Source organism: Carcharodon carcharias, chromosome 9 (genome assembly GCF_017639515.1).
Source record: "Carcharodon carcharias isolate sCarCar2 chromosome 9, sCarCar2.pri, whole genome shotgun sequence".
In the NCBI taxonomy this organism is placed as follows: domain Eukaryota; kingdom Metazoa; phylum Chordata; class Chondrichthyes; order Lamniformes; family Lamnidae; genus Carcharodon; species Carcharodon carcharias.
The window spans coordinates 165029632-165101720 of NC_054475.1; positions in this window are offsets into that span (position 1 = coordinate 165029632).

Sequence of the window (72089 nt, forward strand, 5' to 3'; positions counted from 1 at the left end):
CTCGGAAGGAGTGTGGGGGCCAAGTGAAAATATTAGAGGTCCTGCAGGGTGCACAAAATACTGGGAGGGACAGATAGCACTAGTATGGATAATAGTAAGTTAATAGGTAAAGTCGGGGTAAGGGAGAAAGTAACAAAATCTAAATCAGAATTACTATGCATGTATGTGAATGCATGGTGTTTAGTAAATAAGATTGGGGAGTTACTGGCACAGATTACCAAGTGGAAATATGATGTTGTGGTGATAACAGACCTGGCTCAAGGGAGGGTAGAACTGGGTGTTAAATATTCTCAGGTACGAGGTGTTCAGAAGAGATAGAAAAGAAGGAGGGGCAGTGGTATTGGTTAAGGAGAGCATTGCAGTGCTGGAGAAAGAGGATGTCAGAGTTCAAGGACAGAATCAAATTGGCTAGAACAAAGGAACAAAAAGTGTGCATTTTCATTGCCCGGTGTAGTCTATAGACCACTGTTGTTACGGTTACTGGCTTAGCACAAAGAGTCAATTCTTTCTTAACTCTAAATTCCTTTATTCACGTCATTAGATCATATACATATAGCTTATAAGTCTGGTTAGATATAGACATGCAGTTTGCACCAGGTTACAGAGTTTTATACCCAAGCTAGGATCTAAACGCACACCCACTAGGTTTCTCTGACACTCCCTGAGTGGTCACAGAATATAAGGGCTAATACCCAAAAAGGAGAGCTGACGCTAGCCAGGGGTTCCATTCTCTCTCTCTCTTTCAACATTGTCTCTACGTTGTTGATGTAGGTTCTTCCACTTCCACAATGGTTGGTTTCTGGAGTCTTCACTGGCTCCACACCCGAGATTATCCATTCTTATTCCAAATCTTATCTCTCCAAGCTGTGCTGTCTCTCTCCTGTTGGTTTAGGCTTGCTCGCCTAGTCCGTGTCTTCTCCTTATTGGTTCTATCCCAAGGACATAGGTAGCATTACCTCATTACTCCTTTTCTAAATAAGGACTTGTGTCTTATCAAATTTCCCTTGTTTTTTTCATGAAACTCAGCTAATTCAAATTGGTTCCAGCCAGCTCAGGCCAGCGACTGAACGCCGGTTACTTCAGTTCAAAAGGCTTTTGCTTATGTGTCAGCAGTTCGGCTACAGCCCCTGGCCAACACCACCAAATAGTGAGAAGGATGTAGAAGAACAAATCTGCAGGGACATTACAGAGAGATGCAAGCATTATAGAGTAGTTGTAATGGGGGACATTAATTACCCAAATGTAGACTGGGACAGTCGAAGTATAAAGGGTGGAGAGGGGCAATAGTCCCTAGATTGGGTTCAGGAGAATTTTCTACAGCAGTATGTATCCAAACCAACAAGAAAAGGTATACTGTTGGACCTGGCTCTTGGAAATGAGGTGGGTCAAGTCGATCAAGTGTCATTGGGGGAACATTTAGGAGACTGTGGTCATTGTATTGTATGGTTTAGGATGATAGAAAAGGATGATAGTCAACCCAAGGTAAGAATAATTAACTGAACAAGAGCCGACTTTGATGGGGCAAGAAAGGAGCTGGGCTAGATAGACTCGAACGAAAGATTGGCAGGAAAAACTGTAGCTGAACAATGGGCTACCTTCAAAAAAGAATTGGTTCAGGCACAGTCAAGATATATTCCATCGAAAGGGAAAAGTAGGACAAACAAATCCAAAGCTGCCTGGATGAAAAAGGAGATTCAAATTAAGATAAAGGAGAAAATGTGCACTTATGACTGGTATCAGCCAGAAAATACAATTGAGAACCAAGAGGAATACAGAAGGCTCAGAGGGGAGGTGAAAAAGCAGATTAGAGAAGCAAAGAGGGATTATGAGAAAAGACTGGTAGCCAACATAAAGGGGATTCTCAGTCTTCTGTAGGCATATAAATAGTAAAAGGGTGGTAAAAGGAGGAGTAGGGTTGATTAGGGACCTAAAAGGGAATTTACACATGGACGAAGGGGCTATGGTTCAGGTATTAAATGAATACTTTGCATCTGTCTTTACCAAGGAGGTAGATACTAGCCAGGCCATGGTGACAGATGAGGAAACTCTGTCACTAGAAGGGCTCAACATTGATAAGGAATGATTGTTGAATAGGCTGTTGGTACTTAAAGTTGACAAGTACCAGGACTGGATAAGGTGCATCCAATGATATTAGAAGGGAGTGAGAGTAGAAATTGCAGAGGCACTGGCCATAATCTTTCAGTCTTCCCTAGACTCAGGGGAGGTGCCAGAGGACTGGAGAATTGCAAACAATACGCCTTTGTTCAAAAAAGGTTGTAAGGATAAACCCAGCAATTACAGACCAGTCAGTTTAACTTCAGTGTTGGGCAAGATTCTAGAAACAATTATTCAGGATAGAATTAGTAATCACATGGAAACAAAAGGGTTGATAAAGAAGAGCCAGCATGAATTTCTAAAGAGGAAATCATGTTTAACTAACTTGCTGGAGTTTTTTGAAGAGGTAAGAGAAAAGGACTATGAGGGTAGTGCTGTTGATGTGGTGTACATTGACTTTGAAAAGGCATTTGACAGAGTGCCACGTGACTGACTTGTGAGAAAAGTTATTGCTCTTGGAATAAAAGGGACAGTAGAAACCTGGATATGAAATTAGCTGAAAAATAGGAAGCAGAGTAATGGTCAATGGATATTTTTCGGGCTGGAGGTAGGAATGGTTGGTATTGGGGCCCTTACTTTTCCTGATATATTTTAATGATCTAGATCTTGGTGTGCAGGGGATAATTTCAATGTTTGCAGATGATACAGAGCTTGGGAGTGTTGTAAACTGAGGAGGATGGTGTGGAACTTCAAGAAGACATAGACAAGTTCGTGAAGTGGGCAGATAGGTGGCAGATGAAGTTCAATGTGGAGAAGTGTGAAGTGATGTATTTTGGTAGGAAGAACATGGACAGACAATATAAAATAAGCAGTAAAATTTTGAAGGGGGTGCAGCAGCAGAAAGACTTGGGTGTATATGTGCATAGATCATTGAAGGTGGCAGGACAAGTGGGGAGAACAGTTAATAAAGCATGTAGTACCCTAGGCTTTATTATTAGGGGCATAGAGTGCATGAGCAGGGAGGTTATGCTGAATTTATATAAGACACTCATTAGACCTCAGCTGGAATAGTGTACAGTTCTGGGCACCACTTAAAGGAAGGATGTGAACACATTGGAGGGAGTACAGAAGAGGTTTACAAGAATGGTTCCAGGGATGAGCAACTTCAGCTATGAGGGTAGATTGGAAAGTTTGGGCCTGTTCTCCTTAGAGAAGGCAGCTGAGAAGAGATATGATAGAGATGTTCAAAATCTAGATGGGGCTAGACAGAGTAGATAAGGAAAAGCTGTTTCCACTTGTAAAGGATCAAGAACGAGATAGCATGGATTTAAATTGATTTGTAAAAGAAGAAAATACGACGTGAGAAAAAAAGTTTTCACACAAGTGGTTTGGGCCTGGAATGTACTGCCTGGAAGTGTAGTGGAGGCAGTTTCAATCGAGAAACTCAAGAGGACATTAGATGGTTCTTTGAATAGAAGCAATGTGCAAGGTTATGTTGAAAAGGCAAGGCAGTGGCACTAGGTCATCATGCTCATTTAGAGAGCCAGTGCACATGATGGGCCAAATGGCCTCCTTCTATGCTGTTAAGATTCTGCGATTCTGTAAATCTGATGAGGTAATAAACCTGGTTTTCAAAACACTCAGGAGTTTGTAAACTTACCTGATCTTAACTTGAATGGCCGGAGGGTGGAATTTAAACTTCCAACTTTTGGGATTATTTTGAGGTATCCTGAACTATTCAAAAATCTCTCCTGAACAGATCAATGTTCCAGTCCAGAAAAGTGAACACAGTTCTGTATGTAGCTGGGACTGGAGCAATTAGTGCCAGCCTGGTGACAGGGAGCTGCATCGCACTTTAAAAACAATTCTTTCATGGGACATGAGTGTCACTGGCTAGGCCAGCATTTATTGCCCATCCCTAATTGTCCCTGAGAAAGTAGTGGTGAGCTGCCTTTTTGCATCTGAAAGTGCAACTTGCTTTTGAGGGTTTCAAATGAAGGGTCACTAGATTGATGCCTGGGATGAGAAAGTTGTCCTATGTGGGCAGGTGGTTGCATAGTGGCATTGTCATTGAACTAGTATTTTAAGGGACCCAGGGTAATGCTCTGGGAGCCTGGGTTTGAGTCCCACCATGGCAGATGGTCAAATTTGAATTCAATTTTAAATCTGGATTTAAAAGTTTGATGAAGACCATGAAACCATTGTCAAGCATTGTAAAAACCCATCTGGTTCACTAATTCCCTTTAGGGAAGGAAATCTGCCATCCTTACCTGGTCTGGCCTACATGTGACTCCAGACTCACAGCAATGTGACTGAATCATAAATGGACCAGCAACCCAGTCAGTTCTCAAGGGCAATTAGAGATGGGCAACTTTTGCTCTCTTCTCTTTTGGGCACCCATGTCCCATAAGACCATAAGACAGAGCAGCAGAAAATAGGCCATTCGGCCCATCGAGTCTGCTCGGCCATTCAATCATGGCTGATAAGTTTCTCAACCCCATTCTCCCGCTTTCTTCCCGTAACCTTTGATCCCCTTACCAATCAAGAACCCATCTATCTCGGTCTTAAATACATTCAATGACCTGGCCTCCACAGCCTTCTGTGGCTATGAATTCCATAGATTCACAACTCTCTGGCTAAAGAAGTTTCTCCTCATCTCTGTTCTAAAAGGTCTTCCCTTTACTCTGAGGCTGTGCCCTCGGGTCCTAGTCTCTCCTACTAATGGAAACATCTTCCCCACGTCCACTCTATCCAGGCCTTTCAGTATTCTGTAAGTTTCAATCAGATCCCCCCCTCATCCTTCTAAACTCCATCGAGTATAGACCCAGAGTCCTCAAATGTTCCTCATATGTTAAGCCTTTCATTCCTGGGATCATTCTCATGAACCTCCTGGGACCCTCTCCAGGGCCAGCACATCCTTCCTAAGACACGAGGCCCAAAATTGCTCACAATATTCTAAATGTGGTCTGACCAGAGCCTTATAAAGCCTCAGCAGCACATCCCTGCTTTCATATTCTAGTCCTCTCGAAATAAATGCCAACATTGTATTTGCCTTCCTAACTACTGACTCAACCTGCAAGTTAACTTTAAGAGAATCCTGGACAAGGACTCCCAAGTCCCTTTGCACTCCAGATTTCTAATTCTCTCCCCATTTAGAAAATAGTCTATTCCTCTATTCTTCCTACCAAAGTGCATGACCTCACACTTACCCACATCCATGAACGAATACAAAAGAGGGATTAACACAAGAACACAAGGAATAGAAGCAGCAGCAGACCATACATCCAATCGTACCAGCTCAACACTCAACATGATTATGGCTTACCTTGGACTTCAACTCTGCTCCACATATCCCTTGATCCTGAGAGACCAAAAATTTGGCGATCTCAATCTTAAACATATTCAACAATGGAGCATCAATGTTAAGCATCTGGAGTAAAGAATTCCAAAGATTCATGACCCTTTGAGTGAAGTGATTTCTCCTCAAATTCCAAAATGATCACAAAAACAGAAATACTTGGAAAAACTCAGCAGGTCTGGCAGCATCGGCGGAGAAGAACAAAGTTGATGTTTCGAGTCCTCATGACTGTTGAAGGGTCACGGAGACTTGAAACATCAACTTTGTACTTCTCCTCCGCCGATGCTGCCAGACCTGAGTTTTTCCAGCGTTTTATGTTTTAATTTCAGGTTTGCAGCATCCACAGCATTTTGCTTTTATGATAAATTTGTGTTCCCTGGGCAGAAAGACTGAATAGAATGGGAATATTTTGTCTGGAGTTTCAAAGGGTGAGAGGTGATTTCAATGAAACGCATATGATTCTTAGAAGGCTTGACAGGGAAGATGCTGAAGGGCTGTTTATCCTGGTTGGAGAGTTTAGATCGAACCAGGGAACCGAAACAAGAAGAAATGACATCACTCAAGAGATTTTATCTGTTTGAAATTCTCTACCCCAGGGATTTGTGGACACTCAGCCATTTATTGTATTTAACAGTGAGTTATGATGATATAACTAAGCTTGACCAGCAATGCAGATTAACTACAAATGTCTATTTATACCTGCACTTATATCCTTTTTTATTAAATTAATTCTGTATTTTTTTAAATTTAGCAACAGCCATAATAAGTAACTGTACAAAAGAAAAGCTACACTGTCCTTTGCTTTCTACCATAAAAACTCTTTGGGAGCAAGATTCTGACTCACTTACCAGAAGTCTATTCTCTCTCGAGTACATTCCTCATCTGTATCTGCAAGAAATGGGTTGCTACAATTTAAAATCTTACATCGTATTAATCTACCCAAGGTGAAATTATCTAAGATTCATCCAAATTTTGATCCAGCCTGTGATAAATGTCATACTGCCTCATCCCCTCTAATTTATATATACTAGTCATCTCCTAAATTTGCTTTGATCTGGACAAAAAAATTTTTAGTTCACTCTCTCATATTTTTAGTAGCAATATTGAACCTTCTATTACAGCACTCTTTAGAGTGGAACCAAATTACATCCCTTTTACAAAAATTCAGAATGATTCACTCGTCTTTTCAACATTATTGGCTAGACATATTATTCTATTAAATTGGAAACAGTCTGCCCCGCCTTCTTTTACTAATTGAATATGTGATCTTAAACTTGAGAAAATAAAGTACGCTATAAGAGACTCCACTGATTTTATATCGCTTAGCAACCTTTCATAGGGAAGAATTTTCCCACTATTGGGGGGAGGTTCAGGAGCAGGCGCATGCGGGTGCGCCTCCAATTGATTACCCCTAAGTGTTGCCTCAGGGAGATCGGCACCAAATTTAAAAACTGGTACATGCAGACAAATGAAAACTTCCCTGACATGTCCCCTCATGTGACACTGTCACATGACTTGGGGCATGTCCATCACTTCTAAGTAAACTTTTTTAAAAATTTTTAAAAACCTACATGAAACCTCATCCCCACCCTTGGATGAGTTTTTGTGCTTTTTCTGAAGCCCGCCAGCTCTCCTGTCCTGCCCTTCAGTTTGGACGGGCTGGTCCATTAACTGGTCTACTTCTTAAATGGCCCCAATAGGCCATTGACAGGTCGGCGGGCGCACAGCTGATTCGGCTGCACCCCCTGCCGAGCTGAAAATTGAACTGACGTGGGGTGACGTAGGGAGTTCCACCCAACGTCATCCCGCATTATTTTACACATCGGCTTAGGCCCCCACTCACCGACCTCAATATCCTGCCCATTGATAACTTTGAGGAAATACAGCTCACCAATTTCATATACCTGTCCCTAATTAGGCTGTGTGTAATATATCAGGTGAAACTATATCTCACCTATAATTGTTTTTGATTTTCTTATTAGTTATTTTTTTTGCAGGGTTAGGGAGGTTTTTTTTCTTCTTCCTCCTACTATCTTTTCCTTTCGTTCTTTCTCTTTCAAATGCAAGTGTATCATTTCTTTTCTGACAGTTTATATTTGCAAAAGCATTTTCACTCTTTCCTTGGTTTCCCTATAACACACCATGGGGTGACATTCAACGCTTGGCAGAGATGTGAAATGGGTATTGAACAGTTGTCTTCCCATTACACAAGCTGCCTTGAAGTCATTCTCGTTGAAGTCAAGAACAAAAACAAAAATACCTGGAAAAACTCAGCAGGCCTGACAGCATCTGCGGAGAGGGATACAGTTGACGTTTCGAGTCCGATTGACCCTTCATCAGAACTAAGGCATTTGAAATGAGATGAAATATATGCTGGTAAAAGGGGGTGAGACAGGACAGCTCGATAGGGGCCAGTGATAGGTGGAGGCCAAGAAGAGACTGCCAAAGATGTCATAGACAAAAGGACAAAGGGGTGTTGATGGTGGTGATATTATCAAAAGGATGTGCTAATGGGGACATTAAGGGAAGCAAGCTAGTGGCAGATAGCCCTAGTGTGGGTCGGGTGGGGGGAAGGGATATAAATGGGTTAAAAGGTGGAGATGAAACAATAGATCAAAATAAATTTAAAAATAGGAGGGAAAAGAAAGAAATAGTGTTAAAAAATAAATAAATAAAATATAAATTCAATCTGGTTTCACTAGCCTTGCCAATGAACAGGAGAATTTGCACTCCAATAGCAGCTTTCACAGCTCAAGCTGTTCCATTTCACAACCAATGAAGTACTTTTTTTAAAAATGAGTCAATCTAGCAACGTAAGAAACACAACAGGTAATGTTCATACAGCAAATGAACAGATCATCTGCTTCTTCCTCAGTCATAGTGATTGAGGGGTAAATATTGGCCCAGATCATGGTGGATGTCTCACGTACACTGCTTTACATCATGGTTATGGGATCTTTTACTTTCACCTGAGGGTAGATTGGGTCCCCTTTTAATGCCTCATTCAAAAGACAACACCGCTCACAGTGCAACAGTTACAACTGTCAGAATCACAGAATCACACAGTGCAGAAGAGGCCCTTCAGTCCATCGAGTCTGCACCAACACATGAGAAACACCTGACCTACCTACCTAATCCCATTTACCAGCATTTGGCCCACAGCCTTGATCACTGAGTGAAATATGATTCCATGGCATTTTGACACAGAGGTGAGAGGTTTTTAATTTAATTTATGGGATATGGGCATTGCTGTATTTATTGCCCATCTGTGATTGCCCTTGAGAAGGTGGTGGTGAGCTGCCTTCTTGAACCGCTGCTGCCCATTTGGTGTAAGTGCACCCACAGGGCTGTTTGGGAGCGAGTTCCAGGATTTTGCCCAAGCGACAGTTAAGGGGCGGATATATTTCCAAGTCTGGATGTTGAGTATTTGGAGGGCAATTTCCAGGTGGTGTTCCCATGTACTTGTTGCCCTTGTCCTTCTAGATGGTAGTGGTCGTGAGTTTGGAATGTGCTGCCTAAGGAGCCTTGGTGAATTGCTGCTGTGCATCTTGCAGATAGTACACACTGCTGCTACTGTGCATAGGTGGTGGAGGACATGAATGTTTGTGGGATGGGTGCCAATCAAGCGGGCTGCTTTACCCTGGATGGTGTTGAGCTTCTTGAGTGTTATTGGAGCTTCACTAATCCAGGCGAGTGGAGAGTATTCCATCACGCTCCTGGTTTGCGCTTGCAGATGGTGGACAGGCTTTGGGGAGTCAGGAGATGAGTTAGTCGTTGCAGGATTCCCGGCCTCTGGCCTGCTCTTTTAGCCACAGTATTTATATAGCTAGTCCAGTTCAGTTTCTGGTCAGTGGTAATGCCCAGGTTGTTGATAGTGGGGAATTAAGCGATGGTAATGCCATTGAACATCAAGGGCCTACCAAATAAGTGAGCCATGGCTGAAGCCACAAAACCTGCAATCTCTCTGGGCAAGGTGGTGGGGGGTTTTGTTGGGGGGGGGGGGTGGGGGGGGTGTTGGTGGCAGGTGTTGGGCAGTGGCAGTGTGTGGTGGTGGTGGTGGTGAGGGATTGGGGGAGGTTGTGCTCAGGACAGGCTCCTGATCTCAGGAGATAAGCAAAGTCTTGTCGGAATCAGGCAAGTGGCAGGCTTGGTGTGACACACGCTTGGCTTTTGTTTTAGTGCAGCATGTCCATCCATTCCATAACACACAACATCCGTGTTCCAGCGTTTATATAGACCTTTGGTGCTCTGCAAAGAAGGAAATTATTCTGCCACTTAACCTTCAATCGCACGTAGCACCCAAGCTCTCTGGGTTTTTGCAGTTTTACCTTTTAATTCTTGTTCCGCCTTTCAGTGCGTTTGTAAGGCAGCTGTCATTCTCGCCATCCTTGTTTTGGAATAACATCTGAGGATGACTTGATTCTAATCACTGTCATCTAATTCCACAACTGGTTCCGTTGACCTTGGGCTGTTTAGCAGGGTTCTGAAACAGCACAGCCAATCAACACGGAGACATTGTTCCTGAAGTTTTCTCTTCCTTTATAAACTGACGTCCATCTGTTCCAATCACTTTGGTTTAAAAAAAGGTGAACACTACCCTAATCTGGCACATTGTGTTGACATGTTTACAGTGGCTGGTTGTGGGGATTGGGGGGGTTGGGAGTGGGTGGGTGGGGCAGTCTCTGTGCCCTATGGTGGAGACCTGAAACACTTGATTAACATATTTACATACTAACTAATGTCCTTTAGGGAAGGGAATCTGCCATCCTTACCCGGACTGTCCTGACCTGTGACTCCCTGCCCACAGTAATGGGGTTGACTCTGAAATGGCCAAGCAAGCCACACAGTTCAGAGGTAAGTAGGGATGGGCAACAAATGCTGGCCTTGCCAGCAACACCCACATTCCATTAAAGAAGAAAACAATATATATATTTAAACTGGGGCCCTGCAGTGAAATTGGGAAACTGATTTCAATAGAGCAGCTGTCAGCTGTGTTTTCCGAGGCTCAAGAAACTCAGGAGTGAAAGGGAGGCATGAGATGACAGTTCAAGAAGGTAAACGCATTTTCCAGCACTCCTTGTGGCTCAGAAGCAGTAGATGTGTGACCCCTGAGCACCAAAAAGGAGCCTTTAGCCTCCTCTCTGCTGATTATGGCCTCTCTCTTCCCATTCTCTCTCTGCCGTTCTCACTCACCCCCTCCCCTAAGCCTCAATATAATCTCTTTTATGCCACCATAACTGGTTTCCCCCCTCAATGTGTCCTAATCCCCAATACTCCTCTCTATCAACATGTACAAACCCTCAATCTCCAGACTTCACAACTCCTTGCCCCCTCCCAAATGCTAGGGCCTGTCTACAAGAACACTGGCTGTGACCTCCTGTCGCTTTAACCCCTGTCAAATGGGCACAATATCAATTTGGTGGACTGTGGGGCAGGAAATGGAAGAATTTTGTTTGTTTTTTTTTTGTCCCTGAGGTATGGTCATTAAGTTGAGCTGCATCTCTGTATTGTGGCTTTGCAGGGCCTATCCTCTGTCACCACACCCGTCCATCCCCTCCCACTTCCAGAAATATTAGGGCCAAAGAAGCATTACTGCACAAAAAGAAGCCATTCAGTCCATTGCTTCTGTGTTGGCTCTTTGAAAGAGTTACTCAATTAGTCCCACTCTCCCTGTTCATATCCTGTAGCCCTGCAATTTTTTCCTTACTATTTACTTTACTCTTGAACCTGCTTCCACCGCCCTTTCAGGCAGTGAATTCCAAATTATAACAACCAGCTTCAGAAAAAGAATTCTTTTCATCTCCCCACTTTGTTGTTTTGCCAACTGCCTTATGCCTGTGTTCCCTGGCTACTGACCCTCCTACCACTTTTCTGATTTGATTTATTAAAACCCTTTATGATTTTTAATGTCTCTATCAAATTTCCCCTTAACCTCTCTGCTCTAAGGAGAACAATACCAGTTTATCTGGTGTCTGTGTAGCTGAAGTTCCTCATCCCTGGTACCATCTTTATAAAACTCATCTGAACCCTCTCCTTAGAAGTCTTCCTAAAGTTCAGTGCCCAGAATTGAATTTAATGGTCTTGCCGAGGTTCTTGCTTCTCTACTTCAACCATTAGCAGCCTCTGGCTCAAACCCATGTCAACAATGGGCCTTCACCCACCACCCCCCCCCTCCCCCAAGGCAGTTAATGCTCATGGAAGGGCCTCATCCTGCTGCCACTGCTATTATCCCAGCAACTGGCAGGGGGCAGTGGTGAGGCGGGGATTGGGCGTTGGGTAGGGGAGCACTTGCTATGCAGGGAGCATGATAAGCAAACCTGTGTGAGGTTCCTTGTGACTTCCTGTGGTCGGGGTGGGGGGGTCCCTCATTGTCAGACGCTCAGTACCTGACCAATGGACCCAGTATCAGAAAGGCAGGGAGCCACTAAGAGCTAGCCCCTGCCCTTGCTTCTGAACCCCTCCCCCATGACCCCACCTCACCCTGTGGCCACACATCCCTCCAACACTCACTTCCGGCCTGAGACCCAGCGATAATCCTAGGCCTCGGGTGGGTGTCATATATTCCCTCGTGCTGCTGCTGTTCACCTTCTGATCGGCTGGCAGCTCTTGGTGGGCGTAAGTCCCATCCTGGAGTCCTTGATCCCTGGGGAAATCCCGTTGCTGATCAGCCAAGTGCCTGATATGGCACATGATGTCACGGGGGGGGGGTTCCCAAAAAGAGGTGACATGGTTGCCTCATTGGCTCTCCAGCCAGAAGCTGAGATTCCCCAACACCTCCAGCCAATGGGTGGAATATTACAGCGCTGTCATGGTGGGACCAGGGCAGGAATATGCGGTGAGCTGTTCAAAAGTCCATTGACTTTGGCAGGACTGTAACATCCCATCCGCATACAATTCCACCCAGTGTTTCCAGGTGAAGCTGGTTTATTTTCTTTATTTATCTCAGCTTGCTGTTGAGCAGACAATAACACTGGGTTTGTGACACTGCAATTCGTTCAGTGATTTTTTTTTTTTTTGTCAACTTACTTATTTTTGGAGGCTTTGCCCCAGATTTTTTGAAGAATTTTTCCTAATTAATCATGTATAGGAGAGTCCCAATGGATGTTTTCTCTACTTTTGACACACTTGATTTATTTGAAGGAGAAGAAGAGAAGGGGCATTAACAAGTTGGATTTTACAAGAATGAAGTCTCTCACTTATCCTTATCCTCATAACTACCCAATGAGTGTGCGAGTAAAATCACACGTCCTCCATCATCCTGAAATATTGCGCCATGGGTTCCTTTGGGGGCGTGCAAAGTGAGACATTGGTCAATCATCAGTGCAAAGGTCCATCAATCAGGCCACTGATGACCTGTCCTTCAGAATATACACATTGGGCAGAATTTTGCCCTTGACGGGCAGGCTCGGTGGGCGTGGGTGGGAGCAGGGCAGTCCACGGTCGGCACTGCACCACAATTTCACGATGGTGGACCAATTAAGGCCTGTCCAGTGTGAAACGTGAGCAGCAGCGCATAGCTCTGCCAATATTGTTTGTGGGGGGGGGTGGGGTAAGGATGTTGAGTGGGCCGAGCACAAATGAGCGTTTCATAATCTCCCCGAGGTACAGAGCTGCCTCAGGGAGATGAAGAGATAGATTTTTACAAAATAAAGAAAATAAAAATATAATAAAACATGTCCCCTCATGCGACTTGGTCACATGAGCAGGGACATGTTATTATCTCAATTTTAAAGCTTCTATTTTATTTTTATTTGCTTTTGGAAACCTCATCCCGCCTGTGGAGGAGGTTTCCAAATAATGTGTAGGCTGCTTGACCCTTTCTCCTGCCCGCCAACCCTTAGGTTAGTGCAGACTCCACCGCGTGCCCACCGACCAAACTACCGCATGACTGTGCGTTGATGTCGGCGCGCTCGGCCGACGTCAACCTGCATCATTTCACGCACGAGCGGGTCGGGCGCGTGAAGCCAACTGCCGAACGAAAATTTCTGCCCCTTGTTCATTTTGCTCAGGAAAGGAAAGGGTTCCCAGTCAAAAACAGAAGGAAACCATATTACACTGGGGGAAACGCCTGGCTGAAATTTGAGATGGGAAAATAGGGGAAAACCTCATTGGGCTGGCTTTCAAATGCCTTCCCACCTCCAGGACAGTTCCCCAGGGAGGGGTTGGGTTCAAAGTTGTCAGCTCACTCCACCAAGGCAGATAGCCAATCAGTACATTTAAGGCCCCACCTGGGGGCTATTTTTCCATGATGAGTGTCCTTCCGCTGAATGCGGAGCCCACCCCCCCAGTCCCTTAGAGGTGGCCTTTAGGTGGCAGGGCAAGGCGGCCATCGAAATCAGGGGGTTCCATGCCACAATGACGGAGCTGCCAGAGTGAAAGGCTGCAAGCAGGGCCAAATCTAATCGTCCTGCACAGTGACGGCCCTACCGACTGTGGTCCTCTCCCCTCTCAAAATTCACACAAGTCACCTGAGATCACTTTCCTGTTGGTGGTGCCCTTGCACTTGCCTTTCTGCCTCAGCAGCGCTCACCTCTCCCATGAGGTTGCTGGATGTCTAACGCTGCTGGTCCTCTACTAAGGCTTCCCATCTGGGAAACATGCCAGTCGGCGAACGCAGGGGGCGGTCGTTTAGGAGGTCACATCCCAGAAAGCTGTGCCTGCGGGTAACCCTAGCTGTCAACGTACGTGGGTTCAGAACCTCCACAGCATCCCAACATCAGGGTCCCGACACCCACCAGAAAATTCAGTCCATTGCTGTTTCTCCCTGTTTCTGAGGCTGCCTGACCTGCTGAGTGTTTCCGGCATTTTCTGTTTTAGTTCCAGATTTCCAGCATCCGCAGTATTTTGTGTTTGTTTTAATTCACCTTCTACCTACTTTAAATTTGACGATATACCTTTTCTGGAATTCAGAAATTAAATGAGGAATTATTGAAATAACACTTAATAACATCACAGCTCATTATATATGACTTGCACCAATTTAATGGGTGACTGACATTCCCCTAATTCATTAATGAATGGCTTAACCAAAAAACTAAACTCTGAGTAAATAACATCATTATTTGCATGGGTGGGTATCATGATCTGAATGAATTAACCTTGAAAATTCAAAGTCCGCTGCATTAACTTAGAGATTGATGCGAAAAGACACTTGTTGTTGAAGCTTTTTGCCTTGCACTCATCAGGACAATTTGCAAGAAAAGGGTGTGCTCTTTCTCATGCAGTATAAATTGTTGTTCCCTCCATAATTTGGTACCCTTGTGAATTGTCCTGATGAGTGCAAGATGAAAAGTTTTGACAACGTGTCTTTAAGCGACAAATTATAGATTGTTGCTTCATTTTTGCAGTCAGCTGTGACAGATATATGAAAGCGATGGATGGTTCCATTCATCAAGCTCATCCCAAAATGTCATGGTGCAACTTATGCTCACTCTGAACCCCATTGCCCTTTCTCCAACATGCAGCTCCTCAATCTCCTGAGAAAATGGAGAAATAAACATGAGGTCATTTCAGGGAAATGCCTTACTGGACCCTGAAAGTCATGAAAAAAATTCCAAGAGATGCATCACACAATGCTCCACCTATTGTCCATGTGCTTATTTTCCACTGTACCCTAACCTATTGAACTCAACTAACATGTCCACACCAATCAAATCCAATTTTATTCATATTTTAAAAACCAAAACACATTTCTTCCAAATCGACACTTTACGAGGACAATCAGGGCTATTTAATTAAAGTAATTGATAGGATTAGAGAGAACTTGAGTATTTCTTTTCACCCAGAGTGGTGGGGGTCTGGAACTCACTGTGTGAAAGGGTGGCAGAGGCAGAAACCCTCTGCTTCTTGGAAGTAGACTTGAGGTGCTATAATCAACAGGGCTCCAGAGCCAGAGCTGGAAAATGGGATTTGGTTGGATAGCTCTTTTTTGGCCAGCACAAGCATGAGGCTGAATGGCCTCCTTGAGTGCTGTAAATCTCTCTCCGTTTCTATGAATTGAATTGTCTTTGCTCGAGCAGAGGAGATAGTGGTGTTTAAAATCATGAAGGACTTTATACAGAGTAAATAAAGAGGAACTGTTTCCAATGGCTAAAAGATTAATAGCCAAACGAGATAAATTTAACCAGATTAGCAAAAAAACAAGAGGCAACATGAGGAAAAGATTTTTTTATGCAATGAATGATTGGGATTTGGAATGCACTGCCTGATAGAATGGTGGCCACAGATTCAACACTCACAAGGGAATTAGGTAAAGACTTGAAGGAGAAAAACATGCAGAAACGTGGGAATAGAGGAGAGCGGGGAACTAACTTGATTGCTAGAGCATTGTTGATGACCTCTTCCTCTGCGGCACTATTCTATGATTGAATGGCTTGGATTTTAGCCCACAGATGCATTCCATTGAGGGTTGGGGTTGGGGATTGTTGGGGGTGGGGTGTCTTTGCTGAGGTGGGCAGTGGTGAGAGGCTGTTTTGAGGCCAGGAAACCTGGACAGAAGCGTTTTTGAATGTCCATAATTTGTTTCTGTTTGTATTCCAACGACAGGCAGGAGGATGTTGCTCCTGCTGTGATAGCAGGTACAACCTAGCTGACTTTGGGAAAGATTGTGGGGGGAGCTCCCACTCACTGGAGCTTCTGATTCTGGGTGGGGGGGAGGATGGGGGGGTTGGTAGTAGTGGGCATCCAATTGTTAGGGTCTTTTGATCTCAGAGGGTGGGTACATCAGCCACAAGGGTGGCTGATGCGATCAACCACCGGGATGGGATTCCCATCATGGAGAGCAGACGGCTGGAAGGGGAAGGGATTTACTGCTTAGTTTTGTTGGTCCTGGAGGGAACATCCTTTGTCCTCCAACAAACAGGGCTTGCCTCAGAAATTCAGCTCTTCTCACCTTCTTTCAGCTGTGGCAAGTTTCCTGGGGTCCAGGAAACCTGGCAGCCTGTGCTTAAAAATAGAATGACTGTTAAAAATAAATGTTCACAGCCTCATTATAATATTTAAAAGGCAACTAGCCTCCCATGAGAATGTATCTGCTTTACAGAATCACAGTGCAGAAGAGGCCCTTCAACCCATCGAGTCTGCACCGACACGTGAGAAACACCTGACCTACCTACCCTAATCCCATTTACCGGCCCTTGGCCCATAGCCCTGAATGTTATGATGTGCCAAGTGCTCATCCAGGTACTTTTTTAAAGGATGTGAGGCAACCCGCCTCCACCACCCTCCCAGGCAGCGCATTCCAGTCCGTCACCACCCTCTGGGTAAAAAAGTTTTTCCTCAAACCCCCCCTAAACCTCCTGCCCCTCACCTTAAATGTGTGTCCCCTTGTGACTGACCCTTCAACTAAGGGGAACAGCTGCTCCCTATCCACCCTGTCCATGCCTCTCATAGTCTTGTACACCTCGATCAAGTCACCCCTCAGTCTTCTCTGCTCCAACGAAAACAACCCAAGTCTATCCAACCTCTCTTCATAACTTAAATGTTTCATCCCAGGCAATATCCTGATGAATCTCCTCTGCACCCCTTCCAGTGCAATCACATCCTTCCTATAATGTTGCAACTAAAACTGCACACTGTACTCCAAGTGTGGCCTCACCAAGGTTCCATACAACTCCAACATGACCTCCCTACTTTTGTAATCTATGCCTCGATTGCTAAAGGCAGGTGTCCCATAAGCCTTTTTCATCACCCCACTAACATGCCCCTCTGCCTTCAGATCTATGGACACACACGTCAAGGTCCCTTTGTTCCTCAGAACTTCCTAGTGTCATGCCGTTCATTGAATACTACTTTGTCAAATTACTCCTTGCAAAGTGTATCACCTCACACTTTTCAGGGTTAAATTCCATCTGCCACTTATCTGCCCATTTGACCATCCCGTCTATATCTTCCTGTAGCCCAAGACACTCAACCTCACTGTTAACCACCCGGCCAATCTTTGTGTCATTCACAAACTCACTAATCCTACCCCCCACATTGTCATTTATATAAACGATATAGATGACTAATAATAGGGGACCCAGCACAGATCCCTGTGATAAACTGGCTTCCAGTCACTAAGGCACCTTTCTGTCATCACCCTCTGTCTCCTACAACTAAGCCAATTTTGAATCCACCTTATCAAACTACCCTGTATCCCATGTGCCTTTGCCTTCTTTATAAGTCTCCCATGTGGGACTTTGTCAAAGGTTTTTCTGAAATCCATATAAACTACATCAATTACATTACCCTCATCTACATACCTGGTTTCAATCAAATTTGTTAGGCATGACCTCCCTCTGACAAAGCCATGCTGACTATTCCTGATCAAACCTTGCCTCTCCAAGTGCAGGTAGATTCTCTCCTTCAGAATTTTCTCCAATAGTTTCCCTACTGCTGACATAAGACTCATTGGCCTGTAGTTCCCTGGATTATCTCTACAACCTTTCTTAAATAGCAAAACCACATTAGCTGTTCTCCAGTCCTCTGGCACCTCCCCTGTGGCCAGAGAGGAATTAAAAATTTGGGTCAGAGCCCCTGCGATCTCCTCCCTTGCCTCCCTCAGCAGTCTGGGACACAAATCATCTGAACCTGGTGATTTGTCCACTTTTAAGCCTGCCAACACCTCCAATACCTTGTCACTCCCTGTATCAATTTGCTTAAGAACCTCGCAATCTCTCTCCCACTTTAGAAAGAAGTGTATTTGTTTCACTACATATGGCTAAAGCTACTTGGGTTCACATGAATCAAGGTGTTGGCTTCTCAGAATGATCAAATGTACATTTTACAGCTCGCAGATTCAATGTGGAACATTCTTGATTCAAATGCCTTGGTAATTGGAACCAAGTAATGAGCCCTTTCTAGTGTCAGCTGTGGCTAAGTTGGTAGCAATCTCACCATTGAGTAAGAAATTTTGGGGTTCAAGTCCCACTCCAGAACCTGAGCACAATTTCAAGGTTGACATTTCTGTGCAGCACTGAGGGGGTGCAGCACGGTCTGAGGTGCTGTCATTTGGATGAGTTGTTAAACCAAGGCCAAATCTGCCCATGTCTCTTGGCACATCTCTGGTAAAGTGGAAAGGTTCAAGGGAACCTTACAGTAGGCGGACATGTGAAAAGGCCAAGCAGCCTTTGCATTTTTTTAGGAAACCTCCACCACTGGCGGTATGAGGTTTCCAACGGCAAATAAAAATAAAATAAAAGTTTTAACATTTCGTTAATCACATGTCCCTGCTGTCACATGAGGGGACATTTTTTAAAACATTTTACAATTCTTTAGTTTTAATTTTCAAAGCTCTTCATCTCCCTGCGGTAGCTCTGTGCCTCAGCGACCTTTTGTGCATATACCTGAGCGAATGTGCCAAGTTCCCCCTTCACCCTCCTTCCCCCCCCCCCCACCCCCATACATGCAGCGCTGCTGCACGCGTTTCACACTAAGCGGGCCTTACTTGGCCCACCAACATGAAATCGTGGCCGCAGCCCGATTACAGGCACCGGTAGACTTTCTGAACACTCCCACCCACCCCCACCCCCACCGAGCCCACCTGACCATGGAAAGGATATAGACGTTAAGTCCAAGGCACAAGTAAATAGGGTAGATCTAACATTTTCATTTTTAGATAAGTTGAGTTTGTTTGAATATCAAAGGGGAGTAAGAAGTAAAAAGAAACATGTTTGCACCTTGCAAGAGTTCCATAGGTAAATAATGGTGAGGTATTATGTTTCATTGACCCAAAAGCAAAGACAAGATAGAGACATAAAATATTGTATAATTGGAAGGATTTGAATTTCAAAGATGGGTGAGACCAATGGAACAGGAGATGAAATGGAAAAATAAAATTAAAGTTGCTTTGAGCTGGAGCTGTTTGAGCTGTTGAGCTGTAGATGGAAATCTAGGCTGGGAGAGGATGTAGCTTGAATCACCTATCGAGTCAAGCCAGAAAAGTGTTGGGCTGCATCAAGCAGTTTTATTCTGAAGTGGATTCCACCACAGTGGAAGAAGGTAGAGATTATATGACATGCCTTTATTGAAGCTATAGCAGTTTTCCTTGTGTAATATTACTGGGTTTCTTTTATAGTTAACATCTGTAAGGGAGCACTGCCTGGAGGTGTTTTTTTTTTTTTGGAGGAATGTTTTATAAGGCTGAATTTAACTGTGTAACTGTAATCTCATGTGCTTAAGTTTTCTTGTTAATAAAGCTTTTACTTTTAATTTTTAGTCCAAAAAGTGTAACTGGACCTCTTACTGCTGAGATCAGCACATCTTCTCTGGTTCAGAATACAAAAAAAGGCATAGTGCAAAAGCCAAGTTTCCTCCTGGGATTTGGTTTGCACAGCAGTTGACACCCCATGTGGTCATAACAAGAACTGGGAGCACAGTTTCAAAATAAGGGGTCGCCCATTTTAAGATGTATCTGATGAGGAATTTCTGCTCTGAGTCATTAACCTTTGGAATTCTTTACTTCAGAAAGCAGTGGAGGCTGAACCATTAAATATATTCAGGGCTGAATTAGACAGACTTTCGATATGCATGGGAGTCAAGGGTTCCAAGGGCAGGCAGGAAAGTGGAGTTAAGACCACAATCAGGCCAGCCATGATCTCACTGAATGGTGGAACTGGCTTGAGGGGCCAAATGGCCTACTCGGTGCTCCTATTTACTATGCTCTTTATGTTCTTATGTTTGAGCCTAATCCACCATTCAATAAAATCATGGCTGATCTCCTACCTGAGCTCCATCTTTCCTGCCCTATCCTCACGTCCTTTGACTCCCTGAAAGATCAACAAATCTGCCTATCTCAACCTTGAATATACTCAATGATGGAGCATCCACAAAACTTTGGACTAGAGAATTCCAAAGATTCACAATCCACTCTTGTGAAGAAATTTTTCCTCATCTGAGTCCTAAATGATCAACTCCAAATCTGAAGACTATGCCCTGGTGTTCTAGATTCCAGAGCCATAGAGGGAAACCTCAGTGTCTTCCCTGTCAAGCTCCTCAATCTATTTTGCCCATGACTATATCCATTTTGCATTTAGCAGTTGCAACATGAACGTCAACGATGCAATGTTTTGACAACTCCTACATCATCTTATATTGTAAAAATCGAGGCAAGGTTGCCATTTAACATTTCTACCATTTCATACAAGTCTACATCTTTAGCCCTGAGGAATCCTTTTATGGCTCTTTGAAATCTTTAATGGCTCTCTGACTCCTGGCATAGCTTTTTAAAAAATCTTGCTATTGTTACCATAACCATTCAGTGACCTTTTGGCTGCTGCGATAATAACTTCCATTTCCTTTAGTTGAGATCAATAACTATCCCCATCCTCCTGAGAGCTATTTTCTTTAAGTCTGAAAGTATTTTTGCTTGGCTTTGATTTGTACTTGCACCTGATCCATTAGACAGTTTGACTTTGTCCTTCTATCAGCTCCAGGGACGTACTAAGCTTCCTTCTGCATTAGGGTGCTTTTAAAGGTATTCCATTTTTCCACTTTATTGGTAATGTCCTCACGTAATTGGCCTCCCAAGCGACCCTCTTTAAATACAAAACTAGCATCAAATTCTCAGTGACTTTGGTTTGTTTGATCAAATTAAATCCAATGATATTATAAGTCATTATTACCCTGATGTTTCCACATAAGGAGGTGTGATATTACATCTGGATCAGTACTAAACATCAAAACTAGCCCTTAATTACCCCTATTTTTCCTCGCTAATATGTTGAAGAAATGATCATTTATTTTATCTCGACACCTTTCACCAATGTTGTGCTCAATTCAAGGTGGCTCACTATTGAACCATTGAGTGCAAAATCTGTCCACAGCAAGCTGCAACAAACAGCAAATGGGATAATGATCAGATAACCTGTTTTTATGATGTTGATTGAGGGATAATTATTGGACAAGACACTAGTGACAACCCTGCTGTCCTTCAAAGTGTTATGGAATATTTTACATCCACCTGAGAGGACAGATGTTCCCTTGGCTTAACATCCCTTCCAGATGACAACTCAGACAGTGCTGCACACCCTCAGTGCTACACAGGAAAGTCAACATTGCAATTTGTGCTCAGGTCCTGGAGTGGGACTTGAACCCAAATCTTTCTGGTTCTGCTACTAACAGTTGCAGCTGATATTAGAAATGCCCCATTACGTGACTCAAAAGAGCTTGTAATTTGTACCCAGAGTGCTTTGCCTTGAACCTGAGACCTGTCAAATGTACATTCGATCGTTTTGGGAAACCAATTACCTTGTTCCATATGAGCCCAAATGGCCCTAAGCATATAGGGTGAAACAAACACACCTCTTTCTAGAACAGTGAAATTCTCATTCATAAATGTATCCTGACGACAGGTCATTGGCTTGAAATGTTAACTCTGTTTCTCTCTCCATGGATGCTGCCAGACCTGCTGAGTATTTCCAACACTTTGGATGCTGGAAATCCAAAAAACAAAGTATTTAGCTTTCGTTTTCACAAACATATCTCCCCCATGCTTGTCCTATTCTACCCTTTCTGAACCTTTTAGTATCCTTTAACCGGATCTCCCATCTGGCATTAGTATCCAGCCACGTCCTGGAAATATCTAGAAAAGGCAATTTCATCACCGCTGCATAAAAATGTATTCCTGACATCGTCAGTAGAATTTTATGGCACCTCCCACTGGTGAGATTAACCAGTCCCACTGAAGTCGATGGGCTTTTGAATGGCTGGCTGCATTTTGTGGCCCTGCTTATGCCATGCTGGGCAATATGATCAGCACATGCTTGGAGGGCCGAAGGGCCTCTTCTTTGTTCTTTGTTCTAAAATTCTGCCCACATTTCTGATAATTTTGGTGTTTTATTGGGATACGTTTTGGAACATCTGATGTTGAAGCTATGAAGTTATCACTCCTTTGTTCTCCAGCCTAAGTGGTTATCAATACTTGCTATACTTCAGTAGAACTGCAACTGCATGAAGGGGCAAGTTCCACCTGCCGTAAGGGGGAAACAAACATATTTTTTCATTATGTTGTTGCGGTTTATTGTAAAGTAGGTTTTTTGGTGAGAGTGTGGATGGTTCTGTTTGTGTTAATTTAATTGAGCTAGAGTCAGATAGACAGCAAGCTTGAAATGATCAAAATAAGTTAGGGGTAAAAGGCATTTGAAATGCTAATGAGCAAACATGGATGTGGGCTTAGCATGTAGGGTGTGAAGGAAATTTGCATTTTTAGACTTCAAAGGGATGATAGGTTGTTTACAACTAACAAGATAGGCAAGGCCAAGCAGTGTGCTTATTTTTCACAAAGGTACTGACCATATTGGCAACATGAAAGGTTTTTATATTATGGGAAAAGTAAATTTCCAAAGACACATAAAACAAAGGAGTTTACAGATTAAAGAGAAGAAACATTTATAAAGAAAATGGAAGGCTATGTTGTGGGGTCATGTAAGATCCGAAAGGAGTGTGTAAAGCAGTCTTGGGGAAGCCTCTGGCCCCTTTAGCAGAAGTTTGCTGCTTCTAGTAACCAAGGGTGGAGGAAAGCCTTTGGAATTCTATTGTTGAGTGGGTGCTGAGGTAATTTTGCTGGCTTGCTATTTAAATTTAAAATCTATTTTGGACAGTTGCCTTAAAGGTGGTATGTAGTTGGGGGTCAGGATAATTAGGAATTCTGGGATTTGTTATAATAAGTAACTGTAATCTTATGTATGTGCTTGAAATATTTTCTTTTGTTAATAAGTGTTTTAATTTAGTTTTCAAAATCTCTAAAGGTGTTAGTGGACTCATCACTTCTGAATTCAGCTGATAAATCTCCTTGTAATAAAAATTGCAAATAAAAATTGCAAAACCGTTGTGATGGTGTGGCCAAGTTGGATTTGGTCTGCCTGGCGCACATCAGCTGCCACTTCATAACAGGCACTGTGATTAATTACATGGGTTTGCCGTCCTTCTTATTGCTAAATCATTTTTCAAACCATCTTGTGTGAATGGCTGGAGGGAGGTACACAGTGGTTGTCCCCAGGGTTCAGTAGCAAGACACTTGCTGCAAGTCCCACTCTAGGGCTTGAGCACAAAAATCAAGGTTGACACTCCCAGTGCAGTACAGAGGTAGTACTGCACTGTCGGAGAGGCTGTCTTTTCAGATGAGACATTAAGGCCCCACCTGCCTGCTCATGTGGATGTAAGTGGTCCCTTGTCACTATTTCGAAGAGGAGCAGGGGAGTCATTGTCCCCAAATGGAGTATTGTGTTCAGGTCTGAGAATGTAGGAAGATTGTGGAGGCTTTGGAGAGAAGGCTGCCGGAACAGAAGAGATTTGCTATCGTGGTTCTAGGGATAAGTGACTAGTTGCATGAATAGACTGGAGAAGCTGGGGATGTTTTCCTTAGAACAGGGAAGACTAATAGGGGACTTGATAGAGGTGTTGAAAATCATGGAGGGTTTCGAAAGGGTAAATAAGGAGCCCAAACAGTCGATAACCAGGATGCACAGATTTAAGGTGATTGACAAAAAGAATTCAGAAGCAACATGAAGAAAACCTTTCTGATTCAACAAGTAGTTAGGATTTGGAATGAACAAAAACAAAAACAGAATTACCTGGAAAAACTCAGCAGGTCTGGCAGCATCGGCGGAGAAGAAAAGAGTTGACGTTTCGAGGCCTCATGACCCTTCGACAGAACTTGCGTTCGAGTCCAAGAAAGAGTTGAAATATAAGCTGGTATGAACTGCCTGGTAAAGTGCTGGATATAGATTCATTGGTCACCTTCAAGGGCGGGGGGGATTTGGAAAATATTTTAAGGAGTAATAAATTGCTGGGATATGAGGGAAATACCTGATATTGGGACTAACTTGATTGTTCTTCGAGAGAGCGATTGGAGACATAGTGTGTTGAATGGCCTCCTTTTGTGCTATATTAATGTACGAGTTTATGATTTATCTATTGAATCGACTGGAAAATGGTGGAAGATCATTTTAAATTAACCCATCCCAATTTATTTTCCAGCGACGTTAATGCAAATTCAAATGGAACAGTATTTAAAGCTTGCAATCTGAACATGTCAGTTCTACAATCCTACCATAAGATGTAGGAGCAAAAGTAGGCCATTCGGCCCATCGCGTCTGCTTCACCATTCAGTGAGCTCATGGCTGATCTGATAATCCTCAACTCCATTTTCCTGCCTTTTTCCCATAACCCTTGATTCCCTTACTGATTAAAAATCTGTCTATCTCAGCCTTGAATATTCTTGATGACCTAGTCCCTACAGCCCTTTGTGGTAAATAATTCCAGGGATTGACTATCCTCTTTGAGAAGAAATTCCTCCTCATCTCTGTATTAAATGGGTGCCCCCTTACTCTGAGATTATGCCCTCTGGTCCTAGACTCTCCCACAAGGGGAAACAACCTCTCAGCATCTACCCAGTTAAGCCCCCCAAGAATCTTATATGTTTCAATAAGGTCCCCTCTCATTCTTCATGAGTACAGGCCCAAACAACTCAACCCCTCCTCATAAGAAAATCCTCCCATCCCGGGATCAACTTAGTGAACCTTCTCTTGACTGCCTCCAATGCCAGTAAATATTTCCTTAGATAAGGGGACCAAAATTGTTCACAGTATTCTAGGTGTGGTCCAACTATTGTCTTGTATAGTTTTACCAAGACTTCCCTTTTTTTAAATACTCCATTCCCTTTGAAATAAAGGCCAACATTCCATTTGCCTTCCTTAGTACCTGTTGAATTAGTGCATGAATCCCAAAATCAGACAAGGATTCCCAGATCCCTCTGTGCTGCAGTCCTCTGCAGTCTTTCTCCATTTAAATAATATTCAGCTCCTCGATTCTTCCTGCCAAAGTGCATAACCTCACATTTTCCCATATTATATTCCAAATGCCAAGTTTTTGCCCACTCACTTAATCTGTCTACATCCCTTTGTAGACTCTTTGTATCATCCTCACCACTTGCCTTCCACCTATTTTTGTATCATCTGCAAACTTGGCGCTAGTCCATTCACTTCACTCATCCAAGTTATTAATATATATTGTAAATAATTGAGGCCCCAGCACTGATCCCTGTGGCACTCCACTAGTTACAGGTTGCCATCCCAAAAATGCCCCACTTATCCCCAACTCATTCTTCTACTAGTTAGCCAATCCTTTATCCATGCCAATATACTACCCCTGACACCATGGGAAAAATTTTCCCCCTTTCCGGGGGGAAGTGCGGGAATAGGTGCAGGAAGGTGCATCTCTGATCGGTGCCCCCAATTGGGGGCGCATTGCCATGTTACGTGGGCAGGCCAATTAAGGACCACCCAGTCTGCCAGGAAATACTAAGTGCTGCCTCAGGGAGATCAGCTCCCCATTAAAAATTGTAATACAAATGCTAGAAAAATTTCCCTGACCTGTCCCCTCTTGTGACACTGTGACATGAGTTGGGACATGTCCACAACTTTTTGAAACCTTTACTAAAAATTTAAATGCCCTCATGAAACCTCATCCCGCCTGCGAATGAGGTTTCATGCTTTTTCTGAAGTCTGCCAAGGCTCCCAACCTGCCCACCAACCTTAGGGTTGGACAGGCCGGTCCATTAATGATTTTAATTAGTTTCTCAATGGCCTTAATGGGCCATTGACATGTCGGTTGCGCCCCTGCCGACCTGAAAATGGAAATGACGCAGGGTAACGTTGGGGGTTCCACCTGATGTCATCTCACATCATTTTATGTGTCGGCGAGTGGGTCCCACTCCCACTCACTGACGGGAAAATTCTTCCCCAAGGGATCTTATCTTATTAAACAGCCTTATGTGCGGTATCTTATTGAATGCCTTTTGGAAATCCAAATATATTACATCTACTGGTTTCCCTTTGTCTATTCTGCTTTTTACCTCCTCAAAGAATTCTAATAAATTTGTTAGGCATGATTTCCTCTTCGTGAATCCACGCTGACTCTGCTTGATTAGAATATGTATTTCTAAATGGTCTGCTATTGCATCCTTTATAATAGACTCCAACATTTTCCCAATGACAGATGTTAAGCTAACTGGCCTATTGTTAGCTGTTTTTTGTCTCCCTCTCTTTTTGAATAAGTGTGTTACATTGGCCATTCTCCACTCCTCTAGAACTTTTCCAGAATCTAAGAATTCTTGGAAGATTACTATCGGTGCATCCACTATCTCTGTAGCTACTTCCTTTAATATCGGTGACAAATTATCAGCCTTTAGCCCCATTAGTTTCCCAAGTACATTTTCTCTGGTGATAGTTATTGTATTAATTTCCTAACCCCTTTTGCCCCTTGATTATTTAGTATTTTTGGAATGCTATTAGTGTCTTCTACCATGAAGATTGATGCAAAGTATTCATTTGGCTCTTCTGCCATTTCTTGGCTCCTGATTATTATATCCCTAGCCTCATTCTCTAAGGGGCCTATGCTCACTTTGGCCTCTCTCTTCCTTTTCACCTTTTCATATATTTAAAGAAGCTCTTACTGTTGGTTTTTATATTAATTGCTAGTTTACCCTCAAAGTTTACTTTCTCCCTCTGCTTTTTTTGGTGATCTTTTGTTTGTTTTTAAAACTTTCCCAATCCTCTGACTTACCACTAATCCTTCCTGCATTGTATGTTTTATCTTTAAATTTGATGCTGCCCTTAACTTCCTTGGTTAAACATGGTTGGTTTATCCCCTTCCTTGAACCCGTACTCCTCACTGGGATATATATTTTTTTGAGAGTCATAAACAATTTTCTTAAATGTTTGCCATTGTTCATCAACCGTCTTTTCTGCTAAACTCATTTCCCAGTCTATTCCAATAAACTCAGCCCTCATTGCATTATAATTACCCTTATTTAAGTTTAGCACAGTTGTTTCCAACCCAAGTTTCTCACTCTCAAACTGAATTCTGACATATTATGGTCATTATTTCCTAGGGGATCCTTTACTCTGAGATGATTTATTAAACCTGCTTCATTACACATTACCAGATCCAAAATAGCCTGATCCCTGATCAGACTGACAAAATATTGTTCTAAGAACTGTTCCAAATAGACTCTATGAATTCTTTCTTGTGTTCTACCTCTGCCAATTTGGTTTTCCCAATCTACATGAAGATTAATGTCACCCATGATTAATGTACTGCCTTTTTTGCATGCCCTCATTATCTCTTGATTTATTCTCAGTTCTACAGTAAAGTTATTGTCAGGGGGCCTATAGACTACTCCCACCAGTGTCATCTTCTCCTTGTTATTTCTTAACTCCATCCATATGGATTCTACAATGTCCGATCCAAGATCCTTCCTTGCTATTGTACTTATTCCATCTCGTACTAACAAAGCTACCCCACCACCCTTTCCTTCCTGCCTGTCCTTTCGAAGTCACATACCCCCGAATATTTAGTTCCCAACTTTGACCTCCTTGTAACCATGGGCAGAATTTTCCCTTCGACGATTTGGGGGCAGGGCCTGCTCGCCGAAGGGAAAATGACGCGGGATGACGTTGGGAGGAACCCCCGACTTCATCCTGGTCCCTTTAAATTTTTAGGAAGCGAACTCAGCTGTCCGCCCGCCGACCTGTCAGTGGCCAATTGAGGCCATTGACAGAGTCATTAAGATAATTAAAGACCTGTCCGTCCAACCTTAAGGTTGGTGGACAGGCCAGGAGCCCCAGTGGGGCTTCTGATAAAACACTGGAGTTTGTCCTTTTTATTAACATGTGCCATCTCGTGTGACAATGTCACATGGGGGGGGGGGGGGGGTGGTGGTGGTAGACATGTTAATAATTTTTCTATTTTTAATGTCTTTGACACTATCAGTATTCTCCCTGAGACAGGACTTTGCCTCAGCGAGCGGTGCGTGCATGCACGAAACAGCCCACTTTGACAGCTGGGGATTCTCTCCCCAACACCCCGGAGCAGGAAGGGCATTGCGCTTCCTGTTGGGCAGGCCGCTGGGTGGGCCTTAATTGGCCCGCCCACTCAAAATGGCGGCAGGGCCCGTTTTGGCGGCAGGATTCGGCTGTCTGCCCGACACCGAGCCTGAAAGCCGAGGGCAAAATTCCGCCCCATGTCTGTGTAATGGCTATAAGATCATTAACCCCTATTTGCGCCATTAATTAATTAATTTATTTTTCCAAATATTACGTGCCTTTAAGTAAAGGGCTGTTACTTTTACTAATTTACCATATTTTCCCCCTTTGACTCTATATTGCTGCAGTTTTTTTAATGTTTACACTCTGTCCCTTCCAGTCACACTCTGGGTATCATTACCTAAGTAGCTGCCCTGCTGTCCTTTTGCTTGGTAAGCCTGCATATCCCCTCTCCAGAACCCTCTGCCACCCCACTCCTCCTCCCACCCCTGCCACTATTTAGTTTAAAGCTCTCTCTATAGCCCTAGTTATTCAGTTTGCCAGGACACTGGTCCCAGCACAGCTCAAGTGAAGCTTGTCTGCTGGAACAGCTCCCTCCTACCCCACTACTGGTCCCAGTGCCCTATGAACACCAATCTCTGAGCCACACATTTAACTCCTTGACTTTACTTACCCTATTGCCAGTGGCTCAGGTAGCAATCCCCAGGTTATTACCTTGGAGGTTCTAGTTTTTAATTTAGCTCTTAACTGTTCAAATTCTTTCAGCAGAACTTCCTTCGCCATCCTCGCAATGTCCTTGGTATCAATGTGGATGGCAACACTTGGATCCCTCCCCTCCCACTTCAAGTTCCTCTCCAGCCCTGAGGAGGTGTCCGGGCAGATAACACAGCCTTCGGGACTCACTCTTATAGCTGCAGAGAACAGAGATGCTCCCATTTCCTCCCCCAACTTGAATGGCTCCCTGTACCTCGGTGCTATTGTTAGTTTACTCATCCTCCCTGCCGTCCCCACTCTCGTCCACACAGCTTGCAAGAGCCTTTTAACAGTTGGACAGTTACAGGAGCCGAGGCTCCTCGAACACCACCCCCTGTATCCCCAAACCTGCTTCACCTGCAGTCACACCCTCCTGTCCCTGATCACAGACCAAATGTGAATGACCTTATCTGAGAGGTATGACCACCTCCTGGAGCAAAGTGTCCAGGTAGCTGACCCTCTCCCTGATGTGGCCCAATGTCTGCAACTCAGATTCCAGCTCCTTAACTTGGATCCGCAGTTTCTCGAGCTGCAAGCACTTGGTGCAGATGTTTTTGCTTTGGATCATCTTGGTGCCCAGCAGCAGCAACACATCACCCATCCTACCATTGCTATCATATTTCATTCAATTTATTAATTAATTACTCCAGTAACCCCACTCTTTACCCTTTTATTATAACTTTTTTTATACACACCAGTATCATTCTTTAAGGAAAAGAGAAAAACAAGACTAGACATCTAAACACAAGCTAAAGACCTTACTTTTACTTTAAAGACTAGAAATACCCACCAATCCTACTCACAATCAGTTGCTGTCCATGCTCTTTTTCCTCTCGCACTCTTTAATGGTCCCACACTCTCCTCTCACTGTTAAAGGCCCTGGTCTTCTTGCACTCGCTCCCTATAAATGACCATGCTGTTTCTCTTACACTCTCTGCCTGTAAATGAGCACGCTGTGTCTCTTGCACTCTTTTGCTGTAAATGGCCCCACTTCTCTCACTCTCTCCCTGTAAATAACCATGCTGTTTCTCTCACTCTCTCTCCCTGTAAATGACTGCACTGTTTCCCTCTCACTCTCTCTCGCTGTAAATGACCATGCTGTTGTGCTCACTCTCGCTGTAAATGACCATGCTGTTTCTCTCACCCTCTCTCGCTGTAAATGACCATGCTGTTTCTCTCACCCTCTCTCGCTGTAAATGACCATGCTGTTTCTCTCACCCTCTCTCGCTGTAAATGACCATGCTGTTTCTCTCACCCTCTCTCGCTGTAAATGACCATGCTGTTTCTCTCACCCTCTCTCGCTGTAAATGACCATGCTGTTTCTCTCACCCTCTCTCGCTGTAAATGACCATGCTGTTTCTCTCACCCTCTCTCGCTGTAAATGACCATGCTGTTTCTCTCACCCTCTCTCGCTGTAAATGACCATGCTGTTTCTCTCACCCTCTCTCGCTGTAAATGACCATGCTGTTTCTCTCACCCTCTCTCGCTGTAAATGACCATGCTGTTTCTCTCACCCTCTCTCGCTGTAAATGACCATGCTGTTTCTCTCACCCTCTCTCGCTGTAAATGACCATGCTGTTTCTCTCACCCTCTCTCGCTGTAAATGACCATGCTGTTTCTCTCACCCTCTCTCGCTGTAAATGACCATGCTGTTTCTCTCACCCTCTCTCGCTGTAAATGACCATGCTGTTTCTCTCACCCTCTCTCGCTGTAAATGACCATGCTGTTTCTCTCACCCTCTCTCGCTGTAAATGACCATGCTGTTTCTCTCACCCTCTCTCGCTGTAAATGACCATGCTGTTTCTCTCACCCTCTCTCGCTGTAAATGACCATGCTGTTTCTCTCACCCTCTCTCGCTGTAAATGACCATGCTGTTTCTCTCACCCTCTCTCGCTGTAAATGACCATGCTGTTTCTCTCACCCTCTCTCGCTGTAAATGACCATGCTGTTTCTCTCACCCTCTCTCGCTGTAAATGACCATGCTGTTTCTCTCACCCTCTCTCGCTGTAAATGACCATGCTGTTTCTCTCACCCTCTCTCGCTGTAAATGACCATGCTGTTTCTCTCACCCTCTCTCGCTGTAAATGACCATGCTGTTTCTCTCACCCTCTCTCGCTGTAAATGACCATGCTGTTTCTCTCACCCTCTCTCGCTGTAAATGACCATGCTGTTTCTCTCACCCTCTCTCGCTGTAAATGACCATGCTGTTTCTCTCACCCTCTCTCGCTGTAAATGACCATGCTGTTTCTCTCACCCTCTCTCGCTGTAAATGACCATGCTGTTTCTCTCACCCTCTCTCGCTGTAAATGACCATGCTGTTTCTCTCACCCTCTCTCGCTGTAAATGACCATGCTGTTTCTCTCACCCTCTCTCGCTGTAAATGACCATGCTGTTTCTCTCACCCTCTCTCGCTGTAAATGACCATGCTGTTTCTCTCACCCTCTCTCGCTGTAAATGACCATGCTGTTTCTCTCACCCTCTCTCGCTGTAAATGACCATGCTGTTTCTCTCACCCTCTCTCGCTGTAAATGACCATGCTGTTTCTCTCACCCTCTCTCGCTGTAAATGACCATGCTGTTTCTCTCACCCTCTCTCGCTGTAAATGACCATGCTGTTTCTCTCACCCTCTCTCGCTGTAAATGACCATGCTGTTTCTCTCACCCTCTCTCGCTGTAAATGACCATGCTGTTTCTCTCACCCTCTCTCGCTGTAAATGACCATGCTGTTTCTCTCACCCTCTCTCGCTGTAAATGACCATGCTGTTTCTCTCACCCTCTCTCGCTGTAAATGACCATGCTGTTTCTCTCACCCTCTCTCGCTGTAAATGACCATGCTGTTTCTCTCACCCTCTCTCGCTGTAAATGACCATGCTGTTTCTCTCACCCTCTCTCGCTGTAAATGACCATGCTGTTTCTCTCACCCTCTCTCGCTGTAAATGACCATGCTGTTTCTCTCACCCTCTCTCGCTGTAAATGACCATGCTGTTTCTCTCACCCTCTCTCGCTGTAAATGACCATGCTGTTTCTCTCACCCTCTCTCGCTGTAAATGACCATGCTGTTTCTCTCACCCTCTCTCGCTGTAAATGACCATGCTGTTTCTCTCACCCTCTCTCGCTGTAAATGACCATGCTGTTTCTCTCACCCTCTCTCGCTGTAAATGACCATGCTGTTTCTCTCACCCTCTCTCGCTGTAAATGACCATGCTGTTTCTCTCACCCTCTCTCGCTGTAAATGACCATGCTGTTTCTCTCACCCTCTCTCGCTGTAAATGACCATGCTGTTTCTCTCACCCTCTCTCGCTGTAAATGACCATGCTGTTTCTCTCACCCTCTCTCGCTGTAAATGACCATGCTGTTTCTCTCACCCTCTCTCGCTGTAAATGACCATGCTGTTTCTCTCACCCTCTCTCGCTGTAAATGACCATGCTGTTTCTCTCACCCTCTCTCGCTGTAAATGACCATGCTGTTTCTCTCACCCTCTCTCGCTGTAAATGACCATGCTGTTTCTCTCACCCTCTCTCGCTGTAAATGACCATGCTGTTTCTCTCACCCTCTCTCGCTGTAAATGACCATGCTGTTTCTCTCACCCTCTCTCGCTGTAAATGACCATGCTGTTTCTCTCACCCTCTCTCGCTGTAAATGACCATGCTGTTTCTCTCACCCTCTCTCGCTGTAAATGACCATGCTGTTTCTCTCACCCTCTCTCGCTGTAAATGACCATGCTGTTTCTCTCACCCTCTCTCGCTGTAAATGACCATGCTGTTTCTCTCACCCTCTCTCGCTGTAAATGACCATGCTGTTTCTCTCACCCTCTCTCGCTGTAAATGACCATGCTGTTTCTCTCACCCTCTCTCGCTGTAAATGACCATGCTGTTTCTCTCACCCTCTCTCGCTGTAAATGACCATGCTGTTTCTCTCACCCTCTCTCGCTGTAAATGACCATGCTGTTTCTCTCACCCTCTCTCGCTGTAAATGACCATGCTGTTTCTCTCACCCTCTCTCGCTGTAAATGACCATGCTGTTTCTCTCACCCTCTCTCGCTGTAAATGACCATGCTGTTTCTCTCACCCTCTCTCGCTGTAAATGACCATGCTGTTTCTCTCACCCTCTCTCGCTGTAAATGACCATGCTGTTTCTCTCACCCTCTCTCGCTGTAAATGACCATGCTGTTTCTCTCACCCTCTCTCGCTGTAAATGACCATGCTGTTTCTCTCACCCTCTCTCGCTGTAAATGACCATGCTGTTTCTCTCACCCTCTCTCGCTGTAAATGACCATGCTGTTTCTCTCACCCTCTCTCGCTGTAAATGACCATGCTGTTTCTCTCACCCTCTCTCGCTGTAAATGACCATGCTGTTTCTCTCACCCTCTCTCGCTGTAAATGACCATGCTGTTTCTCTCACCCTCTCTCGCTGTAAATGACCATGCTGTTTCTCTCACCCTCTCTCGCTGTAAATGACCATGCTGTTTCTCTCACCCTCTCTCGCTGTAAATGACCATGCTGTTTCTCTCACCCTCTCTCGCTGTAAATGACCATGCTGTTTCTCTCACCCTCTCTCGCTGTAAATGACCATGCTGTTTCTCTCACCCTCTCTCGCTGTAAATGACCATGCTGTTTCTCTCACCCTCTCTCGCTGTAAATGACCATGCTGTTTCTCTCACCCTCTCTCGCTGTAAATGACCATGCTGTTTCTCTCACCCTCTCTCGCTGTAAATGACCATGCTGTTTCTCTCACCCTCTCTCGCTGTAAATGACCATGCTGTTTCTCTCACCCTCTCTCGCTGTAAATGACCATGCTGTTTCTCTCACCCTCTCTCGCTGTAAATGACCATGCTGTTTCTCTCACCCTCTCTCGCTGTAAATGACCATGCTGTTTCTCTCACCCTCTCTCGCTGTAAATGACCATGCTGTTTCTCTCACCCTCTCTCGCTGTAAATGACCATGCTGTTTCTCTCACCCTCTCTCGCTGTAAATGACCATGCTGTTTCTCTCACCCTCTCTCGCTGTAAATGACCATGCTGTTTCTCTCACCCTCTCTCGCTGTAAATGACCATGCTGTTTCTCTCACCCTCTCTCGCTGTAAATGACCATGCTGTTTCTCTCACCCTCTCTCGCTGTAAATGACCATGCTGTTTCTCTCACCCTCTCTCGCTGTAAATGACCATGCTGTTTCTCTCACCCTCTCTCGCTGTAAATGACCATGCTGTTTCTCTCACCCTCTCTCGCTGTAAATGACCATGCTGTTTCTCTCACCCTCTCTCGCTGTAAATGACCATGCTGTTTCTCTCACCCTCTCTCGCTGTAAATGACCATGCTGTTTCTCTCACCCTCTCTCGCTGTAAATGACCATGCTGTTTCTCTCACCCTCTCTCGCTGTAAATGACCATGCTGTTTCTCTCACCCTCTCTCGCTGTAAATGACCATGCTGTTTCTCTCACCCTCTCTCGCTGTAAATGACCATGCTGTTTCTCTCACCCTCTCTCGCTGTAAATGACCATGCTGTTTCTCTCACCCTCTCTCGCTGTAAATGACCATGCTGTTTCTCTCACCCTCTCTCGCTGTAAATGACCATGCTGTTTCTCTCACCCTCTCTCGCTGTAAATGACCATGCTGTTTCTCTCACCCTCTCTCGCTGTAAATGACCATGCTGTTTCTCTCACCCTCTCTCGCTGTAAATGACCATGCTGTTTCTCTCACCCTCTCTCGCTGTAAACGACCATGCTGTTTCTCTCACCCTCTCTCGCTGTAAACGCATCCACTTACATCTGATCATAAAGTGCCCATCAATATTTAGGCTGATGCATTATATGTATCACACCACTTCTGGTGGTAGGTAGCAGAAACTGAGGTAACACCAGAGACAAGTCTAAGCTTACATACGAACAAGGAACAGGAGTAGGCCATTCAGCATCTTGGGCTTGCTCTGCCATTTAATAAGGTCATGGTTCACCTGATAGTAACTTCAAATCTGCATTCTGCCTAACCCCGATTACTTATCACCCCCCTTGCTTACCAAGAATCTATCCACCACTGTCTTAAAATTATTCAGACTCTGTGCTTCCAGCACCTTTTTCAGGCAGAGTTCCAAAGAGTCACAGAAAAAAAAGCCTCATCTCTGTTTTAATTGGACGATCCCTTATTTTTAAACAGTGACCCCTAGTCCTAGATTCCCCCACATGAGGAAACATCCTCTCTGCATCCACCCTGTCAAGACCCCTCAGAATCCTATATGTTTCAATCAAGTCACCTCTTAACCTTCTGAACTCCTATGGATACAAGCCTAGCTGGTACAACCTTTCCTGATAAGACAACTTGCCCAGGTATTAGTCTGACAAACATTCCCTGAGCTGCTTCCAACATATTTACATTCTTTCTTAAATATGGTGACCAATATTGTACACAACACTCCAGATGTGGTCTCACCAGTACCCTGTACAACTGGGGCATCGCTTCTCTACTTTTTTGTATTTAATTCCCCACACAGTGAATGGTGACATTCTATTAGCTTTCCTAATCACTTGCTGTAACTGCATACTAGTCTTTTGCAGTTCATGCACTAAGACACCCAGATCCCTCTGCATTTCGGAGCACTGCAATCTCTCACCATTTAGGTAATATGCTTCTCTTATATTCTTCCTGCCAGAATGGACAATTTCACATTTTCCCGTATTATACACTATATGCCAGAACTTTGCCCACTCACTTAACCTATCCATATCTTTTTGTAGCCTCCTTATGCCCTCTTCACAATTTACTTTCCTACCTATCTTTGTGCCATCAGCAAATTTGACAACCGTCCCATCCATCCCTTCACCCAAGTCATTTATATAAATTATAAACAGCTGAGGTCCCGACATTGGTCCCTGTGACACACCACTCGTTACATTTTGCTAACCTGGGCCTGAATCTTTGGCTCAGCGAGCAGTTGGCGGGGGGGGGGTGGGGGGTGGGTGGTGGGTGGGTGAGGCCTGCTTGCCGAGGTATAAAACTACGCGAGGTGACATCGGGCGTGCGTCCCAACATCACTGCGCATCATTTAGATTTTCAGTTCAGCGGGTGAGCAGCCAAGTCGGCTGTGCACCTGCTGAGCTGGCAAAGGCCTATTAAGGCCATTTAAAAAGGCAAATTAAGAAATTACCCTGAGCTGCCCATCCAAACTTAAGGTTGGCGGGCAGGCGAAGAGCCCAAGCAGCCTTTGCGTTCGTCATAGAACCCTCATCCACCGGCAGGGTAAGGTTTCATGAATAATTTCAAACTTTCACGCAAATTTTTATTAAAATTAATGCACATGTCCCAGCTCATGTGGCAGTTTCAAATGAGGGGACATATTGTAAAAATTATTTCCCCACTTTATTAATGTTTTAAAACTTAAAGCTTATCTCCCTGAGGCACCTTTGAGGCTGTGCGCTTTCGCTCGCATTCGCGAAACAGTGCACTCCCGACTCAGGCAAACCCTTGCCCGCTCAGGGAGCGCTCAGCGCTTCCGGGTGCGCAACACGCCGGGTGAGCCTTTTTGGCCCACCCAAGTAAAATGGGGCAGACCCGATCGGGGCCACTGATTGGGCCTGCCCCTGCACAACCCCCCCACCTAACGAGGGGAGAATTCTACACCTGAAAAAGACCCATTTATGCCTACTTTCTGCTACCTGTTAGCCAGCCAATCCACACCAATATGTTACCGCCTACACCATGAGATTTTATTTTATGCAATAAACTTTGAGGTGGCACTTTATCAAATGCCTTCTGGAAATCTAAGTACGTACATCCACCAGTTCGCCTTTATCACTGCACATGTTTCTTCCTCGAAGAACTCCAATAGGTTGGTTAAACATGATTTCCCTTTCACAATACCATGTTGACTCTGCCTGATTACCTTGAACTTAGCCAAGTGCCTTGCTATAGCTTCCTTAATAATAGCTTCTAACATTTTCCCTATGACAGGTGTTAAGCTAACTGGCCTGGAGTTTCCCATTTTCTGCCTCCCTCCCTTTTGCTATTTTCCAATCTAATGAGACATTTCCCAAAATTAGGGAGTTTTGTAAAATTAAAATCAATGCATCAACCATCTCACTAGTTACTTCTTTTAAGACCCAAGGCTGAAGTCCATCAGGACCTGGGCTCTTGTCAGCCTGCAGCTCCAATTTACTCAGTACCACTTCTCTGGTGATTGTAATTTTCCTGAGTTCCTCCCTCCCTTCCATTTCCTGATTCAAAGCTGCTTCTGGGATGTCACTTGTATCCTCTATAGTGAAGACCAGTGCAAAACACCTGCTCAGTTCATCTGCCATTTCCTTGTTTTCCATTATCAATTCTCCAGACTCATTTTCTATAGGACCAACACTCACTTTGTTAACTTTTTTCTTTTTAAAATATTTATAGAAGCTCTTACTATCTGTATTTATATTTCTGGCTAGCTTTCTCTCGTACACTAACTTTTCCCTCTTTATTAATCTTATAGTCATATTTTGCTGTTCGTAATACTCTGTCCAATTTTCTGGCCTTCCAGCTATCTTTGCATAATTATATACTTTTTCATTAAGTTTGATATCTTTAATCTTTCTGGTTAACCATGGATGGTGTGTCTGTCCATTGGACTTTTTCTTAATCATTGGAATGTATCTATTCCTTTAAATGTTTGATACTGCATCTCTATTAGCTTATCTCTTAACCTAATTTGCAAATTCAATTTAGCCAGCTCTGCTTTCATGCCCTCATAACTTATTCAGGTGAGTTTAAAAACATAGTCTTGGACCCACTCCTCTTTCCCTCAAACAGAATGTCACCATGGGATCATTAATTAAATCCATTTTGTTGCATAATACCAGGTCTAGTATAGCTTACTCTCTGGTTGGCTCCAGAATATGCTGTTCTAAGAAACTATCCTGGAAACATTCTGAGCTCCTCATCTAGGTTATTGTGGCCCATGTGACTTTTCCAGCCTATTCGTAGATTAAAATCTCCTATGATTGTCGCCGTGCCTTTCTGACAAGCTCCCATTATTTCTCCATTTATGGTCCATCCTACCATATGGTTACAATTAGAGAGCCTGTACACAACTCCCACAAGTGACTTGCTGCCTTTACCATTTCTCATCTTTACCCAAACTGTTTCCATGTCCTGGTTTCCTGAACTTGGGTCATCCTTCTCTGTGCTAATACCATCATTAACTAACAAAGCCACCCCTCCACTTTTTCTTCACTTCCTGTCCTTCCTCAATGTCCTATATCTTTTAATATTCAACTCCCAATCCGTGTCCCCCTGCAGCCATGTCTCTGTAATGGCTATCAAATCACACTAGTTTATTTCTGTGTGCTCTCAGTTCATCTGTTTTGTTTCAAATGCTTCATGAATTCAGATACAGAGCTCTCAGTTGTATCCTTTCATTCTTTTTATAACCTCCAGTCTCATCTGTTGATTTACTGTTAGATTTGTACTCTCTATCCCTTCCTGTGACAATCTGTTTTTCATTTTCCGCAATGATACCTTTCTCTTTTGCCATGTCCCTACTCTTTGATTTACTACATCTTCCCAAATTTGTACCCTTTCCCTGACTACTTAGTTTAAAACCCTCTCTACTTCCCTAGTTATGCAGCTCACAAGAACACCAGCCCCACCACTATTCAGGTGTACACTGCCCCAATGGTAAATATCCACTTCCCCCAGTATTGGTGCCAGTGCCCCATCAACCGGAACCCCCTTCTCCCACACCTGTCTTTGAGCCACACATTCATCTCCCTAATCTGATTTGTCCTGTGCCAATTTGCAGGTGGCTCAAGTAATAATCCAGAGATTGCAAACTTTGAGATTCTGCTTCTTACTTTGGTGCCAGCCAAGCTCCTCATACTGACTGTGCAGAACCTCCTTCTTTGTCCTGCTGATGTCAATGGTACCAACATGGATCACAACAACTGGGTCCTCCCCCTCTCACTGCAAGTTCCTCTGAGCAAGTGTCCTGAACTCTGGCACCTGGCAGGCAGCACATCTGTGTGGACTCATGGTCTTTGCTGCAGAGAACAGTGTCAATCCCTCTGGCTATACTGTCCCCTATTACCACTACATTTCTTGTAACTCCCCCTGCTTGAATGACTTCCTGTATCATGGTGCCATGGCCAATTAGCTCATCCACCCTGAAGCCACCACTTTCACCCAAACAAGATGAAAAACCCTCTAACCCTTTGGACAATTGTAAGGGCCGAGGCTTCTGCACTCCTGCCGTCAGGCTTCCCTTACCTGCCTCACTTGCAGTCACACCCTCCTGTCCCTGACCACTGACCAAATCAGGAGATCCTATCCTAAGGGGTGCGACTGCCTCCTGGAATAAAGTGCCCAGGTAACTTCCTCCCTCCCTGATGTGCAGCAGTGTCTGCAGATCAGCCTCCAGCTCAATACCTCAGAGCCGAAGTTCCTGCAGCCGCAAACGTTAACTGCAGACATGTTTGCCCTGGATCACATTGGTATCCAGAATCTCCCACAACCTGTAATCCCAACAAATAACCTGCCTGGCCATTCCCAATGTGTTAATCAATAATTGCCAATTAATTAATTATAATGAATAAAGCCTACACCTCCCATTAATTGCCAGTAAACTTTACAATGCTGATAAAACGATGCAGTACTTACAATACTGATAAAACTAATAATAACTGTCACTGGTTTCCCTGCTCCTTCTACTGCACCAAGTGGAAATCAAATTCTGGAGGCTTAAAAAGAGTAGAAGAAAAGAGCACCTTGTCCCTGTCCTTCACCGAACTCTCCACTCAGTACACTTTACTTCTTGCAGTAAACCTTACCTAAAGCACCTCTTTCCCCCTATTCACTGAATTCCCCCTTTCAACCAAATTCCCAAACATACTCACTCAGTCTCTCCCTCACTCAGCCAAAGTCCCACCTCACTGACTGCATGCATCTTACTGACCACTATATTCTTGCCACTTTTACTTACAACTCTAATGAATTAGTGACTAAGATTATTGCATAGACCAAAAAAACCCAGAAAATACTGGAAATGCTCACAGGTTTGGCAGTATCTCTGAAGAGAGAAACAGAGTTAAAATTTCAGGTCTGAGATCATGCATCACAATTATGATTTACACATGTTACAGACTCAATATTGAAGAATTGTAAAAAAGTTAAAATATTCAGTCACACATTCACCAACAACTGGCAATTATACAGCCCCTTTAATGGAATAAAATATTCCAAGGTGTTTCACAGGAGTGCTATAAAATAAAACTTGGCACCAAGCCACATAAGGAGATATTAAGTCAGGTGGCCAAATGTTTGGTCTAGGCAGCAGCTTTTACAAAGTGTCTTAAATGAGGAGTGAGGTAGAGAGGTTTAGGAAGAGAGTTCCAGATCTTGGGCTTCAGTAATTGAAGGAAAGGCCACCAATGGTGGTGCGATAAATATCAGTGATGTGCAAGAGGTCAGATTTGAAGGTGCGCAGACTCCAACAAACAATAGTTTAACAGATTGAACACTATTTCCACTTGTACAAAAGAGGTCTGTGGGTTAGATGTGAACAGTAGTGGTCCTAACACAGATCTCTGGCAGAGGGTGTGTGGGAAAAACTACTTTCTACACCCGTCCATGAACCCATCCCTATTTTCACTTCTTTAGCTCACCTCTTATACATGCTACTACATTCCTTTTAATACCATGCAACTTCATTTTATGAACAAGACTGTTATGTGGCAGCTTATTTTGGAAATTTATTGGCACAATAATATTCATTGCATTTTCTCAGAAATATCTTCCAATGTGTTCAAAAAGAACTCTGTTAAATTTATCATACATGACTTGCTTTCTGGTGGTGGAGGCAGGTTGCCTCACATCTTTTAAAAAGCACCTGGACGAGCACTTGACATGTCATAACATCCCAGGCTATGGGCCAAGTGCTGGTAAATGGGATTAGGTAGGTAGTTCAGTTGTTTCTCACGTGTCGGTGCAGACTTGATGGGCCAAAGGGCCTCTTCTGCACTGCAATTCTGTGATTTCTATAAATCCATGCTGGCAATCCTTAATTAGCCCAAATCAAGTGCACAAATGGAACCTTTGAAAACAGCCACCAGTCCTTTGGTGCTATTATGCCCCTTTTGGATATTTTTAACCAGAAATATTTATTTCTTCATTACTTCCTAGCCCAAGCTACATCTCTGTTAATGTGGATATTTGTGCCCTTTGACACCCTCATTTTATTCAGAATGCATCATGCGATCATGTATAATGACATATGCCTTTCTGTTTGCCAATCTCAATTGTTTTAATGTGCCTTCTTGATCTACTCTTTGTTATTGTTTCTTTTTGCAACTTTTATAGAGCCCAAGAACCAAAGGAAAAAAAAACAGCAAGAAGGAGATCATTGACCCCATCAGGCCTGTGATGACCCTTGGGTAGAGCTATCCAATCAGTTTCACTCCTGAGCTCATTCCCTGTAATAGTATCTTTCCTCCAAGTACTTACCTAATTCTCTACTATTGAATCTGCTTCCATCACCCTTTCAAAGACCACTTTCAAGATCATAACAATTTCTTGTCTTAATAAAAGATGTGTCCTCATGTCCTTTTGTTTTTGCCCTCTGGTACCCCTTCTGACACTGGAAACAGTCTCTAAAGCACTCATGATTTCGAGCACCCCAGCTAAATCTTTCTGCTCTACGGAGAACCCATCAGAACTTCTCCAGTCTCTCCATATAACTGAAATCTTTCATTTCCGGTAGCATTGTTGGAAATCTTTTCTGCACCCTCTCTATGGCCATGACATCTTTCCAAAAGTGTGCTGCCTAGAACTGATACCACATGAGCCAACAAGTGTTTTATAAAGATTCAGCATAGCTTCCCTACTTTTGTACTCTGCGGCCTGGATTTTCACTGAGAATGCCCTTTAAAAATGGCAGGCAGGTCCTGATCCTGGGATTCCCAACCCCACTGCTGGGCTGCCTGATTTTCTGGAGTGTCAAAGGATGCAAAATGGTTCCTGTTAAATTCCAGCATCCAGCACTCTCAACATGACCAGCTCCATTGTGGAGATAGGAATGTTCTACTCCTCCACAATTTTCATGGAATTGGGCCAGGTTTTTAAAGAGTGGAGGTTCACAGCTCCTCAGCGGAATTGTAAAACCTATCCTGCATGGGGGAACCTTTTTTAAAAGGTAAGCTCTAAAGGTCCTCCACATGCCTTGTATGCCTACAGCCCCAAAGCCCTTATACCCCCATACCAAGCCTTGCCCTTATACCTACCCTCCAAGGCCCCTTCCTTTACGGACTGATGTATTGCTCTTTAAAAAAAAAGCTAAAATTACTCCTATTGTGTCCTGTTCTTTAAACTACCTTCTAATTCATGAAAGTACCGCTTCCTGTGTCATTTGTCCCAACATGAACCATGACTTCAGGCTGCTGCCCTTCTTTGTCTGAAATCTTTCGTACCTCTCTCTTATGGCTGATATCCTGGCCCTGATTTAATTGCCACCCCTCCCTGTCCAATGGCAATGGTGGATGGGGGAGGATTAACATTTTAAAAGTCTAAGTTTTATTTGAATTGTTGGAGCCCCACATCAGGCCATTGACGATGGTCCCAGAAAAGTCAGGTGAGGGTCTTGTTAGCATTCAGGGCCTGTTGGCTTCATTAGAACCAGGACACAGAACAAACTGAACATCAGCGATTCCTGTGATGTCAGCTTCCCAGCAGCAGGTTTGGGCCAAGTGTTGATGACTGGCCAAGGTAAGCATTAAAAATTTTCTCTTTTTAAAACTCCGAGAGCTGGAGGAGTTCTCCCCGACCCCAACTCCTCAAGGCAATGGAGGGGTGTTCCTACCAAGGAGTTCATTGGGTTTTTCTCATCCCCAATCTACAGATTGTCTGGGAAAAATGTTCTTCCATTCAATTCTTTGGAGTGGAGCTTAAACTCATAACCTTCTCGCCCAGAGGCATGACTATTTTTCTTATTGGATTTATTCGATATTAGAAACATTTACAACGTTGTGATAATTCCGTTGTGCCAAGCAATCATCCTTCAGCAGTTTCCAACAACAGGAATAAAACCATCACTAAAACATAAACAAGCCCAAGATCATTCTTCACTCTGCATTGTTCATCCTTCATCACATATTAAAACCAAAGTTTACTTTGTCTCCTGTGATATAGATTAATCTATTCTACTTTAAAAACTGATCAAGAAATATCATAATTAAATTCCTTTATCAATCAGACATCCAGAGCCTTGATAATTTTAGGTTTATTCTCTTCCACACAAGCTGCAGCATTCCTTTGTTGCACATTCACTGATTTAGTCATCGAACATTAACAATCACTATTGCACTAGACTCGCCTACAATTCCAATCCTATATTTGAGTCCCCCCAGCATCCCCACTTCTTTAGAAACTCTGCAGTGGGATTTGAACCCATGACACTCTGACACACAGCCTGGATCACCTTCAGATATCCCACACCCATATAGTGTAGTTAATAATGACACTCCTATGCCTCAAAAGTGAGATGATATTGGGAAGGCTAAAAAAATATTCTTTGCCCACCCAAATTATTTTGGGGGTGACTTTCCTCTGGGACCCTTTCCTCTACAAAAGTGGGAGAAACCCCAAAGATATTGGACTCCTTCCTCCACCATTTAATTTTGAACCTTTGTTTGGTGCATTTTCCAGCTTTTTGAAATAGACATTCTCTAAGCAGCTAAATATTTTATGATGTGCAGATGACTTCATCTAAGTTAGATCATTGTTAATGCAATAACTGGAATGGTATAAAGCCAAGCAGGCTTACTGTGATGGTGATAAGTCTATTTATTGCCATTGCTCAAAATGATAAGCTTTCCTGTGGCTGGAAATTCTAGCTGGATTGATTAACATCTGAATTGCTAATGTCGAGCTTGCTTACTGTTGAACCATAAAGGTTCAAAATTTCTAGGGGAAAATAATTGGTTTCCACTAATATTAGTTTTCCAACGCATAAATAATCAACCCGACAGTAATACTTGTTGTCAGTAGTTGTTCACCTGTTCTACTGTAGCAGTCGCAGAACAGAGGGTTAATAAATGTGAAGGAAAGGGGCAACAAGGAAATACCATCACCCCCGAGTTCACTCCAAGTGGCACATTATCCCAACTTGGACATATTATTATCAATCATCAAAATACCTCTCTAACAACACTTTGGGAGCACCGACACTGCACAAACTAAAATGTGCTCATGAAGAAGGCTCACCCAACCTTTTCCAGAACAACTAGGAATAGACAATAAATAGTGGCTTAGCCAGAGGTGCCTATTTCCCAAGAGTGAATATTGATAAAGTCACAATACTTGCTTGAAATAAAGATAAAGACCAAGACTGGCTTCTTCCAACAGAGTTTTATTTTTGTTTCATAAAACTGTACAGAGAACTTGTCTCACCTGTTTCCTCTTTTATACATTCAAATGGGTACTTAGCTAGTTAACTGATAACCAATTGAACTCCTTTTGAGTTAACTGTTTCCTTCTCCAACAATTATCATGATGCATGCAAGATGAAAGGAAATACGAGAATAGGGAGGTTATGCTTCAGTTGTACAGGGCATTGGTGAGACCACATCTGGAGTATTGTGTACAGTACTGGTCTCCTTATTTAAGGAAAGGAGTAACTGCATTAGAAACAGTTCAGAGAAGGTTTACTACATTAATACCTGGAATGGATGGGTTATCTTATGAGGAAAGGCTGGACAGGCTAGGCTTGAATCCGCTGGAATTTAAAAGAGTAAGAGGTGACTTGATTGAAGCATTTCAGGTCATGAGGGTCTTGATAGGGTGAATGTGGAAAGGATGTTTCCTCTTGTTGGAGAATCTAGATCTAGGGGGTCACTGTTTAAAAATAAGGGGCAGTCCATTTAGGACAGAGGTGAGGAAACTTTTTTTTCTCTCAGAGGGTTGTGAGACTTTGGAACTCTCTTCCTCAAAAGGTGGTTGAGGCACAGTCCTTGAATATCTTTAATGCAGAGCTAGATAGATTCTTGATAAGCAAGGGGGGGGGGTGCAAGGTTATTGGGTGTAAGCAGGAATTATGAGGTTAAAATCAGATCAGCCATGGCAGAGAGCTGGCGGAGAAGACTCAAGGGGCCATCTGGCCTAATTCATATGTTCGTATGGAATATAGAAATATCGAAACAGGAGTAGGCCATTCAACCTGACGTGCCTGTTTGACTATTCAATTATGACAGGCAGCCCAAAGATTAGTCAAAGAGGTAAAATTTAAGGAATGTTTTGAAGGAAGAAAGAGAGACGTAGAGGCAGAGAGATATAGGGAGAGAATTCCAGAGCTTAGTGTCTTGACAGCTGAAGGCACAACCACTAATGGTGGAACGCTTAAAATTGTGGATGTGCAAGAGGCCAGAATTGGATATCTAGGAGGGCTGTAGGGCAGAGGCAGATTATGGAGATTAGCAGGAAAATCTGTCCCATGTACTTAAGAGTCAGCTGGAGTTGGTCTGAGGTGTCACAACATAAGAATTGAGAGCAGGAATAAGCCAGTTGGTCCATTGAGCTGATCCAATTGTGGTCTTAACTCTGCTTTCCTGCCTAGCCCCATAACCCTTGACTCCCTTGCAGATCATACACCTGTCTAACTCAGCTTTGAATATCTTCAAGGAACCAGCCTCCACTGCTCTCTGGGGAAGAGAAATCCAAAGATTTACAATCCTTTGAGAGAAGAAATTCCTCCTCACCTCTATCTTAAATGGGTGAGCATTTACACTATTCTGAAACTGTGCCCCCTAGTTCTAGATTTCCCCCAAAGGGGGAAACATATTCTCTTAGCACCTACCCTGTCTGTGGCATTAATTTCAATAAGGAGTGAAATGCCCACTTTCAGTACTCTTCAAATCCATTATTCCATCTCCAAGACTTTCCTTTCGACAATCAGCTCTACCTGTGTATAATGAAGTCACAAATTTGCTCGTACATTGCATCTTCATCCCACACAATAAAACTTTTATTTCTCCTTTAACAAGATTTTTTTTTACAACAGTTCAGTCTTCATCGTACACTCTGGTTACAGGTAGCACTTCAGCTCAGCAGCAATGCTCCCAGTGCTACTGCTGATACATGAGGGGTCGCTTGAGGAAACCTATGACCTATGTCATTCATCATATTTACTCTTTCTCATTCCAAACTGGGGAAAAGATTTGAGCTTGGATTTGTAATCCTGGAGGGAGGGAGTGTAGATCAAAATGTGAAGACTGATTAGAAGCATCCCAGCGATCTGCAAGAGGAGGCCCCAGAGATTATGGACCCAATTTTAACTCAGTGTGAGCGATTGAGTTAAAATCAGGCCTTGGAACTCCTGGGCCTTATCTGTATGGGCTCTGTCAGTATCCCCTCAAGACTACAAATAGAATTGTCAACCCTCCAGGAATCTCTGGAAGTATGTGTCCCCCACTCTATTAAGAATTGTGGGTAATTTCAACTTTCTTTGAGCGCCTTTTTTTATAAATATCAGGATTTGGGGGGGAAATGACTGTTTGACTGTCAGCCAAGTATTATCCAGTTGGGTAGTGAAATGTCTGGTGGCCTGTGAGAATTTGGTGTTGGATGTGTCAGGCAACTAATGACAGGGATCCGGGGGCAAGACTCACTTCCAGTAATAGATTCGACCAGAATTGGCAGCCACAACTCTGGGAGACACATCAGCTTCCGTGCGACTAAGATCTGCAACAGCAGGAGGATCGAGGGAATTGTCTCCTGCAAGTCAGAAAAGCACTTAGGAGGGAGGTCAGGAGGCCATGAGAGTTGGAGGGGGTGGGGGGAGGAGAGGGAAAGACGAGGGAGAAAGGGGTGAGGGGAAAAAAGGAAGTGGGAGAAGGGTGGAGGACAGGGGAGAGGGGGGAGGGGAGAGGGGGATGGAGGAGGGTGATGGGGAGGGGAAGGGGGTTAGGATGGGTAAAAGGGGCAAGAGGGAGGAGGGGGAGAGGGGATCAGGGAAGAGAGAGGGGGGGAAGAGGGTGTAAGAAGCCCATGACACAGGAAGGCTGAAGAATTCCTTGTCTGACTCAAGAGGCGCCACAACTGCTCCTGGTGGTTGTCAAGGAAACAGAATAAAATTATATATCCTTTACCATTTTGATCTTCTTCTGCCTTTGATTCACTAGCTTTCAGACTGAGTGTGGGTGATGGGGAGGACAAAGATATGTCAGATTCCTAGGCCTGGCCTTGGGTTAAAGACACAGTTAGCCTTCTATGACATCACTCATGCCAGACCTACAAAGATAAAGGATGATCCCACAGCATCCTCGCCAGTTGTTGAACGGAGAAGGTTAAAGTTGCAACCCACAAAAAAGCAATTGGAAATGGAGTGAAGGGTAAATCACATTATAACTACTTCCTCCCCAACACCCCTACTCCCTCTTCATGGTTTGGTGGGCAGGTTAAGGTGAAATCAGCTTTCATGGAGCATAAAGCTGTAAAGTAGCTAAAACAAAGAAAAGATAAACAGATTAAAAAGATTTTAGAACGTGCTAATAAAAAGTCTAAAGCTTGGAAATTCTGGCACTGAAAAAAACAAAGAAAAACTTGCATTCCTATTCTACTGGTCACAGCTTCAGGATCTCCTGAAGAGTCACCGGTAATGTAAAGTCTTAGTGACTGACTACTTAACCCAGCCAAGTGACAGCCCCCTTTACTGCTTAATGCAGGTTGTTAAGAATTTAATTTTCAGATAGTTAACACTAATATCCAGCTGTAATAATATATGAAGAGTCTGCATATTGAATACATCTGACTGTAAGTTCTATGATTTGGGGAAATATCAGGTTGTTGAAATGTTGGGAGATCAACTATTCAGGAAAGAATTGTCCTCTGTGATGCAGGAGAAGAGAAAGGTCAAGGTGGAAAACTTGAACATCTGCATTGCAGTGTTTCTGTGGCTTGACTGAGTGATAATCAGTGCTTGTTCATGGCTTTCTGCTATGACATGAAGGTTGATGTGAGGAATCAGTGCTTGAGAGGCTGATGGGGCCCCTGTTGAGAGTTTCACTCCAAAACTTAGGCATGCTGGAGATGAAATCAACTTTGCTGCCCTCTCATGCTATTTTATTTGTGGGCATTGTCTGTACCAATGCGTTTGGATCCAGCCGAGTTTTTAATGGAGCAATAGTATTTGTCTTTTCAGCTAAAACAGTGATAGGGAGATAGTGGACTACCACTGTGTTCACCATGCATGGATGATAGTACTGTTGCCGATTGCGCTGTTTCTTTTTAGCTATTGTACTGATAAAGCCTGTTGCTAAAGCCATCAGTGCTGATATCCTCCACGTTGTAAATTAGAAAGAAAAGGGAATGACTGGCATTTATTTTGTGCCATTCATAACCTCAGTACATTCCAACGTGCTTTAGAACCAATGAAGTATCTTTTGAAATGTGGTCACTCTTGTAATGTAAGAAATGTGGCAGCCGATATGCACACAGCAAATCCCACAGACAGCAACATGATAATGACCAAATAACCAATGTTAGTGATGTTGATTGAGGGATATAGCAGGGACGTTTGGGCAAACTCTGAAATTTACTCCCCTTATCTCTTCACATCTCGAAAAACTTATAATTTTTTAGCGCCTTTCACGACTTCAAGCTGTGAAATACATAGCAATGTGTAAGGACGTGTCTTACCAAATGGCAGCGAAGAGTCACAGTGAATGGGGAAGCCTCAAATTGGAAACAGTGAATCTGCCTCAGGGTACCGAGCTGGTTCCCCCCTTTGTTTCTTCTGTTCATAAATGACATCCAGGATGGAATATCAAGTCAGATCAGGCTCTTTGTAGATGACTGCCATTACTGAAGCAGCAGATGAGGATAGGCTTCAGGAAGATCCTAATAATCCCATCAAATGGGTCAATATATGGGGAATGAAATTCAATGTAGAGAAATGTAACATCATGTGAATCAGCAATACTCGATGTCCATCAGCACCCAAGTCCACAGTGCACGATTTCCCCCTTGAGGTTACTAAAGTATGCTCTTACTTAGGAATCCACACCCAAAATAATTTAAAGTTGAATGTATAAGTTTAAACAGCCTTAAAGACATCCAGAAGTGCTTGGGTTTTTGAGGCAGAACTTCCATCACTCTGCAACTATAGTGAAGGAAATGCTGTACCAGACATTGGTTAGACCAGTCAGGATATAGCGTAGCCACTTGGGGCACATATGCTGCTAAAACATTCCCCTCCATGGGAAAGCTCAACGCCTGGCGGCTCATATTGTTACAAACAATTGCTCGTGAGATTCCAGTGACTCCTAGTCGGTCGCGTCACTAGGCTGGCACAGACATGACTCTATAAAATTTTGAATGGGCAATTAAATATTTCTAAGCAGTCCATCAAGACCAGAAGTGACTGAGCGCAAAGAGTTCATAACCAGCAGCTCCAACTGGATACACCCCTACATGCCTCCTTTGTTAATCCCTTTTCCCTCAAGAACAATTGAAGTATGGAACAATCTTGCACAAACATTACTCTCTATGTCCCCTAAAGATTCATTTAAGGAAAAGCTATTGCACTTTATAAATTAATGTGACCATTGACTGGATTCACTGTGCATCTCCTGTGGACGTTACATGGCGGAAGACTAAAGAGGGAAACATTACCAGGTACCAGGTAAGTCCCAAAATGCTTTACAGCCAATTAAGTAGTTTAGTTTTGAAGTGTAGCCTCTGTTGTAATATAGGAAATACTGCAGCCAATTTTCACACAGCAAACTCCCACAAGCAGAAATGACCAGATATATTTTTTTATGATTAAGGGATAAATATTAGCCAGGATCCTTTGTTCTCCTTAAAAATAGTGCCACTAGAACCTTTATGCCCACCCGAGAGGGTTGATCGAGCCTCAGTTTAACACCTCAAAGGACAACACCTGTCAGTGTGGCACTCCATCAGTACTGCATTGTCAGACTAGATTCATCCTAGATTTTTACTCAATGCTCGAGTGGGACTCAAAACCAAAACCTCCTGATTCAAAATGCTAAACAAATAGGTTTAGCTGATTTAAAATGAATACCTATTAAAGTAAGGCTGCCTCATTGTTCTGAGGAGTACAAACTAGCCTTGATGCTCAATTAAGCATGCAACAGTAATATGGAAAAAAATATGCATTGGAGGGGAAATCATGCGTAGACAGAATTGCAGAATGATTCAATGTGAGATATCCATCTAGATTACACAGCAAATGCATGGATAGCTTCAAACAAAGCAATCAGGTTTATACTTTCAATTCATTCTGTATATGATAAAGAAAACAGCTTTAAGAAACAATGGAAGCAAATGGTACGACAACAATGTCACTCATTTTAAAAAGCTAAATTATGCATATCTTGCATATTAAAACTTGCAATCATTGATACTTCCACTACATTGCATGCTTCAGTAGCTTTTGGTCTGATTCAATTAGCTAATTATATGATACCTGCAAAATAAAACATACATTTATTAGCAAATACAGCTGCAATAATTGTCATTACACAATGACCAATTTGTAATTATACCTCATTATATTATGAATCTCAATTGCAAGAGATTAGAAGATGCTCTTCAATGTTAGTATTCATTTTAACGTGCGCTAAATAGACATTTTTATGGGGGATTGTCATCACGTTCATTAATTAATTACTTTATAAAAGTTTCATGGAAGAGCAAAACCCCTGAAGCGAACAAAAGTCTATCTGAGGCAAGCAAAAAAATAATGAAATGTGGTGATGTGGAGAGATGAGGTTGTCTCTGATCTGGGACATGGCAATAGAGCTGGTCTATTCTATAGCTGCCAGTCATGGCTCGGTGAGAAGCACTCTGGCCTCTGAGTCAGAAGGTTGTAGGTTGAGCCTTGAAATCTATTCAGTACTGAGGGAGTGCTGCACTATCAGGCAGTCTTTCTGATGTGGTATTAGTCTGATGCCCTGTCTGATCTCCCTTATGGATGATTTGATGGTACTATTTTGAAGAAGAGCAGGGGCCCTTTATCCCTGGTGTGCTGGCCAGTATTTACCCCTCAGTCAATATCACCAACAAATATTACCTTGGCCATTATCACATTGCTGTTTGTGGGAGCTTGCTGTGTGCAAATTAACAATGTTCCCTGCATTACAGTAGTGGCTAAATTTCAAGTGTACTTAACTGGCCAGAAAGCTAAATGCTATAAATGTTATTCTTTATTTTTTTTAACACGTCTTATACAGCAGTTGGAGATGTTATTGATTAAAAATTAATAATTGCTGAAAAAAGAGACGTGTTGGTGAAACTTTTCACCTTGCACTCACCAGGACTAACGCAGTGCCAGTGCAATGCCAGGTCCCCAGGCTATACCTCCCGGCGATTGGCTGCTCGAATCAAACAGCATGTTCCTTCAGTTACTCGTTATCAACAGAGTATTGACCGTACTCAACCAACCCACACTCACAAAACCCAAAACAAACTGTCCACTGTTAGATGTGATTCAGTGATTGGGCAGCACTTGCTGAACAATCCTAAGTGTGCTAATAGCTACACTGACAACCAATTTAAGATAATCAGTCAAACTCGTAACATGGTTCATTTACGCTTCCACGAAGTGACATATATTCATACACAGGGCCCCTTACTCTGCAAACAAAAGGGATATGTTCAAACCTTGCAAATTTTTTTAATTACCTGGGAGCTTGGGAGCCTGTTGTTCCCCATTGCATTTTTGATGGCCATGCCTCACCCAGTCAGAATCGACATGCCCAACCAATCAGCACTCTTTTCTCCTGTGGTAATAAATGGCTGTGATTGTTTGAAATTATGTATTCTTGTGTTTGTCCTGATGAGTGCAAGGTGAAAAGCTTCAGCAACATGTCTCTCTTTTTGGCAAAGTTCAAAAATTGAAAATTCACAGCACACTATCAACATCCTGGGAGTTACCATTGATCAGAAACTGAGCTGGACTAGCCATATATATCATGTAGCTACAAGAAGCTAGGAATCCTATGGCGAGTAACTCACCTCCTGGCCCCCCAAAGACTGTCCACCATCTACAAGGCACAAGTCAGGAGTGTGATGGAATACCTTCCACTTGCCTGGATAAGTGCAGCACCAACAACACTCAAGAAGCTCAACATCATCCAGGAAAAAGCAGCCCGCTTGAATGGCACCCCATCCACGAACATTCACTCCATCCACCACCGACAAGCAGTAGCAGCAGTGTGTACCATCTACATGGTGCACTGCAAGAACTCACTAAGGCTCCTTCAACAACACCTTCCAAACCCATGACTGCTACCATCTAGAAGAACAAGGACAGCAGACACGTGGGAACATCATCACCTGGAAGCTCCCCTCCAAGTCACTCACCATCCTGACTTGGAAACATATTGCCGTTTCTTCACTGTCGCTGGGTCAAAATCCTGGAACTCTCTCTCTAATAGCACTGTGGGTGTACCTACACCACATGGACTGCAGCATTTCAAGAAGGCAGCTCACCACCACCTTCTGAAGGGCAATAGGGACGGGCAATAAATACTGGCCTAGCCAGTGACACCAAACATCCCTTGAATGAATAAAAAATAACTTGGAATAGAATTATAATTTTCAAAGTTTAAAGGTTCAGACTGAGCTGATTCTTTAACATCAAGGCATAATATCAATAGTAGATCTATACATCTTCATTGAAAATAAAGCAAATTGTTATTTTGGCCAAAGTAGAGATTGCACCTTGTAATAGATAAATAGATTAATAGTCGGTTTGTAGTACAGTATTGCTACTTGAGTATTGCTGGAAAAAGAGGAATTTCTGGTCAAAGCATTGCATCTTGCACTACAACAAAAGAACACAGAGGTGTTGAAGTTGGTGATATTATCTAAATGAATGTGCTAATTAAGAATGGATGGTAGGGCACTCAATGTACAGCTCTAGTGGGGGTGGGGTGGAAAGACTAGCAGGGCATAAAAGCTTTAAAAGTAATGGAAATAGGTGGGAAAAGAAAAATCTATATAAATTATTGGAAAAAACAAAAGGAAGGGGGAAGAAACAGAAAGGGGGTGGGGATGGAGGAGGGAGTCCAAGGCCTAAAGTTGTTGAATTCAATATTCAGTCCGGAAGGCTGTAAAGTGCCTAGTCAGAAGATGAGGTGTTGTTCCTCCAGTTTGCGTTGGGCTTCACTGGAACAATGCAGCAAGCCAAGGACAGACATGTGGGCAAGAGAGCAGGGTGGAGTGTTAAAATGGCAAGCGACAGGGAGGTTTGGGACATTCTTGCAGACAGACCGCAGGTGCACTTCTTTACAATTCTGGTTTTCATACAATAAAAAGAACTAGAGAAAATCCATCAAAAAAGATTTGCAAAGATGATACTAGAACTGACAGATTTCACTTTTGTGAAAGATCACTAGGTTAGGGCTTTGTCTTCAGGAAAGAGAAGACTTTGAGGTTACAAAGGTGATAGGGATCTTTTAAATGCAGGGTAGAAGTGCAGAGAATATTCCCACTTGTCTGAGAAAAAGGCCATAAATAAAAGGGAAATAAGGAAAAAATTCTTTACTAGGAGTGGTCCTAATGTGGAACTTGCTATCTAAGGAAGAGGTTGCAGCAAGTAGTTTAGATGCTTCCATAAGAAAGCGAGATGAGTACATGAAATAAAAGGGATTAGAATGATTCATTAAAAGGCTGAGATGAAGTAGAAGGAATGAGAGGAGACCCAGGTGTAACATAAACACCAGGACAAACTTGTAGGGCTGAATTGCGTGTATAAACTATGTCATTCTTTGCAAACTTGACACAAACCTGAGGATAGGTCTTGGGCCCTCAACAAATGTTTAACCATGGGATGGTCACAGATCTTTGACTGTGAGATTTTAATTGTCAAAAATATCTTAATTAGAATGACGGTTGAAATGCCCGTGAGCTGGTCTTCTTGAATAGGCCTGTGTTGATCAGCCAGTCACTGCGCATTAAAGCATCAATTAACATGGGCAATAAACTGCATCAGTTATTCACTGTGTTAAGCAATGAGTGAATGTGGATACTTCATTAGTAGCGGTTCAAAAAAAAAGAAAGTTTACGACCATCTTCTCAAGAGCAACTATTTTCAATAAGTGCCAGTCTTGCCAGCAATGCTTACATCTTTGGAATACAAAATAAATATGTTTCTGTGCTTTTAATATGTTATTTATTGACAAACCAAATAATTTTAATTTGTATATGATGGCCTGTTTTTTTTCCACTGTCTATTTAGGTTTCATAGATAGGTTAAGTGAGTGGGTAAAGATCTGGCAAATGGAATATAATGTGGGCAAATGTGAAATTGTCCATCTTGGCAGGAAGAGTAAAAAGGAAGCATATTAGCTAAATGGTGAGAGATTGCAGAGCTCTGAGATTCAGGGGGACCTGGGTGTCCTGGTGTATGAATCACAAAAGATTAGTATGCAGGTATGGTAAGTAATTAGGAAAGTTAATAGATTAATTTACTTTTTATTGTGAGGGGAATTGATTACAAAAGTAGGGAGGTTATGCTTCAGTTGTACAGGGCATTAGTGAGACCTCATCTGGAGTATTGTGTACTGTATTGCTCTCCTTATTTAAAGCAAGATGTAAATGCATTGGAAGCAGTCCAGAGAAGGTTTACTAGACTAATACCAGGAATGGGCAGGTTGTTGTACGAGGAAGGGCTAGACAGCTAAGGATTGTAACCACTGGAATTTAGAAGAGTAAGAGGCAACTTAGCTGAAATATTTAAGATCCTGGGGATTCTCGACAAGGTGGATGTGGAGAGGGTGTTTCCACTTGTGGGAAATTCTAGAATGAACCAGGGGTCTCAGAAGGTTGTGAGTCTTTGGAACTCTCTCCCTCAAAAGGTGGTGGAAGCTGAGTCTTTGAATATTTTTAAGGCAGAGCTAAATATATTCTTCATTAACAAGGGGGTGAAAGGTTATTGTGGATAGGCAGGAATGTGGGGTTGAGGTTATATTCAGATCAGCTATGATCTTATTGAACGGTGCAGCAGGCTCGAGGGGCCGAGTGGCCTCCTCCTGCTCCTAATTCATAGGGTTGTATGTTAGTATTTAAGGTCAGTTTTGCTTTAAGCTTTACACAAATAAACAACCTTGCACTAGAGAAAAGTTTCAGATCTGAAAAGTGCCTCGTCCACCTCAAATTATCCTGGAAAGGCAAAGCACCTAAAAAAAAAAATGAACAACAGGTTAAGCAAGCCTGTTTTGTTACTATGCAGTGGCTAGCCGAGTGGCATTTTCCACTAACAGGATGCTGCCATCAGTTCAGAAAGATGTTCTGCCCATCACATAATTGTGCAATGTTGTGTGTGAATTTCAGTGCCAGTGCAATGCCATGTATGTAGGCCATAGATCCCAGGCAATTGGTTGCTTGAATCAAACAGCATGTCCCTTTGGTTGCTCATGACAGGCAGAGTGCAGTTTGTACTCAACCAGCCCGTACTTGCAAAAACCAAAACAAAATGCCTACTGTTAGATGTGATTCTACGATTGGGTAGAACTTGCTGAACAATCCTGAGTGTCCTAATAGCTACATTAACAATTTATGCTCATACATTCATACACAAGGACTCGTTCTCTATAAACAAGAGGAATACGTTCAAGCCTTGTGCCTGTTTTGCATTATCCAGGAGCTCGGGGATCCTATAGCTTGACATTTCTTTCTCCATGGCAATGCCTCAGCCAATCAGAGTTGACTTGCCTACCAATCAGTACCCTTTACTTCCTTAGTATAAATCCTTGTGATTATTTGAAATTTGTCCTGACAAATGCAGGACCATTGACCAGAAACTGAACTGGACTAGCCATATAAATACTGTTTGTACAAATACAAGAGCAGGTCAGAGGCTAGGAATCCTGCAATGAGTAACTCAACTCCTGACTTCCCAAAGCCTATCCACCATCTTCAAGGCACAAGTCAGGAGTGTGAAGGAATACTCTCTACTTGTCTGGATGACTGCAGCTCCCACAACGCTCAAGAAGTTTGACACCATCCAGGAGAAAAAAGCTCACTTGATTGGCACTGTATCCACAAACATTCACTCCCTCCACCACTGACACACAGTATCAGCAGTGTGTATCGTCTACAAGATACAGTGCAGGAATTCACCAAGGCTCCTTCGATAGCACCTTCCAAACCTATGACCACTACCATCTCTAAGGACAAGGGCAGTAGACACATGGGAACGCTACCACCTGTAAGTTCCCCCCTAAGCCACTCACCATCCTGAGTTGGAGATATATTACTGTTCCTTCACTGTTGCTGGGTCTAAATCCTGAAACTCCCTCCCGAACAACACTGTGGGTGCACCTACACCACAGGGACTGCAGCAGTTCAAGAAGGCAGCTCACCACAACCTTCTCAAGGGTAACTAGGGATGGGCAATAAATGCTGGCCCAGCCAGCGAAGCTCACTTCCCATGAATGAATAAAAAAAAGACGAAAAGCTTTGGCAACATGTTTCTCTTTTCAGACATATCCAAGTTCTGTACTACCAAGGGACTGTTTAAATAGAGGAAAAGAGAACTTGCATTTACACAATGCCTTTCCTCTTCTTTTTATGTTCCAAGGTGCTTCGCTTAATTACTTTTGAAGAGCAGTTATTGCTGTTTTGCAGGAAGACACAGCAGCTAATTTGTGCACAGCAAGCTCCCAGGAAACTACATTAAGTTGAAAGTGGCATTTTGGCCGATAGTATTTTAGCAATGCAATAAGAAACTGAGGAGAAACCTCTTCACCCAGAGATAAAAACAAAAAAACTGCGGATGCTGGAAATCCAAAACAAAAACAGAATTACCTGGAAAAACTCAGCAGGTCTGGCAGCATCGGCGGAGAAGAAAAGAGTTGACGTTTCGAGTCCTCATGACCCTTCGACAGAACTTGAGTTCGAGTCCAGGAAAGAGCTGAAATATAAGCTGGTTTAAGGTGTGTGTGTGGGGGGCGGAGAGATAGAGAGACAGAGAGGTGGAGGGGGTTGGTGTGGTTGTAGCGACAAACAAGCAGTGATAGAAGCAGAATATCAAAAGATGTCAACAACAATAGTACAATAGAACACATAGGTGTTAAAGATAAAGTTGGTGATATTATCTAAACGAATGTGCTAATTAAGAATGGATGGTAGGGCACTCAAGGTATAGTTCTAGTGGGTTTTTTTTTATTTTATATAATGGAAAGAGTTTGTTAAGAATGTGGAGTTTGTTACCACAGTGAGCAGTTGAGATGAATAATATATGTGCATTTACATGGGACCTATATAACTACTAAAGGGAGGAAGGAATTAAAACTTACGCTAATAGGATTAAATGAAGGAAGGTTAGAGGAGGAACATCTTCCCTTCACCCCCCTTATCGGAATTCCGTAGGGATCGCTCCCTCCGGGACACCCTGGTCCACTCCTTCATCACCCCCTACTCCTCAACCCCCTCCTATGGCACCACCCCATGCCCACGCAAAAGATACAACACATGCCCCTTCACTTCCTCTCTCCTCACCGTCCAAGGACCCAAACACTCCTTTCAAGTGAAGCAGTATTTCACTTGCATTTCCCCCAACTTAGTCTACTGCATTCGTTGCTCCCAATGTGGTCTCCTCTACATTGGAGAGACCAAACGTAAACTGGGCGACCGCTTTGCAGAACACCTGCGGTCTGTCCGTAAGAATGACCCAAACCTCCCTGTCGCTTGCCATTTTAACACTCCACCCTGCTCTCTTGCCCACATGTCTGTCCTTGGCTTGCTGCATTGTTCCAGTGAAGCCCAACGCAAACTGGAGGAACAACACCTCATCTTCTGACTAGGGACTTTACAGTCTTCCGGACTGAATATTGAATTCAACAACTTTAGGTCGTGAGCTCCCTCCCCCATCCCCACCCCCTTTCTGTTTCCCCCTTCCTTTTTTTTCCAATAAATTATAAAGATTTTCCTTTTCCCACCTATTTCCATTATATAAAAAAACCCCACTAGAGCTATACCTTGAGTGCCCTACCATCCATTCTTAATTAGCACATTCGTTTAGATAATATCACCAACTTTAACTTTAACACCTATGTGTTCTATTGTACTATTGTCGTTGACATCTTTTGATGATCTGCTTCTATCACTGCTTGTTTGTCACTACAACCACATCCCCCCACTCCACCTCTCTGTCTCTCTATCTCTCCGCCCCCCACACACACACCTTAAACCAGCTTATATTTCAACTCTTTCTTGGACTCGAACTCAAGTTCTGTCGAAGGGTCATGAGGACTCGAAACGTCAACTCTTTTCTTCCCCGCCGATGCTGCCAGACCTGCTGAGTTTTTCCAGGTAATTCTGTTTTTGTTTTGGATTTCCAGCATCCGCAGTTTTTTTGTTTTTATTTCTGTGTTTAATTGACTGCCACTGCTCTTCAAGAAATGCCTACCTACTTGAAGAAGTTCTGTTCCTCTTTGCGACAAGATTTCCGTATCTCTCTGTTGTCTTGCTCACCTTCCTTGCTTTCCATTTCCCTCCTAGTGTTTGACAAGGTGTTTACTAAAACCCGCTTTCACAGCCATATCTCTTTTCTCAGTGACTGTCTCTGTCTCCAACTTACCCCACGTGGATTTCAACTGAAATTCCACCCCTCATGTTTCGAACCCACCCAGGATTACAGGTATCTCCGGGACATACAACGTTTCTCGGACTGCTGTTCCCGTCACGTTCTGAGATCCACACTCAGTGCCATGCGCCGCCATATGAACACACTCGACCTCTCCCTCCAGCAGCACCGCCGTACCCTTTTTCAAAGCTGCGCGTGCCCCCAGTTTCATTTTATCCTTCGGCTCATCCGACGCCTCAACAAGAAACTTTTTCTCTTTCTCTCAAGTGCTAAGGAACGCAAGCTGCAACAACTCATCGACACCAACACCCATCTAGGACCCTCCACCCCTGCCTGTCCCTCCGTCCCCACCCTTTCTTCCAATCCCAACCCCAGCCGTGTATTCACTATACCTCCTGACCTTCCCGTCTCCGACGCTGAACGTTCAGTGCTCAGCAAAGGACTTAGTTTCATACCCTTACGCCCTCACCTCAATGAATTTCGGGCTCGGCATGATACTGAACTCTTCTTCCGCTCTCTTCGTCTCCGGGCTCACTTCTTTGGGCAGGAGTCCTCTCCCAGTTCAACGGATCCTTTTACCCATCTCCAATATTCTCCCTCCACCTGGACCCCTCCCTCTGGATTCTTACCTTCTCTCGATCTTTTCATTGAGAACTGTCAGCGCGACATTAGTCGTCTCAATTTCTCTGCTCCTCTCACCCATTCTAACCTGTCTCTCTCTGAACTTACTGCACTCCATTCTCTCAGGTCCAACCCTGCCATTGTCATCAAACCCGCTGACAAGGGTGGTGCTGTTGTTGTCTGGCGCACTGACCTCTACCTCGCGGAGGCTGAGCGTCAACTCGCAGACACTTCCTCCTACCTCTCCCTGGACCATGACCCCACCACTGAACATCAAGCCACTGTTTCCAGGACTGTCACTGACCTCATCTCCTCTGGGGATCTCCCTCCCACAGCTTCCAACCTGATAGTCGCCCAACCTCGGACGGCCCGCTTCTATCTCCTACCCAAAATCCACAAACAGAACTGCCCCGGTAGACCGATCGTCTCAGCTTGCTCCTGCCCCACAGAACTCATTTCTCGTTATCTTGACTCCCTTCTCTCTCCCCTTGTCCAGTCCCTTCCCACCTACATCCGTGATTCCTCTGACACCTTACGTCACATCAACAATTTCCAGTTCCCTGGCCCCTACCGCTTCCTCTTCAACATGGACGTCCAATCCCTCTACACCTCCATCCCCCACCAGGATGGTCTGAGGGCCCTTAGCTTCTTCCTCGAACAGAGGCCCGAACAATCCCCATCCACCACTACTCTCCTCCGTCTGGCTGAACTTGTTCTCACGCTGAACAATTTCTCCTTCAACTCCTCTCACTTCCTCCAAATAAAAGTTGTGGCTATGGGCACCCGCATGGGCCCCAGCTATGCCTGTCTCTTTATGGGGTATGTGGAACATTCCTTGTTGCAGTCCTACTCCGGCCCCCTTCCACAACTATTTCTCCGGTACATCGATGATTACTTCGGTGCCGCTTCTTGCTCTCGTCGGAACTTGGAAAAATTTATTAATTTTGCTTCCAATCTCCACCCCTCCATCATTTTCAGGTGGTCCATCTCTGACACTTCCCTTCCCTTCCTTGACCTCTCTGTCTCAATCTCTGGTGATAGACTGTCCACCAATATCCATTACAAACCCACCGACTCCCACAGCTATCTCGACTACAGCTCCTCACACCCCGCTTCCTGTAAGGACTCCATCCCATTCTCTCAGTTCCTTCGCCTCCATCGCATCTGTTCCGATGATGCTACATTCAAAAACAGTTCCTCTGACATATCCTCCTTCTTCCTTAACCGAGGTTTTCCACCCACGGTCATTGACAGGGCCCTCAACCGTGTCCAGCCCATCTCCCGCGCATCCGCCCTCACGCTTTCTCCTCCCTCCCAGAAACATGATAGGGTCCCCCTTGTCCTCACTTATCACCCCACCAGCCTCCGCATTCAACGGATCATCCTCCGCCATTTCCGCCAACTCCAGCATGATGCCACCACCAAACACATCTTCCCTTCACCCCCCTTATCGGCATTCCGTAGGGATCGCTCCCTCCGGGACACCCTGGTCCACTCCTCCATCACCCCCTACTCCTCAACCCCCTCCTATGGCACCACCCCATACCCACGCAAAAGATACAACACATGCCCCTTCACTTCCTCTCTCCTCACCGTCCAAGGACCCAAACACTCCTTTCAAGTGAAGCAGTATTTCACTTGCATTTCCCCCAACTTAGTCTACTGCATTCGTTGCTCCCAATGTGGTCTCCTCTACATTGGAGAGACCAAACGTAAACTGGGCGACCGCTTTGCAGAACACCTGCGGTCTGTCCGTAAGAATGACCCAAACCTCCCTGTCGCTTGCCATTTTAACACTCCACCCTGCTCTCTTGCCCACATGTCTGTCCTTGGCTTGCTGCATTGTTCCAGTGAAGCCCAACGCAAACTGGAGGAACAACACCTCATCTTCCGACTAGGGACTTTACAGCCTTCTGGACTGAATATTGAATTCAACAACTTTAGGTCGTGAGCTCCCTCCCCCATCCCCACCCCCTTTCTGTTTCCCCCTTCCTTTTTTTTCCAATAAATTATAAAGATTTTCCTTTTCCCACCTATTTCCATTATATAAAAAAACCCCACTAGAGCTATACCTTGAGTGCCCTACCATCCATTCTTAATTAGCACATTCGTTTAGATAATATCACCAACTTTAACTTTAACACCTATGTGTTCTATTGTACTATTGTCGTTGACATCTTTTGATGATCTGCTTCTATCACTGCTTGTTTGTCCCTACAACCACACCCCACCCCTCCACCTCTCTGTCTCTCTATCTCTCCGCCCCCCCCACACACACACCTTAAACCAGCTTATATTTCAACTCTTTCTTTGACTCGAACTCAAGTTCTGTCGAAGGGTCATGAGGACTCGAAACGTCAACTCTTTTCTTCTCCGCCGATGCTGCCAGACCTGCTGAGTATTTCCAGGTAATTCTGTTTTTGTTTTGGATTTCCAGCATCCGCAGTTTTTTTGTTTTTAAGGTTAGAGGAGGCCTGTGTGGAATATAAACTCCCACACAGTCTGGCTTGTGTCAAGCTATCAGTTCTACATAAACCTACATCCAAATGAATCTTGGACAGAAGAACTTCCTTTGCTTCTCCACCAAAGTACCATAGGACATTCACATTTACTTGAACATGCTCACTACTTCCACCAATGCAGCACTCTGGTGCAAAACCCAACGCCTGTGTCTGCCATCACTCAGTTGTTCGTATTCTTGCTCGTATTCTTTGGGTTGCAAATCCTGCCCCAGGGCTTGAGCATAAAAATCAAGACTGTCACTCCAGTGCAATACAGAGGGAGCACTGCACTGCTGGAAGTGCGTCTTTCGGAGGAGATGTTAAACCGTGATCCCATCTGTCTGTTCAAGTGAATATATAAGGTTTTATGGCTCTATCTCGTAGCAGACCAGGGGAGTTATCACCGATATAAAAGCAAAAAACTGCGGATGCTGGAAATCCAAAACAAAAACAAAAATACCTGGAAAAACTCAGCAGGTCTGACAGCATCTGCGGAGAGGAACACAATTTACGTTTCGATTCCGAATGGCTCTTCATCAGAACTAAGGAAAAATAGAAAAGAGGTGAAATATAAGCTGGTTTAAAGTGGGGTGGGGCAGGTAGAGCTGGGTAGAGGGCCAGTGATAGGTGGAGATTGCCAAAAAATGTCATAGACAAAGGGACAAAGAGGTGTTGACGGTGGTGATATTATCTAAGAAATGTGCCAATGGTGACATTAAGGGTAGAAAGCAGGACAAGCAAGATACAGATAGCCCTAGTGGGGATGGGGTGGGGGGAAGGAACAAAATAGGCTAAAAGGTAGAGATAAAACAATGGATGGAAATACATTTAAAAATAATGGAAATAGGTGGGAAAAGAAAAATCTATATAAGTTATTGGAAAAAGGGGGATCGGAAAGGATGTGGGGATGGAGGAGAGAGCTCATGATCTAAAGTTGTTGAACTCAGTATTCAGTCCGGAAGGCTGTAAAGTACTTAGTCAGAAGATGAGGTGCTGTTCCTCCAGTTTGCGTTGAGCTTCACTGGAACAATGCAACAGGCCAAGGATGGACATGTGGGCATGAGAGCAGGGTGGAGTGTTGAAATGGCAAGCGACAGGGAGGTCTGGGTAATGTTTGTGGACAGACGGAAGGTCTTCTGCAAAGCGGTCACCCTGTCTGCGTTTGGTCTCTCCAATGTAGAGGAAACCGCATTGAGAGCAGTGAATGCAGTAGAATAAATTGAGGGAAGTGCAAGTGAAATGCTGCTTCACTTGAAAGGAGTGTTTGGACCTTTGGACAATGAGGAGGGGGGAAGTAAAGGGGCAGGTGTTATCACCGATGCCTTGGCCAATATATCCCTCAAATGACATCACAAAAACAAATTATCCAGTCATTATTACATTGTTGTTTGCTGTGCGCTAACTTGCTGCTGCGTTTTCCACATTTCAACAGTGACTATACTTCAAAAGTACATTATTGGCAGGAAAGCACTTTGACATATCTGGTAGTCATGAAAAGCATTGTACAAACGTGAATCTTTCTTTTTTAGATCCTACAGTTGAGCCAGTTGGTCGCTTTAGTCCTGACATCCTGAATTCACAGCCCTCTATCTGCTCGGTGCGAGAACAAAGCTGCCAGATGCATTTATAAACATTCAGAATCAAAGGACTTCTTAGCCAGAAGGGTTGGCTGCCTGTTAATTTTCGATTGCTCCTTCATGCTACTTGTTGCTGCTGTTTGCCATTGTCGCAGCTTTTCTAACAGTTGGCACTTTAATTAACGTCAAGGTTGTTAATGCATTCTCACATGGTAGACAGCTTCAGAATTACAATTTCTTATATAGATTGCAGTGGTCGACCCTTTTAATGACCCTTTGCAGTTTTTGCTAACCACTGCAGTTTTCTTTTTGATGAATTCTTTGAGGAGAAATGTGTAATTGTGCCTTGAAGCAGATTGTAATTCGTTGGTTCTAATTGACTTTTTGTGAAATCATAGAATCTTAGAACGATAGAGCCATTCATCCCATTGGACCTGTGCTGGTCTTTGGTAGAACTATCCAATCAATTTCACTTCCTTTTCCCCATAGCCCGGTAAATGTCTCCTTTCAAATAATTATCCAGTTCCCATTTGCATGTTACTGTTGAATCTGCTTCCACTTCCCATTCAGACAGTGCATTCAAGATCACAACTTGCTGCACAAAAAAGCTCCCTCATGTCACCTCCGATACATTTGCCTTTATTGTTCTAAATTGTCAGCTTGTCTAACATCCCATGCTGGATGAGCAGAAAAAAAATCCCCCAACTTCACATTGGGAAGATCAAAGCCCATGACTTTGGCGCCTGCAACAAATTCAGTTCCCAAGTTGCTGACTCCATTGCTTTCTGACACACAGTCACAGACTGAATGGCCAGAATGTCCACCTCCTGCGCTTTTGTATTCTGTCTAACATTTACTGTCAGGCAGATCAAACCATCAAAATGCTAATGAGATGAAGGTATTCAAGCATTTTGTTTAAGAATAAAAATTAAATGTGTTTTGCAGATAAAGGGGAATGCAGGAACAGAGAGACCTAGGGGCTGTGCATACACAAACCTTTGCAGAGAGCAAGAAAAGTTGAGAATATCCTTGACTTTATTAGTATTGGAATAGAATGCAAAAGTAGGGAAGTTATGCTAATCGTTCCTAAATCACTGGTGTAGCCTCAGCGGGCACATTGTGTTGAATTCTCGGCACCACACTTGGAGAGTATGTTGAAGGGATTTACTGGTGTGGTGCCATGGATGAGGAACTTTTGTTACACAGAGACAAAGGGGAAGCTGGGATTATTCTCCTTACAGCAGAGAAGGTTAAGAGGAGATTTGCTAGTAGTGCTCAAAATCATGAATGTTTTGGACAGACAAAATAAGGAGAAACTGTTTCCAATGCCAGAAGGATCGATAACCAGAAGACGCACCTTTAAGGTGACTGGCAACAGTAAGTTGTCTTTACAACAACAACTTGTATTTACATGGCACCTTTAAGGCAGTAGAATGTCCCATGGTGCTTCAAAAGAGCATAACAAAGCAGAGTTTGATGCTGAGGCACATAGGATGATATTAAGCAGATGTCAGTGAGGTAAGTTTAAGGAGTTTCTTAAAGGAGGTAGGAGAGGCTGGGAGGTAGAAAGTTTGGGGAGGGGATTCCAGAGCTTCAGGCCTCGGCAGCTGAAGACATGGGCATCAATGGTGGAGCGATTCAAATCAAGGATCATCAGTAGGCTAGAATTAGAGGAGCACAGGTACCTTGGAGGGTTGTGGGGCTGGAGGGGATTACAGATATAGGGAGGGGTAAGACCACAGAAGGATTTGAAAACAAGGACGAGAATTTAAAACTTAAGTCTTGATATTGATGGACAGGATGCCATCAGCAGGATGGGCTGCATATCCAGATTCTCAGGAGAACATCACACCTGCAGAACCACAAGTGAGAGAAACAAGGAGTGACAACCCCTCAGGGAATGATATCAAAGTGAACAGATCCTCAACCACCTCAAAAGGAACTCCACTCTTGTTCAGGGAGACTGGTGAAACCACTAGAGACTTTGGGGGAAGATGTAAGAGGATATGTATGTAATATAATGACGAGGATACAGGCTTGCGGGAGATGTAGAGTAACAGATTAGCTATTTGTAGCTACCGAGCATGTGCATAAGGAGCTATGTCATAGTGATGTCACTCACTGAGAGAAAATGAGTGAGAAGCACCTTAGAGAGGAGCTATAGCTATCTCTTGGTGTTCTATAAACTTAGTTATGTAAATAAAAGAGTTTTGAATTAAGGACCATTAACTCCAGCAAGATCTCTTTGAGAGTAGAAAAAACAGCGTCTCCCAAGATAACCAACAATAGAATTTGGGTTGATCAAACTGTATCTGGAAGAACGATTCGTATTTAACAACAGCTTTCACAATATCAAATGTCCCCCAACCTTTAACAGTCAATTAGAGGGGTCCGAACTCAGCAAATACCTCTTCCCGTTTAATCTGGGATGAAGGCACACTGGTCAGTCACACACTTTTTGAGTTGCAGTAATTTTTATAAACAGGAAACGCAGCTGTTAATTTGTACGCAGCAAAGTCCCACAAACAGCATTGTGATCATGACCTGAAAATCTGTCCTTTTTAGTGATGTTGGTTAAGGGATAAATGAGGAGAACTCCCCTGTGTTTTTCTAAAATAGTACAACAGAATCTTTTACACGCACTTGAGGGCAGGTGGGACCTCGGTTCAATGTTTCATCCAAAAGGTGGCACCTCCGAATGTGCAGCAATCTGTAAGCATTAGGCACTGCAGCTCCATAGAATGACACAGTACATAAGAAGGCACTTTGAACCCTCATGTACGTGCTGGCTCATTGAAAGAGTCATCCCATTAGTTCAGCTCTTTCTCCATAGCCCTTCAAATTGTTTCCCCTTTACAGAAGTGTCAGCCTCAATCTTGTGCTCAAATCTCTTGTCTGGGACTTGAACCCACAACCTTCTGATTCTGAGGAATGCTTGGCATCACCTTGGTGACTCCTACTTATGGGATGCGAAGCCATCTCCACAAGACTCACTGCAACACGTCCTCTCACTAATTGGATGCAATGTAATTTTGAAATAACTTGTGCTTTAAGCTGATTTTGTGTTGGGCCTTGTGTTGAAAATAAGCTTCATCTTCACTTTGTAAGAGGCTTCCAAATGCTTTTACTGTTCCATGTAAGCGTGATAAATTCATAGGGATGCCTGAAATAATATCCAGAATTTGATTTGTGTATCTCTGGTACCAAATTTGAAATGAAGAATCTACTGTCATAATTATAAAGTTGAGATTGGTGACAAGTGTGTCACTGCTGATAGCTCTAAATATTTATGTATCTTGTCTCTTTTGATAAGGCTCCTAGATTGAAAGATTCATTATCAATCAGCACAAGGCTTGTGAACAATGTGGAGTGCTGAGCACAATTCATCAGGGCACTTCACCTACTGTCAGGTAGTATAGGTACCCATCTATCTCACTCATTGTATCTTCCGCCGCCTACCTCTCTTTATTCCTTAAAATAGCCATCTCGGGTACAGAAGGTGAACTTGCCTACTGCTAATCAACACCCCTTCCTGCTCAATTAAAATTGTGAAACCCAAAATGCCAAACTTCATTTTTTTGCATCACGTGACCAGAAAGAGCTGGAAGTTGAGCACAAAATCTAGACTGTCACTTCAGTGCCATACTGACGGAGTGCTGCCTTATTGGAGGTGCCATCATTCAGATGAGATGTCAAACTGAAATCTTCCCGGTCAGATGGACGTAAAAGATTCCTTGGAGCTGATGTTCTTCAGAGCAGGAGATGTCTTCTGGTGAATTCACATCAGCATCAACAAAACAGATTAACCGGCCAGTTATCTCCGTCACGGTTTGTCGGATCTTAGTTTGCAAAAAACTACACTGCCAAGTCTGCCTGAGAACGACACTACAGAAATTACTGTGAAGTACCTTGGAATGTCCTGGAGATGTGAAAGGTGTTATACAAATGCAAATTATTTATTTTTGTTTATTAACAGAGCATGTTCAGAGAATAAAATCCATTCTCTTTATTCAAAGAAGAAGAAAATAATGAAGCATCAGAGTCAATTACATAGCATAGAGACTGTTGCATATTATCTATTCAAAAGGTACAATAAACACAGCAGGTGCATAGGACAAACAAGTGACATTACAACACAAGACTGGAAGTTAGAATACAGCATTGAGTAAGTCAAAACAATCTAATTTATTTTTGTGGTGGGTGTACCAAGAATAAAATAAGCATTAATTACCTTAAGTGTCACCTTGCAATGCATAATCATGACCAGGGACAGAAGCCTAGGGAATGGTGTTTGTGATTTTAACGGATGAATGTTTAATACAGTCACATATCATTCCTCTAGTCATCAGTTTAAGACACACAGCGAACTATTTGATTTAAATGGAAATCCTCTCAGATTATGGACAGAGTTATGGACTCATCAAATATTTGCCTGTTAAATGCAACCAATAACCATGTCTAGGCTGTGCTCCACACAAAATGCAAGGTTGTAATTTTTTTTTTGAAATTGCACAATATGAATCCTGAAACTGCCCTGCCCCCAGTCACTGCAGGAAGGCAAAATGTTATCTTCATGACATGTTTGTTGCTGCAGGGCACAGTCTGATTGTCTGCTGGAAGTGAAGCTAATTCTGTCTGGATCTTTCTTTAGTGGCTTCTTGCATTGTTCATTTGATGATCTACAATATTTCAGGGTTTTGCTATTGGCGACATTCACAGCAGGACCCTTATTCCTATCAATCCTGGTGTCCTCTTTATCATCTGCTGACATAATCACCTTGGGTGATTTTCCAGTAGAAATATATTGAGGTGAAAAATCTTCTAGAAGCAGGGACCCATCGGCATCATGCCCGAGAGTGGCACTTTAACTACCAGCACAGGTGGTTTTATAGCTATCGCCACAAATGTGCATTTAGAAGAGTATGAACTGTTGATTTCTCCATGGTAATAGTGAATGATATGACTTGTTCTTGCAAACATTTCTCTTCATTCATTTTCTCGTGTATATCAAAACAATAGCTCACACTACTTATTTAAAATGAACACAGAAAACGCTGGAGGGACACAGCAGGTCAGTCAACACCTGTGGAGAGGAAAGACAGGTTAATATTTTATGGAAAAAAAACTTATAATGCCATTCATTGATTCAGGATATTGCAAAGTATTTTACAACCAATAATATGTTGTTATTGTATTGTAGGAAACACCACAACAAACATCAGTGCAATAATGACTAGATTAACTGTTTTAATCATGTTGATTGGAGTATAAATATTAGTCAGGATACCAGGAAGAACTCCCCACACTTAGTCAAGTAGTGGCTTCGGGATTTTTTTACATCCACTTGAGGACAGACCGACCCTTAGGTTAATATCCGATCCGATAGACAGCACTTCTGACAGTGCAGCACTCCCTCAGTACCAACAACAACAACTTATATTTGCATAGCTTCAGTTGGAGTTTGGTGACTGAGGGAGTTTAATGGTTAAATTAAGGGTTAAATTCTATCTACAGTCTAGTCTTTCTTTAATTTAGCAATTAACTAAAAGTTTCTGTTAGAGTGGGAAGAAGGTGAGTTTTAGTCCAACTTTAAAACAGGGCTCATACAGGCTCTGTTTGCAGCTGCAACTAGTTAATTAGATAACTGGTTTAATTGGGTTTTCAGAGGCTAGGTTCAGAGAGTATAAAAGTAGACTATCTCATAGTGCTGGCTTTGTCTGCCCTAGAGTGTTGTCTTTGGCTGCAGTCGAGTGCTTCAGTTGGAGTTTGGTGACTGAGGGAGTTCAGTGAGAAGGGAGGAGGTGCTCCTTTCTTTTTCTACCTTTCCTCAGAAAGAAGAGCGGCGGCCTTGGTAAGTAGGAACTGGTGAATAAATTAGAAAAGTACAATATTTTTAAACAAGTTGCTATACTTGGGTTTAACTGAGAAGCACCAGGAATAAAGGAAATTTAGGGCCAATATTATAAAGTAATATAAATAATCCAAAGTAGAATAAAGTTAATGTAAGGGAAATAGAGTTAAGGCATGGCAGGGCAGCTCAGTCAAGTGGAATGCGTGTCCTGTAATATGCGCAAAATCAAGGATGCTACCGGTGTCCTAGTCAACCACATGTGCAGGAAGCGATGTCAGCTGCAGAAACCCGAACTCCGGGTTTCAGAGCTTGAGCAGCAGCTGGAGTCACTATGGCGCATCTGCAAGGCTGAGAGCTACATGGATAGCACGTTCAAAGAGGTGGTCAAATTGCAGCTTAAGAGCCTGGAGACAGGGAGGGAATGAGTGACCACCATGCAGGCCAAGAGAAGTAGCCAGGTAGTGCAGGAGTCCCCTGGAATCCCTCTCACTAATCACGCTTCCATTTTGGAAGCTGGTGAGGGCGCTGGTTGCTCAGAGGAGTGCAGTCAGAGCCAGGTTTGTGGCACCACAAGCCACTTAGCTGTACAGGAGGGGAGGGAGAAGAAAGGACGAACTACAGTGATAGGGGGTTCATTGGTTATGGACAGCTGTTTCTGTAGCCACAAACGTGACTCCAGGATGGTATGTTGCCTCCCTTGTGCCAGGGTCAAGGATATCACAGGGTAGCTGCAGGACATCCTTCTGGGGGAGGGTGATCAGCCTGAGATCGTGGTCCACATTGGTACCAATGACTTAGGTGGGAAGGGGGATCTAGTCATGTGATCAGAATTTAGGGAGCTAGGTAGAAGATTAGGGCCTCAAATGTAGTAATCTCCCAGTGCCACGTGCCAGTGTGTACAGAAATAGGAGGATAAGGCAGATGAATGCTTGGCTGGAAAGATGGTGCAGGAGGGAGGGCTTTAGATTCCTGGGGCACCGGGACTGCTTCTGGGGGAGATGACACCTGTACAAGCCAGACGGGCAGCACCTGAACAGAGCTGGGACTGAGTTCCGTGTGGGCCGTTTTGCTAGTGCTGTTGGGAGAAGTTTAACTCGGGAGGGATGTGGGAACCAAGAGAAAATATTAGAGAGGAATACCAGGGTGCACAAAACACTGGGAGGGACAGATAGCACTAGTATAGATAATAGTAAGTTAATAGGTAAAGTCAGAGCAAGGGAGAAAGTAACAGGGTTACTGTATGTATGTGAATGCACGGAGTATAGTCAATAAGATTGGGGTGTTACAGCCACAGATTACCAAGTGGAAATATGATGTTGTGGCGATAACAGAGACCAGGCTCAAGGAAGGACAGAACTGGGTGTTAAATATTCCCGGGTACAAGGTGTTCAGAAGAGATAGGAAAGATAGGAAAGGAGATGGGGTGGTGGTACTGGTTAAGGAGAGCATTACAGTGCTGGAGAAAGCGGATGTCCCAGAGGGTTCAAGGACAGAATCAATTTGGCCAAAACAACAAAAAGGGTACAATTATATTGCTCGGTGTAGCCTATAGACCGCAAATAATGAGAATGATGTAGAAGAAATGATCTGCAAGGAAATTAGAGAGATGCAAGCATTATAGAGTAGTTATATGGGGGACTTTAATTACCCGAATGTAGACTGGGACAGTGGTAATGTACAGGGTGGATAAACGCAAGAGTTCTTAGATTGTGTTCAGAACAATTTTCTACGACAGTCTGTGTCCACTCCCACAAAAAAAACGAAATAAAAAGGTTGGAAGAATAAAAAGACGACTTATTATTTAAATAGCGAGAAACTTCAGAATGCTTCAGTGCAGAGGGATCTGGGTGTCCTCGTGCATGAATCGCTGAAAGCTAGTGTACAGTTACAGCAGGTAATAAAGAACAAAGTATAAAAATAGGAGAGTGTTGTTGCAACTGTACAAGGCATTGGTGAGATCACACCTGGAGCTCTGTGCACAGTTTTGGTCCCCTTACTTGAGGAAGGATGTAGTTGCACTGGAGGTAATTCAGAGGAGCTTCACTAGATTGATTCCAGAGATGCGGGACTTGTCTTATGAGGAGAGATTGAGCAGTTTAGGCCTATACTCACTAGAGTTTAGAAGGATGAGAGGAGATCTAATTGAGGTATACAAGATGCTAAAGGGGATAGACAAAGTAGAAATGGGGAGCGCTTATTTCCCCTTGTGGGGCATTCTAGAATGAGGCCATAGTTTTAGGCTAAGGGGTGGTAGATTTAACTCAGAGATGAGGAAAAATTACTTTTCTCAAAGGGTCGTGAATCTGCAGAATTCACTACCTCAGACTGCAGTGGATGCCAGGACACTGAATGAATTTAAGGAGGAGGTGGTCAGATTTTTAATTAGTAACGGGTTGAAAGATTATGGGCAGGAGGTGGGAAATAGCAGTTGAGGCCGAAATGAGATCAGACCTGATCGTATTGAATGGCAGGGCAGACTCGAGGGGCTGAATTGCCGACTCCTGTTCATAGTTCTTATGCTTTTTATGTAAAAGACACACTGTTGGACGTGGTTCTTTAAAATGAGGTGAGCCAAGTAGATCAAGTGTCAGTGGGGGAGCATTTAGGAGACAGTGATCGTTGTATTGTATGTTTTAGGATGATGACAGAAAAGGACGATAGGCAATCCAAAGTGAGACGAGAGCCGACTGCGATGGGTCAAGAAAGGAGCTGGGCCAGATAGACTGGAACAACAGATTGGCAGGAAAATCTGTAGCTGAACAATGGGCTACCTTCAAAAAATAATTGGTTTGGGCACAGTCAAGATATATTCCATCAAAAGGGAAAAGTAGGACAAACAAATCCAGAGCTCCCTGGATGAAATAGGAGATTGAAATTAAGATAAAGAAGAAAATGTGCACTTACGACAGGTGTCAGATAGAAAATACAATTGAGAACTAAGAGAAATACAGAAGGTTCAGAGGGAAGGTGAAAAAGCATAATACAGAAGCGAAGAGGGATTATGAGA